General features: G+C 44.9%; 2 protein-coding genes across 8 annotated transcripts in view; both read left to right on the top strand.

Annotated features, from left to right (window-relative positions):
* Window positions 1–12,062, top strand: part of LOC311141277 (ubiquitin-associated protein 2-like) — a 19,491-nt gene extending 7,429 nt beyond the window's left edge. For 5 of the 6 annotated variants that reach the window (XM_084176553.1, XM_084176549.1, XM_084176550.1 and 2 more), the window contains 19 exons: window positions 666–721; window positions 817–878; window positions 1,362–1,572; window positions 1,734–1,980; window positions 2,469–2,725; window positions 2,964–3,157; window positions 3,269–3,494; window positions 3,809–3,848; window positions 3,969–4,098; window positions 4,325–4,382; window positions 4,528–4,708; window positions 4,852–4,943; window positions 5,189–5,239; window positions 5,527–5,605; window positions 8,845–9,207; window positions 9,473–9,577; window positions 9,836–9,909; window positions 10,691–10,882; window positions 11,294–12,062. In XM_084176553.1, coding sequence (XP_084032679.1) covers window positions 666–721; window positions 817–878; window positions 1,362–1,572; window positions 1,734–1,980; window positions 2,469–2,725; window positions 2,964–3,157; window positions 3,269–3,494; window positions 3,809–3,848; window positions 3,969–4,098; window positions 4,325–4,382; window positions 4,528–4,708; window positions 4,852–4,943; window positions 5,189–5,239; window positions 5,527–5,605; window positions 8,845–9,207; window positions 9,473–9,577; window positions 9,836–9,909; window positions 10,691–10,882; window positions 11,294–11,386 — 2,711 coding nt within the window. In that variant the 3' untranslated portion in view covers window positions 11,387–12,062. The remainder of the gene's footprint in view (window positions 1–665; window positions 722–816; window positions 879–1,361; window positions 1,573–1,733; window positions 1,981–2,468; window positions 2,726–2,963; window positions 3,158–3,268; window positions 3,495–3,808; window positions 3,849–3,968; window positions 4,099–4,324; window positions 4,383–4,527; window positions 4,709–4,851; window positions 4,944–5,188; window positions 5,240–5,526; window positions 5,606–8,844; window positions 9,208–9,472; window positions 9,578–9,835; window positions 9,910–10,690; window positions 10,883–11,293) is intronic. The other variant, XM_084176552.1, reaches the window with a different exon arrangement.
* A 10,615-nt stretch (window positions 12,063–22,677) lies between these two features.
* Window positions 22,678–66,633, top strand: pcsk5b (proprotein convertase subtilisin/kexin type 5b). 2 transcript variants are annotated; one of them, XM_084176972.1, is made up of 21 exons: window positions 22,678–23,165; window positions 32,484–32,588; window positions 36,458–36,604; window positions 37,539–37,682; window positions 37,843–37,919; window positions 39,932–40,020; window positions 40,175–40,347; window positions 44,796–45,008; window positions 47,268–47,368; window positions 49,000–49,103; window positions 53,458–53,575; window positions 54,761–54,949; window positions 55,283–55,419; window positions 55,654–55,779; window positions 58,026–58,128; window positions 59,378–59,571; window positions 59,882–59,966; window positions 63,003–63,106; window positions 63,224–63,362; window positions 63,752–63,867; window positions 64,978–66,633. In XM_084176972.1, exons 1-21 carry the CDS (start codon window positions 22,986–22,988, stop codon window positions 65,082–65,084), a joined length of 2,751 nt encoding a protein of 916 aa, XP_084033098.1. In that variant the 5' UTR covers window positions 22,678–22,985; the 3' UTR covers window positions 65,085–66,633. The 2 variants fall into 2 exon arrangements, with proteins under 2 accessions (XP_084033098.1, XP_084033097.1); XM_084176971.1 differs by having other exon boundaries at window positions 64,969–66,633.
* The last annotated feature ends 4,683 nt before the right edge of the window (window positions 66,634–71,316 follow it).

Genomic DNA, 71,316 nt, shown 5'->3' with positions numbered 1-71,316 from the left:
TGGGTGGTATCTCGATTTTCATACAGTTTCTGTATGATCCCGGGGTATGCGGTGTTACTGAATGTGCACACAAGGGGTGCTATAAAAAAAACTCACAAAACATTGTGGCAACAGGGATCTTGATCCAGGAGGGGATTGAATGTCTCTGCTTAACCAAGAAGCTTGATCTTGACATCTAAGTCATGACTGTAAGTCGCTTTGGATAAAAGCGTCTGCTAAATGGCATATTATATTATCTAGCCACTTAGCTAGCAAGTTAGCAAACCAAATACAAACCCCCCCCCCCCTTACAGTAGATTCTATACGGTCAAATAGGTATGCCTGAGGTCTGAAATGTAGCCTGCTCCTTTTCGAAGTGTAGGTTTTAGAGCTTTAAAGCATGGTTGTAGTAGTATAGTCCTGGACACAGTTGGAGCAGTGCGGTTTGGCCTCAACCAGGATTGTGTTCATTAGGCACCGAAAAGGAAGAAGGGGACTACCTGGGTTTGTCCAATAAGAAACACAGTTGTTTTCCTTCGTGATACGTTGTAAAGCGTTTTCGCCGTGCGTCCCTAATGAACACAACTCTGAGTTGTGCTACTGACTAAGCTCTGTTGGACAGAGGGGTACCCCCCCAGGCATGATGACTAACTCGCGTACCCCTTCTGTCCCCTACCATCTCATAGGAGGAACATGGAGAGGCAACTTGGAAGACTGGGCCGCAGAAGACTGGAATGAGGATGTGAGTGATGGTCTCCACTTTTGACTTTGTTATAGTGGTTACACAAGCACACACACAAACGGTTCTCTTCCTGATATTTCTGTTTTTATCAACAGCTGTCTGAGACCAAAGTGTTCACTGCCTCTGCTCCTGCGAACCACATCACATCTGGACACAAGTAAGGGCTCCAATCTAATGCTCACAGCAAAGCAGACTTAACCCTGTGAAAAACACTATCTCTGTCATCTCTCACCCAGTCTTATAGCACGAATTCTCACAACAAAATAACAGTAAAATGGCTGGTTTTGGAATGTGACGGTTTCATAGTAATGATATGAGATGTGGGTGTATGTAATTGTTTCTCTGTATTGGCTTGTCAAATGATGGAGATGATGGTTACAAGCACATAGCTGAACCCTTTGTGTGTGGAATACCTCAATCTCCTTTCTTCTGGTTACTGAATTATTTTTCCATTGCATTCACTCTTCTCAACTTCTCATTGAGAGAGCGATATATAAATGAGAGGGGTATTATGAATAAATAGAAGTGATATTACATTGTGACAAAGCGGGGGAAAAGAAGCAGGATCAGGGTACAACACTAAACTATCCATTCAGTGTCCCATTTGTAAACTGTACTGGTTGTCGTCTTTCCTCTCCAGTGTGGACCTGGGCTCGCTGCTGCCGAAGACGGGCGGTGTGGAGCTGGGTGGCATGGAGCCCCCTGCCGCTGAGGGCGTGGGGGGCCAGAGCCTGGTGTTCACCAACTCCCACCACAACGGCACTCGCACCACCACACACAGCTATGCCAGCGCCGCTGCCAACAGCTATGCTAGTGCCGCCTCTGGTACCAGCTACGCCCACGGGGCCCTGGTAAGGCAGCCACACACACATCCTTTACATGTTTACACACGCGTATTCTTCTGCTTATACATACACACTAGTAATATGCTTTTAAGTGAAGTTACACACATCTGTACAGGCTTACTCACACAGACACACTATCAACTCTCTCCTCTCTCTCTGTCCGTCAGTCCTCAGTCCTGGGCTCTGTTTTTGGGGCTCTGAGTGGGCCCAAGCCGACCCCGGCTGAGGTCAGGATACCAGAGAAGCTCAACGGTCCCCGGCTCACCCCGCGGACCAATCAGCAGCTGGTCACCGCGGGCAACGGCAGTGTCGCCAAAGAATCCGGTCCACCTGCAGCTCAAGGCTCTGCTCCCATTTCTGCCTGCAAAATCAAGGCCCCGAGAGTGGAGAATGGCCCTGTTCCAACCTCTCACTGTAAGACACACACATGGGTACTATCATATGGAAAACCTTCAAGTGAAGTGTGGGTACATGTTATTGTTTGTCTGTATCGACTTGTCGAATAGGAGGAGATAATGATGGTTACAAGCACATAGCTGAATCTTAATATGTGAACTACTTCAATGACTGAATCTCCTTCCATCCTCAAATTGCATTCTTTCCCCCAATACATTATCACTCTGCTGAACTTCTCATTCTACCCCCCCCAAAAAGTAAAATGTATGGAGATCTAATGGTGACACAGTGGGGGGGACACAGCCTCATGGTACATAGCAAAGCTTCAGTCAGTGTCCCAATGTAAACTTTGCCACACACATAGCCAGTCCCAATTCACTCTTCCCGCCCTTCCCCTGGGTCCAAACCCATTTTGATGTTTGCAGATTTGATGAGTCAGATCTGTATTTACTGGACTGCTAATGCCACCAATAACCACTCTGTCGGGCGCTCTCCGTCTTCTCCAGTGGATCTAAAGATGCAACCAGAGCCGTCCGCTGTCCTCAGCCAGCTGGCCCAACGGCAGCAGCAGGCCCAGCAGAGCTCCCTGCCCCAGGCAGAGCCTCTGTCTCATCCCCCCCAGGTCCCTACTCCCCCAGGCCACTACGACGCCGGGCCCCTGCCTCCCAGAGACGGACCTTCCCTGGACCACCAGGCTCCCATGGCTGAACCCCCACAGAGGCTGATCAAGACCCAGAGACGCAGAGTACCTCCTCCTTCCAAGGTTAGGAAACGTATGTGGAAATAGAGGCTGCCTGCTCACTCAGAGGGTACATTCAATTAGTGTTTGTTTCTCAACCATTTGTAAACATATCTAAAAGTACTGTAGGTAAATGCAACTTAGCACGCTGTCAGACATTGGGTCTGAAATGTCTTCGAGCGTTTGTCTGAAAGGGATGGGATTTCATGTGTTAATGTCCCTCTCACCCTCTTTCTTAATCCCTCTTGCTCTCTCTCCTCAGATCCCCTCGTCTGCGGTGGAGATGCCAGGCTCAGCAGACGTGTCTGGTCTCAACGTGCAGTTTGGGGCCCTGGACTTTGGCTCTGAGCCCAGTGTGATTGACATGGGCCACCAGGCCGAGCCTGCCAGGGAGCCGGCCCCCATAGCCGTACCCCAGCCCCAAAGCAGCTCTTTCTCCAAACCTGGACCTGTCAGGTGTTTATTCATTGAATTTTTTGGCTTAATTAGTACCACTGTGTTGTATAGGGATAGAGGCCACGGTGAACTTGTTTTACGCTAACTCGTCCCTTTACCTTGTTGTTACAGTGAGCCCCTGGGCAGCTTGTCGTCCATGCCTCCGTCGATATCAGACCCCAGTTTCCCGTCTCTGGGCTTGCCCTGTGCCACGCTGTCCCCCTCCCTGGGTCTCCCCAGCGCCGCCCCACCCTCCTCCACCCCCTCAGCTACCAGAGTGGACAGTGGCCTCCCGCGGAGCATGCCCCCCCACCTGGGCTACCCCCAGAGCAAAGACGCCCCCGCCGCCCCTCTCACCGTGAGTCACCCACACTGCACTTGTCAGGTTTGGTCAACAGAGACAAACTGTCTCGATTAAAAAGACTACTACTCCTGTCACTCATAAATATTGAGATAATGATGGTTACAAGCACATATCTGACTCTTATTATGTGGAATACCTCAGTGACTGAATCTCCTATGGTCAACGGATACTTAAGACCCTCAGGTGTGATTTAATATTACTAGAGCTCTACTATAACAGCACTGTATAGCCGAGAACACCCTTTCAAAACGTGTGTTAGTGTAATCAAGGTGGCCCACTGATGAGAATGTCAATGTCTCCTTTCACAGAATGGCTATGGTGGCGTGAGGACACAGGGCCCACAGGACTGTAAGTACCCAGGAGAATTTGTGGTTGTCAAAGAAGAAACCCCTTTTGAAGGAAAAAGTGTTCTTATTTCATGGTTAAGACAAAAAGTACAGCATGCTTGCTTATCTGTCTCTTTCTCAGCGATGTCGTTGGCCTCTCGAACTCCTAAGCCCGAGTCGCCTCCCATGAGCAGTGACAGTGGCTCCGTCCACCATGTTCCCTCCCCAGCCCCCACACCCTCCCACTCCGCCCCTCTGCCATCCCTCAGCAGGTAAGCCCAGCACTCCCCTCCCCCCAGTCATTCTCATAACGGAGATGATGATGGTTACAAGCACATAGCTGAATCTTAATATGTGGACTACCTCAAAGACTGAATCTCCAATCTCCTCTATTGACTGACAAAATAATGAAGTCCTTGTAATGAGTTGGTTCAACCTTTTTAAAGTCTCATCGGATGATTTAGTAACGTTACCTGTTTTCTCTCCCACGGTCTCCAGTCATGTGACCAGTACATACTCGTCAGCATCTGCCCTCGCCACTAGCTCCTCCCTTACAGTAAGCACAGCGTCTTCTTTTGGGGATAATGTAAATCACGTCCGAAACTGATCTAAAATAAACACTGAAGGTGAAGAGGGGAAAAATGCAACCAAAAAAGCTAAACTGCTGTCAGGCCAACTCTCGCTCTCCCTCCACCCTATAGATGACAAGTGAGGAGAGCAGTAGTCTCCACACCTTCTCCTCTGGTCCTTCCATCAATGCCGCGGTTAGCAGCTCCAACGCCATGATGCATGTCCCCGGAGTGCCTGGTCTATCCGCCAACGGCAACACTGCCCTCTCAGCTGCCGGGCGCACTGCCCAACCACTGCTGAACACCACCTCTGGTGAGTCCAGGATAACCCTGCTGTCACACATAGGTTTGTTATGGTCACTTAACGGTCCTTCTCTCTCTCTGCTGTCGGTATTATTTCACTGTAGACCCGTGTGATTTTGACTCCCCTCTTTCTCTCTCATTCTTGTTCCACAGGCAAAGCCCCCCCTAACCTGGCTCAAGGAGTGCCCCCTCTGCTGGCTAATCAGTACATTATGGGCCCTGGAGGCCTGCTCCCCGCGTACCCGGTAACTACGCCAACCCTCTTTATTTTTCTCTTGCTTGCTCTCGTTCTTTGTTTCCATGAATTCCCATCCATTTCTCTTTACCAGTCTTGTTTTCCCCAAGTCTTTCTCTCACCGGCCTGCCATCACACCCTTTCTCTCGCTCTGTCTCTCTCGCTCTCTCTTCCCTTTCATACCATTGGTTCTTGGTTGAATATTTGGATTATTTCAGTTGACCTGTTTCATTTGTTTGTTGTACCGCTCTAAAGCAGATCTATGGATATGAGGACCTACAGATGCTGCAGTCTCGTCTGCCTATGGTGAGCGACCTTTCACACATGGAACATCACTTACTACGTCAATGAAGAGCAATGCAGCACACATTTCTGTTTGCCCAGATGGACTCTCGCACGGTCTCTGGTTTAGATGTAGATTTAGTAGACCCAAACATAAATAAATGTTCATGATTAATATTGCATATCTGTGTCCCTGTCATGATATGGAGATGATGGTTACAAGCACATGGCTGAATCATAATATATGGACTTCCTCAATGACTGTTGAATCTGATTATTTGGTGTGTCTCCTGGTGTCTATTTCTCTGTAGGACTACTATGGAGTCGCATTCCCTGGTACAACTGCAACGATGCCTGGCAGAGATGGGTTAGCCAACAATCCATACTCAGGTAAAGCTTGTTCCACACTCATTTACAAATGCACTCTTCTCGGAGGCCAGAACCAGCTCTTGGGTGCACACCATAATATGGAGATAATGATGGTTACAAGCACATAGCTGAATCTTAATTTGTGGACTACCTCAATGACTGAATCTCCCATCTCCTCTGACCAACAGTATAATTAAAGCTTGATTTACTTCTGGTGGTGGAAGTGGCTGAATTGAGCAGAAATAGCTAATTCAGCTCCTACCAACTACTCATACTCACACCTACAGTGCCTTGGATGTGTAGATGGATGATAAATCAATTTAAGCAGTTTTGAATTCAGGTTGGAAGACAAAATGTGGAGTAAGTCAAGGGATATAAATACTTGCTCTCATTCCCTCTTATGCATTTGCCTGTTCTCAGAGGGGAATTCCGACCCGGGTTAAGCACACGTAAATGGAACCTAATTCCCTTTTTATGCACTTCTCTCTACACGTATTCTGACCTTGAATTTAAGCATGAGAATAGCATGCTATTCACCCGCTATTCGTTGGGGGTGGAGATCAAATAAATTAATCTGTGGGGGAGGTGTCTACAGATATTTTAAATTTTAGTCATTTAGCAGACGCTTTTATCCAGAGCGACTTACAGTTAGTGAGTGCATACATTTTCATACAGATATGCCATATTTGGACCTTGACTTAATTCCCTCCTAATTCCAGCACCTTTACGCACGATGAAACGATTAAGGTCGAGCAACCTGTCGGTTCCAAGTGGAACAACAGCTACTTCATTATTTCCTATGTAAATAACACCATTCTCCATGCGTTGTAATTTTCTAATTGGTAAGAGCTAGGTAAATGAGTAAGCCCTTTGGATAAGGGGATTGTAAATATAAATGACAATTGTTTTAGATCTATTTTACCTTATGATCGCTGGAGACTAATGTGAAACCAGTCATATGGCAGCAAACTGAAGCATATCACCATCCTTTTCCACAGTGAAGTTGATGAAATGCTGGCCTTTTAACTTGGGATCAAATTGCGGTCCAAACTATAGGCTTCTATAGCCATGCACAAATAACAGTATTGAGCCAAACCCAGAGTTAATTTATGATTTCTATAATGTTTTAATTACACTGAACAAAAATATAAATGCAACATGCAATGATTTCAAAGATTTTACTGAGTTTTTTTGTATTTATTAAGGATCCCCATTAGCTGCTGCCAAGGCAGCAGCTACTCTTCCTGGTGTCCTGCAACAGTAAGGCAGTTATATACAATAATATTACATGACATATTTCATAACACTTTACCCAATACATTTAGTGTGTTCCCTCAGGCCACTACTCCACTATCACATATTTACAATACAACATCCATGTGTACGTGTGTGTAGAGTGAGTTACAGTTCATAGAAGGAAATCAGTCAATTAAATAAATTAGGCCCTAATCTATGGATTTCACATGACTGGGAATACAGATATGCATTTGTTGGTCAGCGATACATGTTGCGTGGATTCGGCTATTTCAGCCACACCCGTTGCTGACTGGCATAAAATATTGAGTACACACCCATAAAATCTTCATAGACAAACATTGGCAGTAGAATGTCCTTGCTGAAGAGCTCAGTGACTTTCAACGTGGCACCGTCATAGGATGCCATCTTTCCAACAATTCAGTTCATCAAATATCTGCCCTGCTAGAGCTGCCCCGGTCAACTGTAAGTGCTGTTATTGTGAAGTGGAAATATCTAGGAACAACAATGGCTCAGCCGCGAAATGGTAGTCCACGCAAGATCACAGAATGGGGGGGGACCAACTCCATATTAATGCCCATGATTTTGGAATGAGATGTTCGACGAGCACTTTTGGTCATGTAGTGTACATAAAAAAAAAAAAGTAGGGATCAGAAAGGTGTGTATCAGAAAACCAGTCAGTATCTGACCACTGTTTGCCTCATGCAGCACGACACCTCTCCATCGCATAGAGTTGATCAGGCTGTTGATTGTGGAATGTTGTCCCACTCCTCTTCAATGGCTGTGCGAAGTTGCTGAATATTGGCCGGAACTGGAACATGCTGTCGTGCACGTCGATCCAGAGAATCCCAAACATGCTCAATGGGTGACATGTCTGGTGAGTATGCAGGCCATGGCAGAACTGGGACATTTTCAGCTTCAAGGAATTGTGTACAGATCCTTGCGACATGGGGCCATGCATTATCATGCTGTGACATAAGGTGATGGCGGTGGATGAATGGCACGACAATGGCCTCAGGATTTCGTCACGGTATCTCTGTGCATTCAAATTGCTATCGATAAAATGCAATTGTGTTTGTTGTCCGTAGCTTATGCCTGCCCATACCATAACCCCACTGCCACCATGGGGCACTCTGTTCACAACGTTGACATCAGCAAACTGCGCCGACACAACACCATACACGTTTCAACTGCCCAGTACAGTTGAAACCGGGATTCATCCACGAAGAGTTCACTTTTTCAGCGTGCCAGTGGCCGTCGAAGGTGAGCATTTGCCCACTGAAGTCGGTTATGATGGCGAACTGCAGTCAGCTCAACCCCGGTGAGGACGAAGAGCATGCAGATGAGCTTCCCTGTGGCGGTTTCTGACATAGTGCAGAAATTCTTCGGTTGTGCAAACCCACAGTTGAATCAGCTGTCCGGGTGACTGGTCTCAGACAATCACGCAGGTGAAAAAGACTGATGTGGTTGTGAGGCCGGTTGGACGTACTGTCAAATTCTCTAAAACAATGTTGGAGGCGGCTCATGGTAGAGAAATGAGAGAAATACGCTTTTTGTGCACATGGAACATTTCGGAGATCTTTTATTTCAGCTCATGAAACATGGGACCAACACTTTACATGTTGCGTTTATTTGTTGTTTTTGTTATAATTTGTCTTATGTAAAATATTAGCCCTCATCTGTAGCCACCGTCAGTTATACCCACATACATTTATAACTGTTAGACGTTAGTGTTAGTTTACCTTTATTTCCTCTGTCACGTTCGTGTGGTTGTTCCTGAGGATCGCTAGCAATAGTGGATCATATTAGACTAACGTATTACAAGTTGTGCAATAATTTGGGACATGTAGCCTATTTGAATCATTATGGAACGCAGACCATACGTAGCAGTTTAAACCTGCCACACGGTTCATGACAACTGGACCGTTGTCATCACAGTTCCATGATTAGTGAGGATTATTAGTGAAGATTTATAGGACTATTGTTCAACCCCTATTTTGTTTTAGGTGAAGCGACCAAGTTTGGCCGAGGGGACTCATCGTCCCCAGCTCCCCCCACCAGCCTGTCGCAAGGTCCCTCCGCTCAGCCCCAGCAGCCCCCCCAGGCTCAGAGCCAAGGTCTGGGACAGAGCCAGGGCCAGCAGACCCAGAACCAGGCCTTCCTCAACCCACCTCTGCCCCCGGGCTACGGCTACACCGGCCTTCCTTACTACGCCGGCATGCCCGGGGTGCCCAGCGCCTTCCAGTATGGCCCCACCGTCTTCGTGCCTCCGGCCTCGGCCAAGCAGCCCAACATGGGCCTGGGGAACCCCTCCAGCCAGTACCACCAACAGCATCAGCCCAGCTACGGCCAGCATGCGTATGGAACAGGTGTGTGTGTCAGTGAGCGAGATTGAACTGAAATCACAAACCGTGTGTGTGGCTGAGAGGGAGAGTTCTTGCTTAGCGAGCATGGCCCCACCCCCCTGCAGGATATAGTCGCTGTTCACATGCTATTCTAGCCAGTTGCCTTATTGCTTCTCTCTTGGTTCTTCTTCTTCCCCTTACCCCTCCCCCTTCCTCTGCTGTCCTTTTTACTCTCCCCCTCCACTTTACTCATTCCTCCTGGTCCTCTTCCATTCCTCCTCTCTCTCAGCTTTTGACGACCTATCTCAGGGCCACGCGGGGGAGTACAGTAAGGGAGGGTACGGAGGCTCTGCCCAGTCACAGGCCAAATCAGCTGGCAGCGGGCCAGGGAAAGGTACACTCACTGAACTCAGCTGCCCCAGGACGCACCCCCCTTCCCCTCCCCGCCCCCTTCACTGATCAGCTGTGATATACTACTTATACTACTGTTCTGAAACCCCCCTCACTACTAACCAAGAAATACTCCCTCAGTCACTATTAACTCTTGAAATGGTGAACTCCCTCACTAGAAATGTTGAACATTGCCTACTGGCGCCGTGCCACCTCGTGGGGGCAAACTGACATGTTGTTCGACGTGTCCTCTCGCTCACAGCTCCAGGTTTGTCCGGCTCAGGCAGCAGTGGAGGGGTGCCTGATATGGGTGCTTCAATGTACAGCAAGACACAGGTGAGCTCAGTGACACTCAGTATACCATGGCCCATGATGAAGTCAGTCCACACCTGGTTTATAGTTGTTGCTGTTAGTGTTGTCGTGATACCATGAAGCAAGGGAAACAAAACATGATGCAGATTTAATTTTTTGAGGAAAAACAATCCTAATGTTGGAAAAGAATCTGCCTTATTTTCCAAGCTATAGCACACAATATTTTACAAAATTAGTTTTTAAAGGTTTAGTCTGTTTCATGTTTTCTTTTTTGCCAAAGAAAATGGTATAGTATCATGATACTGGTATCGTGACATCATTAGTTGCTCTATAGTTGTTTAGGCGTTTTAGCCAATGATGTGTATAGAAATCATTGGTTTCAGCCAGGGCATGTCTGAGAAAAAGTGGCTTTAATTGAAACGGCTGGTTGGATTAATTGAGTTTAAGACCACCTCAGTACAACAGGTTTGAAACATGATTTTTATTTTATTTTACCTTTATTTAACTAGGCAAGTCAGTTAAGAACAAATTCTTATTTACAATGACGGCCTACACCAGCCAAACCCGGATGACGCTGGGCCAATTGTGCGCCGCCCTATGGGACTCCCAATCACGGCCGGTTGTGATACAGCTTGGAATCGAACCAGGGGGTCTGTAGTGACGCCTCAAGCACTGAGATGCAGTGCCTTAGACCGCTGCGCCACTATGAATGAGGATAAATTCAGGATCATACCTCTTATGCTCAGACATTACATAATATAATGGTCCTCTCCAACAACCTCTGCCCCCCCCCACCCAACCCCAGTCTTTTGATAAGCAGGGCTTCCACACGGGAACGCCCCCTCCCTTCAGCCTGCCGTCTGCCCTCGGGGGCACGGGCCCTCTGAACCCCGGCGGTGCCCCCGGTTATGCCCCGCCACCCTTCCTCCACATTCTGCCTGCCCACCAGCAGCCCCACTCCCAGCTGCTGCACCACCACCTCGCCCAAGACGGACAGGTAACACCCCCTCAACCTGTTGTTAATGAACACCAAACACTTACAATCTCCACCTGTTGTTAATAAACACCATAGACATACATGGACTTAGTGTGGGAGCTGGACCACAGTGGTTCAGACTGCCTCCATTAAAGATGAGTGACTTCCGCCGGATTGCCAAGGTTTTAATGCAGTCTGTCAAGATGGGGCGTAAGACTGACGTTACCGTTAACATACCATTAACATATAAATAAGTGGAGATGAGTTTCTGGAATGGGTTCCAATGAGTTTTGACTAGGAAGGGCTGTTTCTGTATATTACCATCTTGCGCAAACAACTTTTCTACCCTCTAGTTAATACCCCTCTCCCTAGTTTAACCCAATAGCCAATAATTGACTGTGGTGTGTGTGTGCGCTTTGTCTCCCCCTGTAGGGTGGTCCGGGTCAGCGCAACCAGTCCAGCAGCATTCAGCAGAAGAGCCAGAGCAACAAGTCCAGTTATGGCAGCCCTTACTGGGCCAACTGAAGGGTACACCTGGGGAGTCTGTCCTGGCCCCCCATCATAAAGGCTCTCTGTGTGTGTGTGTGTGTGAAGCTAAACAAAAACGCACTACCCAAACATCCCCCCTCCAACTCCCCCCACTACCCAAACATCCCCCCTCCTCATACATTTTTATTTGTTTTCCCTTTTCAAATTGGTTGTACATGTAAGATATTTATGTATGTATTTATATATATATATACTGTATATGTAATAGTAGAACATGAAATGTGGTTGCTGCATTTTATTTTTGAAAGACGTTTTTGTTTACTTTTTCAAAACTGCAGGAAGTCATTACAAAAATAATAAATATGAGAATTCCTATAGAGGAAAAGGAGAGCTTCAGCACTGAACGAAATGATGACATCTCAGATGGGGGGTTTCCACATTAACAAACTGCGTTTGTCTCCTTTTTTATACACAACTCTTGAGTTACCCAGCTTATCCCCCTCATTTTCACCCTCGTTTTAAAACTTCATTTTGTGGCTGTAGGTCTCTTCCCTCCATCCTTCACTCAGTTTTCTGATTGGGTGGCTCTGGAGAGTGGGGCTGCCTCTGTGCCCTCCCCCACATCAATACCCCTCAAAGACCTGCCCATTAAAATTGTATTTTTTAATTTCATTTTAACCGTTTCCATCTGAATAAAAGTTCTGAGCAGTAACTATCTTGCCCAAGTTCTTTCTCCCCGTCTTGTTTGTGAGGGCAGACTGGACTTGGATGTTGTGATGAATGTGTGATTTGTTGTGTTGACCCCATCCCGACCAAGGCTCGAACTGACCAGGGCTACTACTGCACAACAACTCCTTCATACTTGAGCGCCATCCATACCACTGACCCAGCAAAGCAGAGATGTTTATTGCACAGTGGCTAATCTTGAGGCGAAAGAAACGCACACCTGTTTAGGCGAGGTGCTGGCTAGCGGAGTCGAACACTTGAAAAATAAAAGGAGAGCCTCACTAGGAGCTCAAATGCAATTTAATGACCAACATTTCGACAGATGACAGCTTGTCTGTCAACGTTGGTTATTAAATTATTGCATCTGAGCTCTTAGAGTGTGAGGTTTTCCTTTTATTTTTCTGTTGCACAATGGCTGACACTAGCACACACACAGCTAACTTGGTTAGCAATTTTAATTTCGCATTGGTTAAACATGCACAATACTCATCCTCAGAAACCCTAGCAAAATCTCTGGAAATGCTCAAGTTGTAGCAGTTTCAGCTAGATCTCACATTTCTGTAGAAAGAATGGTCAAAACCGCATAAGCAGCCTTAATCTTAACAAATGTTAGTTGAATGTAACCGATATGTACACGGAGTAAAAAAAAAAATTTCAATGTTTTATGAGCTGAAAAAATTTATCCCAGAAATGTTCCATATGCACAAAAAATGTATTTCATTTTTTTTGCACAAATTTGTTTACATCCCTGTTAGTGAGCATTTCTCCTTTGCCAAGATAATACATCCACGTGGCAGGTGTGGCATATCAAGAAGCTGATTAAACAGCATTATCATTACACAGGTGCACCTTGTGCTGGGGACAAATGAAAGGCCACTCTAAAATGTGCAGTTTTGTCACAACAGAATGCTACCGATGTCTCAAGTTGAGGACGCGTGCAATTGGCATGCTGACTGCAGGAATGTCCACCAGAGCTGTTGCCAGATAATTGAATGTTAATTTCGCTACCATAAGTTGCCTCCAATGTCGTTTTAGAGAATTTGGCAGTACGTCCAACCGGCCTCAAACCGCAGACCACGTTACCACAGCAGCCCAGGACCTCAACATCCGGCTTCGTTACCTGTGGGATCGTCTGAGGGGGGATGATGAGTAGTTCTGTCTGTAATAAAGCCCTTTTGTGGGGAAAAACTCATTCTGATTATAATAATAATAATAATAATAATAATATGCCATTTAGCAGACGCTTTTATCCAAAGCGACTTACAGTCATGCGTGCATACATTTTTTTGTGTATGGGTGGTCCCGGGGATCGAACCCACTACCTTGGCGTTACAAGCGCCGTGCTCTACCAGCTGAGCTACAGAGGACCATCATAATTTTGTTGTATAGTCCAGAAAGGTTAGAAAAATCCAGAGGTTGGAATGCATTATTTAAATTTCTAGCAAGTAATATCTAACAGTTCCACAACAAATATCTAATACACACAAATCTAAGTAAAGGAATGGAATAAGAATATATAAATATATGGATGAGCAATGTCATTGTCAGGTTAGTTATAACTGGGGTTGGAGTGAAAACCTACAGAAGGGTAGCTCTCCAGGAACAGGGTTGGAGAGTCCTGTCTCAGACCTATTTAGACCTATAGTATTAACAAAGGGCTATAGCTCTTATATGACATTGTGTTGACTTAGTTTGTTGACTTAGTTTGTTGACTTAGACAAATGTTAATCAATCATCAACAATGTACTACAAGAATCACAGGGGTTTGTTGTGTAATATATAAAAATATGCTATTTAGCTAACGCAACTTAGTCATGCATGCATACAAATTTCGTATGTGTGGCCCCAGCAGGAATGGAACCTACGACCCTGGCGTTTCAAGCACCATGCTCTACCAACTGAGCCACATGTATAGCCTAGGTGATATGAAATGTGCCTATGACAATGGGGCTTTCTGGTTATGGTAGGCTAGATGTGTAAACCTCAGCCACTTTCCCCCACCGCCAACTTACATGGGTCCTCCAGCTCCTGACTGCTCCCCGCTTCTCCCTGCTAGTGCCTTTGATTGGCTGGGCCTGGCTCCCAAGTGGGTGGGCCTATGCCCTCCATGGCTGCACCCCTGCCTAGTCATGTGAAATCCATAGATTAGGGTCTAATTAATTTAATTGACTGATTTCTTTATATGAACTGTAACTTAGTAAAACCGTTAATTGTTGCATGTTGCGTTTTCATTTTTTGTTCAGTATGTGTGTGTATATATTTATATGTATATATATATTATATATATACTAACACAAAGCCAGTAACATTATAGAACATCCATAATACATTAGATTGCAGGCTGTTATAAATTGTGTAAGCATATGCCTATATATTCTCTCCTGCTGTTGCAGGCTCACTGTAGTTTCCGCCTAGTGGTTTGTTCCCATGACATATGGTGGCTCAGCATGAGAGCAATGCACACAGGGCTATGGAGCACCACTCATGATGAGAATACACAGGTGGTGCACTGCATAGGCTTTTAACAGCAGAATCCTAACCAAAACTCACAGCAACAAATACCCTCGCTGTAATGTTATTCAACACTGGAGGGCGCACGCAGTCCTGGAGTTAGGACTTCAATTAGGTGCCTGTCCCAGGCTTACATTCTATAAAATGTGCACTGGAACACTTCTAGTCATAAAGCATTTAGATTGGTAAGACTAGAGGCAGTTTCCACCTGATATGCACCATACTCAACTTAAAATTGGAGCATAAACATGCTGATTCTAATGCTAATCTTTTTTACTGATTCAAATGGTAAAGCTGAGCTTTTATATGATATCATTACACTTTTGGAGGTAACATTTTACATTTCAGTCATTTAGCAGACGCTCTTATCCAGAGCAACTTACAGTTAGTGCATACATTTTTCATACTGGCCCCTCGTGAGAATCGAACCCACAACCCTGGCGTTGCAAGCGCCATGTTGCAAGCGCCATGCTCTCCCAACTGAGCTACAGAAGCCATGTAAGATTAGCTGCTGTTGGATATACCCATTGAATATAACTTAATAATGCCTTATTAAATGTATCCAACCGTCTTACGCTATACCCTAATTACGTGTAGGCGCAGACAGCATTCTCTGAGCTATGTGATAGAAAGTATTATCTATCCATATACATAATATTTTGACCCAAAATATTAGTGTGGCCCACAGAATAGAGCTCCGTATTCCAACCAAATGAGACCGGAGAATGACGGTGAGTGGCTGGGGCCATTGTGCTCAACTGCAGAAGTCTACACAGCACTTGGGTCAGAGGTCAAAGTGAAGTTGAAAAGGTCAAATCTCCCTCTCTGGAAGGCCACCCAGAGAGAGAGTGAGGAAGGGGGAAAGGAAAAACAAAGGTCCGGCTAGAGAGAGCAGTAACGTGAGCAGGACAGTTTGAATAGTCCTTAAAAATCCACGACTGGTTATCGCCATCCCTGATTTGTCTCGATCATTATGAATGAGCATAACCTTGGCCACTTGTAAATGAACTCGTGCTTTTGGTTTCCAGCAGGGTTCTGCTTCTCTAGCCTGATCCACGACCAGTGTTGGGGAAGCTTCTCTAGCCTGATCCATGACCAGTGTTGGGGAAGCTTCTCTAGCCTGATCCACGACCAGTGTTGGGGAAGCTTCTCTAGCCTGATCCACGACCAATGTTGGGGAAACTACTCTGAAATCCTGGTTTACTTACTTTACACTGGAAGACGTTAAGCTATGCTAAAACTACCCTTAAGAGAAATCTAGTTTATTTAACTAAAGCTACTTTGAAAAAGTAGTTCACTACATCCAAACTACTGTACTTCGGGAAAAATTATCATTTCTAAATCTGAAATGTCATAGACTACAAATTGCAAGAACAGATCATCTGGGGCCAGGTGTTAACAGTAAATGAGACTACTAAACACAAAAACGATGTTTCAAGTGAGAATTAGACAGGTCTGATGCTAAAAAGTAAAGGAAATTATTGCCTATTTCCCCCGTATTTTAAAAATCTTTTTGCAAAAAAAAGTTGTGCATAGTTCCAGTAGTTAGCTACATTTACATTTTAGTCATTTAGCAGACGCTCTTATCCAGAGCGATTTACAGTTAGTGAGTGCATACATTTTCATACTGTCCCCCTGTGGGAAACGAACCCACAACCCTGGCGTTGCAAGCGCCATGCTCTACCAACTGAGCTACACGGGACACCACGACTTGGCAAAAAAGAAATTAACTACTGAAAACACTACCAAGATTTGAATTTAGTTCAACTACCACCAAGCGACTACCAAATGTAATTGAATTACTAGTTGAACTACATGTAGTTCACTACTCCCCAAACACTGTCCACGACCATCCTTACTGCTGCACTCTCGTTTTGTTTCACTTCATCAATCAGTCACTAAATCCGTGTAGCAAAACATAATCTAAACTCACAAGATCAGGATGGTCATAGGAGGCTACTGCTTCTCAGGACTTAATCTATCTGACCCTGTATGCTGCTGTAGTAGGAAGAATAGTGTGTAATGTGTTATGCCATAGATAGTCTCTGTATAGCTAGCTACTGTATATGATTGGCCCTCGCCAGAGGCGTCACCCACCTATTTATTTTTGAGGGGGCACTTTCTATCTTCCACCATATCTTCAATATTTTCCACATGCAGGTAAATAAAACTGAGGAGGCCTTTTCACTACAGAGAAAGCCCCATAAAGGGGCCCCACTAAAGACCCCCAAGAACCCCTAATGTGACGATAGTATATTAATGTTATATAGGCTGGTATAACTCTGTTGCCTCATACTTGATGTTTCTATCCAGCTCAATTCTAAGGCTACCACCATGTTACACAATGGCTCAAAATAGGCCAATAGTGGCAGCGCAATGGTGGATGTCTAAGCTCGATCTCGAATATTTCAATGAACACGAGCAGGAATGTATGTAGGAATGCTGATGTTTGTTGTCACTCGTTACTGCTCTCTCAGATGCTTTTGACAAAGACGTTTTGTGGGGGTTCACTTAGTTCATTCCCAAATATGGGGGCTGTCAAATGGGATTTGGCCCCCCAGCAGTGAGGTTGCACAGTGAATGGAAGGCTCGTGAGCTGGGTAGTTGATTTCGTTCTCAAATCATTGCCTGTTTTTCCTCCTTTCAACGCTTTAAATTACAAGCCTGTCCTTGCGCTGAATGCTCGCCGTCACAGGGTGTTTTGGTTCCTTTCATCTCGTTTTGGAGGACCGTGAGATATTATTGTCCCCTGCTCGTTGTTAGATTTGACAGCGGGGTCCATTCACCGAGAAATTGGATGCAATTAGAGCAATTATGCTGATTCGCTACTTGTGTTCGAGGCAGAATAGAGTTTTCGCTGTGTGTGCGGTCAGAGATATGTGGCCTATATAATGACGAGATACTCATGTCTCCGCCCTAACAATGTGAATCGTTGTCCCAAAGGCAGGAAGGCAAGCGACAAGCTTAGGTCCAAAATAAGACTATAGAAATGCTTTGGGCTTATTTTGGACAGATTTTGGCGAGGGTGAAAACTCTCGCTTTGCCTCTTCCTCTCTGGCGCTGTCCCTGGCTTGCTACGGAGTTACTCCGGGCAACTGCTATGAAAACAAAAACCTAGCCATCAGTAGGCCTCAAATTGGCCAACAAATAACACCAACCTCAATAATGACATCATTAGCCTACTACCGTGACAAATATTTAGTGGAATGTAGGCTACTGTGCCACATCTTCAACAAGGCTGAGCACTGATGAGGGAGGAGGCAGCAATAATTAATTATTACTGGCTTGGAATCTTCATGATAACAATCTACACAAGGGATTTTCATCTAGTGTTTTATGCTAAAATAAGCCCACCCCAGTGCGTAAAATGTTGTTTTCCCTATTTTGTGAAACTATAACTAGGTTTCCATCTTTATTTGAGTAAAGTAGTCTACATGTTGGATAGAAAATGTCACGAAAGGCCTGATTGAAACAGCTAATTTGTTGGTAAACTTTCCAAATGTTGACAAAACAAAATATGCTAGACAAAGTGGGATCTTTTTGTGTCTGGAAAATTAATTATGGGAGAAATGGCGGTGCCTGGAAACGCTTTTATGCACATATATTGATATAATAACTGTCATATTGAAGCAAACTTGGAGTCACACAATGATACGTTTTGTGGTCCTCTCACTACGACTCGGGAAAGCATGTAGTTTATTAGGCTACAGATGAAATAAGTTACGATGAACTTCACAGGGTGGTGAAAGTGCACGGTGATGAGCTTGATGCTCCTTTCCAATAAATTTACATTTTAGTAATTTAGCAGACGCTCTTATCCAGAGCGACTTACAGTTAGTGAGTGCATACATTTTTCTTGTGGCCCCCTGTGGGAAACAAACCCACAACCCTGGCGTTGCAAGTGCCATGCTCTACCAACTGAGCTACAGTTGAGGGTCTTATTCTGGTGACATGATGATTGATGCTTGGTTACTGTTTGACAAATAAAAATAATCTAGCTCTTTTGTCCATAATAGCCTAATCCAGCGTTTCCCAAACTCGGTCCTGGGGACCCCAAGGGGTGTACATTTTGTTTTTTGCCCTAGCACTACACAGCTGATTCAAATAATGAACTCATCATCAAGCTTTGATTATTTGAATCAGCTGTGGGCCATACCGGCACTGTTTCTGTAAGCTGTTGGCAAGAGCGCACATGCCAATACCAGAGTGGGCACATTCACTACATAATGCAACATTTAAAACATTTATCAGTAGAGTTTCAAATGCGATGGAAACCCATTTACAGTGCCTTCAGAAAGTATTCATACCCCTTGACTTTTTCCACATTTTGTTGTTTTACAAGGTCTACACAAAATACTATAATGTCAAAGTGGAAGAAAAATTCTAACATTTGTCAACAAATTAATAATAATAAATAAAAATAACTAAAATCTTGATTACATAAGTATTCAACCCCATGAGTCAATACATGTTAGAATCACCTTTGACAGTGATTACAGCTGTGAGTCTTTCTGGGTAAGCCTCTAAGATCTTTGCACACCTGGATTGTACAATATTTGCACATTATTCTTTTAAAAAGTATTCAAGCTCTGTCAAGTTGGTTGTTGATCATTGCTAGATCATTGCATTTTCAAGTCTTGCCATAGATTTTCAAGACGATTTAAGTCAAAACTGTAACTTGGCCACTCAGGAACATTCAATGTCGTCTTGATTAGCAACTCCAGTGTATATTTGGCCTTGTGTTTTAGGTTATTGTCCTGCTGAAAGGTGAATTTGTCTCCCAGTGTCTGTTGGAAAGCAGACTGAACCAGGTTTTCCTCTAGAATTTTGCCTGTGCTTAGCTCTATTCCTTTTCTTTTCATCCTAAAAAAAACTCCCTACTCCTTGCTGATGACAAGCATACCCATAACATGATGCAGCCACCATCATGCTTGAAAATATGAAGAGTGGTACTCAGTGTTGTGTTGTGTTGGATTTGCCCCAAACATAACGCCTTGTATTCAAGACATAAAGTTAATTTCTTTGCCACAGTCTTTGCAGTTTTACTTTAGTGCCTTATCGCAAATAGGATGAATGTTTTGGAATATTTTTTGTCAGTACAGGCTTTCTTCTTTACACTCTGTCATTTAGTAACTACAATGATGTTGAGTTTTCTCTTATCACAGCCATTAAACTCTGTAACTGTTTTAAAGTCACCATTGGCCTCATGTTGAAATCCCTGAGCGGTTTCCTGCCTCTCCGGCAACTGAGTTAGGAAGGACGCCTGTATTTTTGTAGTGACCTGGGTGTATTGATACACCATCCAAAGTGTAATTAATAACTTCACCATGTTCAAAGGGATATTCATTGTCTGTTTTTTTTTATCCATCTACCAATTGGTGCCCAACTTTGCGAGGCATTGCAAAACCTCCCTGGTCTTTGTGGTTGAATCTGTGTTTGAAATTCACTGCTCGACTCAGGGACCTTACAGATAATTGTATGTGTGTGGTACAGAGATGAGGTAGTCATTTAAAAATCATGTTACACACTATTATTGTACACAGAACGAATCCATGCAACTTATTATGTGACTTGTTAAGCAAATTTTTACTCCTGAACTTATTTAGGCTTGCCATAACAAAGGGGTTGAATACTTGACTCAAGACATTTCAGCTTTTCATTTTTTATTAATTTGTAGAAATGTCTAAAAACATAATTCCACTTGGACATTATGGGGTATTGTATGTAGGCTAGTGACACAAAATCTAAATTTAATCCATTTTAAATTCAGGCTGTAACACAACAAAATGTGGAAAACGTTAAGGGGTGTGAATACTTTCTGAAGGCACTGTAACTTGTATTTTTCTATTCGGTACATGGGAATTTAACTGCATTTGTAAGAAATTGAAATAAGCCTAGTTAGGCCTATAAAGTAACAAAGTCTGGAATGTTGTTCCAAATCACACTAACCCCGACTGACTATTGTGTTATAACAATGTTTAATAGATAAATATATAGTAGGCCTATTCAAATGGGCTAACGGTCTCTGTGAGAGATACAGTGCCTTCGGAAAGTATTCAGACTCCTTGACTCTTTCCACATTTTGTTACGTTACAGCCTTATTCTAAAATTGATTAAATCATTCCCCCCCCCCCCCCTCATTAATCTACACACAATACACCATAATGACAAAGCAAAAACAGGTTTTAGAAATGTTTGCACATTAAAATAAAAAATTGAAATATTACATTTACATGAGTATTCAGACCCGTTACTAAGTAGTTTGTTGAAGCACCTTTGGCAGCGATTACAGCCTCAAGTCTTCTTAGGTATGACGCTACAAGCTTGACACACCTGTATTTGGGGAGTTTCTCCCATTCTTCTCTGCTGATACTCTCAAGCTCTGTCAGGTTGGATGGGGAGCATCACTGCACAGCTATTTTCAGGTCTCTCCAGAGATGTTAGATCGGGTTCAAGTCCAGGCTCTGGCTGGGCCACTCAAGGACATTCAGAGACTTGTCCCGAAGCCACTCCTGCATTGTATTGGCTGTGTGCTTTGGGTCATTGTCCTGTTGGAAGGTGAACCTTCGCCCCAGTCTGAGGTCCTGAGCGCTCTGGAGCAGGTTTTCATCAAGGATCTTTCTGTACTTTGCTCCGTTCATCTTTCCCTCGATCCTGACTAGTCTCCCAGTCCCTGCCGCTGAAAAAAATCCCCACAGCATGATGCTGCCACCACCATGCTTCACCGTAGGGATGGTGCCAGGTTTCCTCCAGACGTGACGCTTGGCATTTAGGCCAAAGAGTTCAATCTTGGTTTCATCAGACCAAAGAATCATGTTTCTCTTGGTCTGAGTGTCCTTTAGGTGCCTTTTGGCAAACTCCAAGCGGGCTGTCATGTGCCTTTTACTGAGGAGTGGCTTCTTTCTGGCCACTCTACCATAAAGGCCTGACTGGTGGAGTGCTGCAGAGATGGTTATTCTTCTGGAAGGTTCTCCAATCTCCACAGAGGAACTCTGGAGCTCTGTCAGAGTGACCATCGGGTTCTTGGTCACCTCCCTGACCAAGGCCCTTCTCCCCCGATTACTCAGTTTGGCCACTGTCTCAGAGTTCTACGGACAATTCCTTCGACCTCATGGCTTGGTTTTTGCTCTGACATGCACTGTCAACTATGGGACCTTATATAGACAGGTGTCTGCCTTTCCATATCATGTCCAATCAATTGAATTTACCACAGGTTGGCTCCAATCAAGTTGTAGAAACATCTCAAGGATGATCAATGGAAACAGGATGCACCTGGCTCAATTTCGAGCCTCATTGCAAAGGGTCTGAATACTTATGTAAATAAGGTATTTCTGTTTTTTATTTTTAATACATTTGCAAAAATGTCTAAAAACCTGTTTTTGCTGTGTCATTATGGAGTATTGATGAGAAAACAAATTTTCATACATTTTAGAATAAGGCTGTAACGTAACAAAATGTGGAAAAAGTCAATGTGTCTGAATACTTTCCGAATGCACTGTATCTGAGAGACCAGCTTGAGATCTTTTAAAGATGTGGTTTTAAGACCCAGCGGAGCGCAGGCAGCCCAGCCGGGCGGGTTATGCTACATTCATAGCCAAGTGGGAAGATGGTATTTAACATATACAACTGGGAAAAATCTACTTGAACGCCTAACTCGTAATTACTAGTGGGAAACTCGTCTATCATCCCTGAGCTCCCACACTCAGACCTCTGACGTCACCTACTAAGGAAATTACCTCGAGAACAGCATTTTCGCTAGATAAATGTAACAACAAAAACGTATTTATAGCAATCTATTAACATGGTTTTTTAACACTATAGTTTGTTTACTAGCATGATAGCTGTACTTTTAGTTTATGGTTGACGCAGCTTGTTGGCCATTAGCCAATTGGCGTTTCTCAATTAGTTGAAAGCACGTGAATGCATCCAACTGGTATTTACGACTTCAAAATCGGTAATTACCACCTTCCCACTTGGTTTTAAATGCAGCATCAGTTGTTTCTACTCTCCGGATTGTCGCTTGTTATTTGGTGGGAGGCGCTGTAGCCATTTCGCCACTTTAAAGAGAGAAGGAGAACCAACATCCTAGTACTGGGGGAAATAAATTATCCCAAAGCACTGCATTCAGACAGAGAACCCCCACCGCTGCGAAGGAGCACGACTGAACGCAAACTTCGAACTCTCCATGCAGAGCACGCGGAGAACAGACCAGGACCATCTAACGGGCTTTTGAGACATTTTTCGGTTTCCGTTTTTTTCTTCCCTCTTTGCGGTGTATGTGGCGGTTGATCGAACAGTTTATGAGAATCTTGCTTGCTCTGCGGCGAGAAGAGAAGTTTGGTTGTTTTCCTAGTCGGAGGAGGGAGACGCGGGAGGTTCGGGGGAAAAGTGGGGGAAGATGGTTTGGAACGCCGCTTTGAGAAGAGGCTTGATTTGCGTTCTGGCGCTCTGGCTCGGTTTTACGTCTGCCCCGTGCAAAGCTCGGATTTACACTAACCATTGGGCTGTACGGATAAACGGGGGACCCGAGTTCGCTGATCGGATAGCGGACAAATATGGCTATAAGAATATGGGACAGGTATGTTTAAATTGTTCATCTCAGTTATCTTTTCGTTCCTTTTTATTTATTTATTTATTTATTTATTCCAAACGAGTTTCAAAGTCAAATCCTGCATTGCGTTGGTGTTTTTCTTTGATAAATAAAACTTATTTTGATTTTGAATGGTGGTGTTTTGTTGTCAGTCCGATTGAAGTTCAAACGTCAGTTAGTCACCCGGGTCCACACTGGATAGTCCACGTCCCGGGCCAGCCTGAACACGCTACCTCCTCTCTAAATAATGTGCCTTGAACCCAGGATAGTCTCTCTGGTGTGTGTGTGTGTGGCGGGGATCAGCCTGGCACACACGGGACAGACAATGACATGAACAAAGCGAGAGGGGGGGGGGGGGGAGTACAGTGATTAGGCTCGACACCTGTGGGGCAACAGGTGCCCCACACTCCCGCAGAACAGAGCAGTTTTATAGGGCTGTTAGGAGTGAAGAATTTTACCAACAGTTTGCTGTCTAGTATTTCATGGCTCAGACTAATATGTCCCCTTAAAGCTAGAATCCTTAGTTGCTGCATACATTTTTGGACTTATAAATTAATTATATACCCATTTGATTACTGAAAAATATAACTTATAAATGCCTCATGAGTTTAGTTAAACTGTGGTACCCCATCGGAACCCAACATATACATTGTTTTATTAAAATGTTTATAAACCAACAAATGTAAACACATGGTATAGCTTCAAAAAATGGTTAAAACTATACATTTGATATCATGGATGGCCAATCCTTGCATCCATAGCTATGTCTGTGCATTTGAGAGCGGTTACATTTCTCCAGCCCCATCCCTTAGCTTTTTTTACAAAATAGGGGCGGGGATGACACTTTGTTTCAATTAAGGATTCTAGCTTTTAATGCATATTTTAACCAAATGAGCTGTAAGATTAACTTAATAGTCTAATATTATTTTAATAACCTTATACAATTTCAAGCTCTTGAGGGTATAACTGACCACAGTAAAGGAAGGATGGAATGCATGCATTGACGTTGCCAAGGGTTTGATAATGTGATTTGCTCTGAAAGTTTCAATCCATTCTGTGTATCAGTTATGGTGTTTGCCTGTTGATGTCATTCCTAAGGAACGTGCTATTGTCACCACCAACCCTCCCCACTCCAATCCATAACTGCTGTCAGGTACAACACTGGAAACAAAATGCTATAGCCTAGAGGAAATATGGGCACAATTGCAGGATTTAATTGTGATGTCATTTGGTTCAACAATTCTCCTCGTGATCAGAGAGACCCATGCAAGTTCAGAGTAGGCAACATGTGGTTGCTTAGCGACACACATTTAAGAGGGTGGTCTATATGGGAGAAATATCTATCAACGACAAAACCAGGCAATCCAAAGTGCTCTCTCTCCACAGAGAAGGCAATACTACGTATTCTGACAAGTGGAAAATTAGTATCCTAGTCCACAACAGCATTCACAGGGACATCCTGCCATCCCACCTCCCGGCCCTCTTTCTCCCTACTGATATGGTGCCCATTTATCCCCCACCCCTCCTTTACGGGAACTGAGAGTCTTGTACCCACCCCATTCCCCTTTAAGCTTACCATATGCTTCCCAGTCAAAACAGTTGGTGCATATATTATGACAAAATGTTGTGACGTTTTTGTTAGTTTTGTTGTTCGGCAGCGTTTGGCAGGTGTTTTTTCGGCTGTTCGAGCGCACAACATTTTATCTTGAGGCAAGCCGAAGTTCGCCCATTGGCTGGTGATTGGTCACCAGTAGGGATTCTTCAATGAAGTGTTTGTCGGCATTCAACAAGAGACTAATCGTTTTCATGCAAATTTTTTCACTTGAGAAATACTGCACCAAACATCTTAGATGTAAAATTGTGCGACTAAGACCTGCTCTGCAAAAACTGCAACATTTAATTACATTATTTATTGATTTATTTAGATTAATTCAGACTACTAGCTACGGCATCTCAAGGTGGACAAACAGTACTATTGCCGCTTTTTTCTTGTTTTTCAAGCGAAGGTCTTTTAAAGCACCAGCCGAACCGAAGCATGCTGATGCCTTAAAGCTCTGGAAGACGCTCCCATGCGGCAATATTGCTCCAGTCTCCTAACCTGAACTTTAACACTAGTGTCTTCAGTGCACTGTCACATACAGGCACACTCTCTCGCTCTCTCACTCATGGGGACCCCACACATTCATATCTTGCGGTATTGTTGGCTCTGAATATTAAGATTGCACAAAAAAGGTGCATAAGTGTGGGTGTATGAATAAAGTTATTCTTGACACCCAATAAGATCCCATTATTTATTTTTTTCAGGATGAAAGTTGGTTGTTTATTTAGGGAAATGCATGCTATAATGAAATTGAGGAAGACCGTTGTGGACATGCAAAGAGATTGTCAGAGAGAAACAAAACGGTAGGGGAGAGGGGCCACCTTTCCAGAAATAAATCTCTCACTGTTGCCGCTTGCTACAGACCCCCCTCAGCCCCCAGCTGTGCCCTGGACACCATATGTGAATTGATTGCCCCCCATTTATCCTCAGAGTTCGTACTGCTTGGTGACCTAAATTGGGATATGCTTAACACCCCGGCCATCCTACAATCCAAACTAGATGCCCTCAATCTCACACAAATTATCAACGAACCTACCAGGTACAACCCTAAATCTATGAGGGTACCCATGTTTACGGATATCATCCTGACTAACTTACCCTCTAAATACACCTCCACTGTCTTCAACCAGGATCTCAGCGATCACTACCTTGTTGCCTGCGTCCGTAACGGGTCCGCGGTCAAACGACCACCCCTCATCACTGTCAAACGCTCCCTAAAACACTTTAGCGAGCAGGCCTTCCTAATTGACCTGGCCCAGGTATCCTGGATGGATATAGATCTCATTCCGTCAGTAGAGGATGCCTGGTTGTTCTTTAAAAGTAATTTCCTCTCAATCTTAAATAAACATGCCCCATTCAAAAAATACAGAACTAAGAACAGATAAAGCCCCTGGTTCTCCTCAGACTTGACTGCCCTTGACCAGCACAAAAACATCCTGTGGCGTACTGCATTAGCATCAAATAGCCCCCGCGATATGCAACTTTTCAGGGAAGTTAGGAACCAATATACACAATCAGTTAGGAAAGCAAAGGCTAGCTTTTTCAAACAGAAATTTGCATCCTGTAGCACTAACTCCAAAAAGTTTTGGGACACTGTAAAGTCCATGGAGAATAAGAGCACCTCCTCCCAGCTGCCCACTGCACTGAGGCTAGGAAACACTATCACCACCGATAAATCTACAATAATCGAGAATTTCAACAAGCATTTTGCTACGGCTGGCCATGCTTTCCACCTGGCTACCACTACCCCGGCCACCAACTCTGCACCCCCCCCCCGCTTCTCCTTCACACAAATCCAGACAGCTGATGTTCTGAAAGAGCTGCAAAATCTGGACCCCTACAAATCATCTGGGCTAGACAATCTGGACCCTTTCTTTCTAAAACTAGCCGCCGAAATTGTCGCAACCCCTATTACTAGCCTGTTCAACCTCTCTTTCGTAACGTCAGAGATTGGAAAGCTGCCGCGGTCATCCCCCTCTTCAAAGGGGGTGACACTCTTAGATCCAAACTGTTACAGACCTATATCCATCCTGCCCTGCCTTTCGAAAGTTTTTGAAAGCCAAGTTAACAAACAGATCACTGACCATTTCGAATCCCACCGTACCTTCTCCGCTATGCAATCCGGTTTCCGAGCTGGTCATGGGTGCACCTCAACCACGCTCAAGGTCCTAAACGATATTATAACCGCGATCAATAATAGACAGTACTGTGCAGCCGTCTTCATCGACCTGGCCAAGGCTTTCGACTCTGTCAACCACCGCATTCTTATAGGCAGACTAAATAGCCTTGGTTTCTCAAATGACTGCCTCGCCTGGTTCACCAACTACTTCTCAGATAGAGTTCAATGTGTCAAATCAGAGGGCCTGTTGTCTGGACCTATGGTAGTCTCTATGGGGGTGCCACAGGGTTCAATTCTTGGGATGACTCTTTTCTCTGTGTATACCAATGATGTCGCTCTTGCTGCTGGTGACTCTCAAATCCACCTCTACGCAGACGACACCATTTTGTATACATCTGGCCCTTCATTGGACACTGTGTTAACAAACCTCCAAACGAGCTTCAATGCCATACAACACTCGTAAAACTAAATGCATGCTCTTCAATCGAACGCTGCTGGCACCCGCCCACCCGACTAGAATCACTACTCTCGACGGGTCTGACCTAGAGTATGTGGACAACTACAAATACCTAGGTGTCTGGTTAGACTGTAAACTCTCCTTCCAGACTCACATTAAGCATCTCCAATCCAAAGTTAAATCTAGAATCGGCTTCCTATTTCGCAACAAAGCCTCCTTCACTCATGCTGCCAAACATGCCCTCGTAAAACTATCCTACCGATCCTTGACTTCGGCGATGTCATTTACAAAATAGCCTCCAACACTCTACTCAGCAAATTGGATGTAGTCTATCACAGTGCCATCCGTTTTGTCACCAAAGCCCCATATACTACCCACCACTGTGACCTGTACGCTCTTGTTGGCTGGTCCTCACTACATATTCGTCGCCAAACCCACTGGCTCCAGGCCATCTATAAATCACTGCTAGGCAAATTCCCGCCTTATCTTAGCTCATTGGTCACCATAGCAACACCCACCCGTAGTATGCGCTCCAGCAGGTATATCTCACTGGTCATCCCCAAAGCAAACACCTCCTTTGGCCGCCATTCCTTCCAGTTCTCTGCTGCCAATGACTGGAACGAATTGCAAAAATCTCTGAAGCTGGAGACTCTTATCTCCCTCACTAACTTTAAGCATCAGTTGTCAGAACACCTTACCGATCACTGCACCTGTACACAGCCCATCTGAAATTAGCCCACCCAACTACCTCATCCCCATATTGTTATTTATTTTGCTCATTTGCACCCCAGTATCTCTATTTGCACATCTATCATTCCAGTGTTAATACTAATTGTAATTATTTTGCACTATGGCCTATTTATTGCCTTACCTCCATAACTTGCTACATTTGCACACACTGTATATATATTTTCTGTTGTATTTTTTGACTTTATGTTTTGTTTTACCCCATATGTAACTCTGTTGTTTTTATCGCACTGCTTTGCTTTATCTTGGCTAGGTTGCAGTTGTAAATGAGAACTTGTTCCCAACTGGCTTACCTGGTTAAATAAAGGTAAAAAAAAGGGGGGATGGTACAGAGCGGGCGGCTGAGAAGGACAGGGATAGAGAGAGATGAGAACATACAATGATACAGAAACATGGATGGATGGAGGGAGTAAGGCAGTTGCTAGAGAATGTCACTTGCATCGCTAGGGATGTGGGTTCGATTCCCATGGGGGAACAGTACGAACAAATTACGGCTCTCTTATCTCCAAGATGATGTCGGAACAACTCTTAAACCAATGAGATTTTAGCCAGATGGTTAAAGCTAGCTAACAAGTGTGTTAGGGTCATTTCCATGTAAAAGGACCCATGAGCACCTACGTGAAGTTCATAGGAGCATATCAAATTGGGTGTCAAATGACAGCTAAGAGTCTATTTTTGGGAATTGAAGGCATAGATACATTTTTCAGCCATTTAACATCTTCAAAAAAGGGGGCTTTGACTTCTAGTCAAACAGATGGAAATGGGGTCTTCGAAAACATCTACCAGAAAGTCTGAAAAGGTATTAGAAATACATCAAAACACAATATTGACGTACAGACCCCTGCCAATTAATATCAACACTTATATTTAGTTTTGGGGAAATTATTTGCCTTCTGTATGTTTAAGGAACATTGCCTTGTAAATCTGTTACCAAAAACCCACAGATATTTTCACATTTCTCTCCCTCATGAGGATGGAGGATAATTTAAGTTCATAGAAGTAACAAGTAACGGTAGACCTACCAATTAGTTAGTTTTTACTGATATACATTTTTGTTTATGAATTACTAAGTGATTAAAACTCAGTAATGGACTTACTGCATTGGCTACAATGGAAAATCATAGTAGTCACAAACCACAGTTGCGTCACCTGCTACTGTCCTCCCTTCCACTGGCATACTGTTATGTTCAGCTCATAGCGAGTGTGAAAACAGTCTGGACAACCCCTCTCCTCTCCAGTTAATGTTACCTCTCCCGACTCTTACTGACACCTACCCATGAGCCCCCTCTTTCCATTTACTGTAACCAGCATCTGCACCCACTGAGCACCGACCAACACTGGACGTCAATGGACGATGTCCACAGACATCGTTTTTTGGGACGGTCTGGACCGGTCTTGATTTCAACGTCCACAGTGTGTTAACTAATGTCATAGCTGACACCCCATTTCTTTCTGCAGACATCTTTGAATCTTAATTCGGAGCAGATATTTACGTTTTTGGAAAACTTGGTCTCATAAAAAACTGAGAGAGGTTTTACCGTAATTCTGTTACCAGACGTATCTGCACAATTCTTCCAGAAAATGTGTTTTGGGGAAATTTTCTGTGAATTGCTTTTGTTTGGCATACATTTTAATGTGAAAAATCGGAGTCTCAGCGTAATTCCACTGCTTATATTGACCATGTGTCAAACCATAGACTGGGTATAACTAGCCTCGTTATCCACATTAAGGTTTAAATGTCTTTGCTTTACCATCTTTTGGGCAGAAAAGTGAACAGTCAGTGATGAAACGTTACAACTTGTGAACTCTGCTATCATCATTCTGGCCCATAGAGTTGGATAGAGGGCATACTTGCCCCAAAGCCTGTTTTAGCATAGTCATTGCCATTTAGGGCTTTCACTATTTTGAACTAGGTAGTCAACTAGTTGTAGCTGAATCTCAAACCAGTCCCTCAGCCCTACCAACTCACTCAGAGGCCCCTCCGTTGTCACACTTGTTGACGTAACTCAGAGGTTGACTTCCCAGCGCGTTGATGGGATCATCCCCCATCAACTTCGGGACATACAGTGAGGGAAAAAAGTATTTGATCCCCTGCTGATTTTGTACGTTTGCCCACTGACAAAGAAATTATCAGTCTAATGGTAGGTTATTATCATTTTAATGGTAGGTTTATTTGAACAGTGAGAGACAGAATAACAACAACAAAAAATCCAGAAAAACACATGTAAAAAATGTTATAAATTGATTTGCATTTTAATGAGGGAAATAAGTATTTGACCCCCTCTCAATCAGAAAGATTTCTGGCTCCCAGGTGTCTTTTTATACAGGTAACGAGCTGAGATTAGGAGCACTCTCTTAAAGGGAGTGCTCCTAATCTCAGCTTGTTACCTGTATAAAATACACCTGTCCACAGAAGCAATCAATCAATCAGATTGCAAACTCTCCACCATGGCCAAGACCAAAGAGCTCTCCAAGGATGTCAGGGACAAGATTGTAGACCTACACAAGGCTGGAATGGGCTACAAGACCATCGCCAAGCAGCTTGGTGAGAAGGTGACAACAGTTGATGCGATTATTCGCAAATGGAAGAAACACAAAATAACTGTCAATCTCCCTCGGCCTGGGGCTCCATGCAAGATCTCACCTCGTGGAGTTGCAATGATCATGAGAACGGTGAGGAATCAGCCCAGAACTACACGGGAGGATCTTGTCAATGATCTCAAGGCAGCTGGGACCATAGTCACCAAGAAAACAATTGGTAACACACTACGCCGTGAAGGACTGAAATCCTGCAGCGCCCGCAAGGTCCCCCTGCTCAAGAAAGCACATATACATGCCCGTCTGAAGTTTGCCAATGAACATCTGAATGATTCAGAGGAGAACTGGGTGAAAGTGTTGTGGTCAGATGAGACCAAAATGGAGCTCTTTGGCATCAACTCAACTCGCCGTGTTTGGAGGAGGAGGAATGCTGCCTATGACCCCAAGAACACCATCCCCACCATCAAACATGGAGGTGGAAACATTATGCAAACGTACAAAATCAGCAGGGGATCAAATACTTTTTTCCCTCACTGTACTTATGACTTGAATGATGCAATTCATGTAAAAAAAAAAAGTAAATAATAAAACGAGCATGAAATTCAAATTGAGAAATTCCCGTCATTTTACAAGATAGCCTATTAACAGTAAAACATCAATCTGTGTCATGCCTCGAAATCAGACAAATGCATGTGCCATATCATTAGGCACTGCTTTCAATTCTGTTTTCTGAAATTGTGCAAACTCCAAAACAACATATCGCGGTGCATGTTGGGATACCAGTTCGCTTTAAAGCCGGCAGCGTTGCTGGCTCGGTCAAAGTATCTATCGGAGGGTCTTATTAGCCCCTACCCCCTCCATACTTTTCACTCCCTCAGCTTTGGGACACTTGTGAATATGGTGGAGGCGTGCAAATTGAGGGGCAAGGGGAAGGGACTGGTTTGGGATTCGGCATGGGACTTGCTATGGGTTAAGCAAGGATCACAGAATTCCATGTAGTCAGCAGGAAGTGTCAGTTATAGTATTTATTTCCGACTCAGGAAATTGTACCTCCAAATTTCCGACAGCATCTGAACACACCATTTTACATCTTTCTGTGTGGGGTTTGAGACCAAAGATGAAATCATGTCTTGATTTTGAAATTTAACATGACAATTTTGGCCTTCATGTCTTTGCAGTCCTGACACTTTTGAGTGTGAAATACCTGCTGTTGCCTTGTGGCTTCCACATTCTGACAGTGACGCGATGAAAACCTGCCCCCTGGGTCTATTCTACTGAAACCGGAAAGGACTACTTGAACCTACCTGTCTAATAAGAAACTCCATTTTTTCCTTTTCCGTTGCAAAATGTTTTGCTACGGTGTACCCTAATGAATACAACCCTGGTTTGGAGTGAAACATTGTTGTGAGTCGCCTGAAAGGATATAGGGGCTTGATACGGTCTCTTGGGTAGCTCCTCTAATGGTAAGGGTATATGACACCTGGCAGCCATGACGGTTTGATAATCTGCCTCTGAATTATTAAAGTTAATCACACTTTGCCTGCCTCATGTCTCTGTCTGTCTTTCTAGTTTTAGAAGGTTTGTGGTTCACTTCAAGGGGTGACGCTGTTTAATTCCTCTGTCTGACTTGGTTGACATTATTACTTTCTGCTCATTGAAATAAATGTTTTCTTTTTTGTCTCGTTTGTATCCATAATGCCACCTCCTGATGTCTTCTTGGGTCTTAACCAGTGAATGGATGCATCTGAAATGGCTCCCTATACACTACTACCGATCAGGGGCTGCATATTCAATGCAACCAGTGTTTTTACTGTAGACTGATCGTGGTGTGTTTTTATTTGGCAGATTGGCGACCTGAAGGACCACTATCACTTCTTTCACAGCAGGACCATCAAAAGGTCGACTCTCTCCAGTCGCGGTGGCCACAGCTTCATCTCGATGGAGCCCAAGGTAAGCCTCACCGTGCTCGCGGGCCGCCCCGCCAGGTTCTCGACGCGCCTGCATTATTGATGGGTCACAGAACACCGCCCTTGGTCTAGCCCTGATGATGCGTACATTACAGGGCACAACTGTAGTTCAGCACACCGATGGAAAGTCTACCAACCATAGCACTGCTGAGCATAATTGTCATTCAATGAGAGATATTTGATGAATTATGTATTATATACTGTCGCTGGATATGTTGGCCATTTTCAACTTTGACTCTGTTTGTTCCACAACACTCCCCTCGGCAGGAGGCAGTTTTGCTTTGACAGGCATCACGGTGCATGACTAATAGCATGTTGAAGTGTCCAAATGGTAAAGTTGCAAACCAAAGCAGTGAAGAATGTCTGTGTTTGTGTGAGAGAGCGAGGGTTGCAGGAAGAGGAAAATATATAGGGGAAGAAACGGAAGAAGGTACTCCATTGATAGACCAGTGTTCTCCCCTCTTCTCTCTCCCTCCCTATTTGCTTCCCTTCTTCCTCTCAGGTTTCTCTTCTGTGTGAAGGGTTGACAGGGAGGAGATGGTTAAATGATGTCAGCTGGCTCTGCTGTCTGAGCTGGGAGTCTCTCTGCTCCCATCACAACCGTTCAGGGATCAGTGTCATATCATTACCATTCTGATGCCAGTCTCCTTTCACTGCTGTTTTTGGGCGGCTCACTATCATGGATGCTCTGGGGTCAGTCCGTGTAGTCGGTTATACAAATAATCACGTTGTTATGCTTAGTTGTCTAATGACAGTCGTGTGTGTGTGTGTGTGTGTGTGAGTCAGATGGGTGTAGCGGACACGCCTTGTGTGAGTGTGTGCGCGCTGTGCGATCTACCTGTTGGCACGCAGGTCTCCATGGTGACAAGGCAGTGATAATGGCTTTATGGCTTGCTGACTCTTCACCTGGCGCATGTGGGACACGGTCAAAGGTCATGGCTGTCAGTAAGTTACCCGCCCAAGGTCGTCGGCTTGGAGAACGGGTGTGTGACTGACCTCACCCTAGTGACATTTGGCCCCATTCAAATACTCTAAAGTACACTGAACAAAAATATAAACGCAACATGTAAAGTTTTTTTCCCATGTTTCATGAGCTGAAATAAAACATCCCAGCAATTTGATTAAACAGTATGATCATTACAATGGTGCACCTTGTGCCGTTTACAAAAGGACACTCTAAAATGTGCAGTTTTGTCACACAACACAATGCCACAGATGTGTAAAGTTTTGAGGGCGCAAGCAATTGGCATGCTGACTGCAGGAATGTCCACCAAAGTTGTTGCCAGATAATTGAATGTCATTTCTCTACCATAAGCTGCCTCCAACATTTTAGAGAATTTGGCACTATGTCTAACCGGCCTCACAACCGTAGACCACGTGTAACCACACCAGCCCAGGACCTCCACATCTGGCTTCTTCACCTGCGGGATTGTCTGAGACCAGCCACCTGGTCCTCACCAGGGTTTTGACCTGACTGCAGTTAGGCGTCGTAACCGACTTCAGTAGGCAAATGCTCACCTTCGATGGCCACTGGCACACTGGAGAAGTGTGCTCTTCACGGATTAATCCCAGTTTCAACTGTCTCTGCCATCTGCCCGGTACAGTTGAAACTGGGATTAATCCGTGAAGAGCACACTTCTCCAGTGTGCCATTGGCCATCAAAGGTGAGCATTTGCCCACTGAAGTCGGTTATGACGCTTATCTGCAGTCAGGTCAAAACCCTGATGAGGACAACGAGCATGCAGATGAGCTTCCCTGAAATGGTTTCTGACAGTTTTTGCAGAGATTATTCGGTTGTGCAAACCCACAGTTTCATCAGCTGTCCAGGTGGCTGGTATGGGCAGGCATAAGCTCCGGACAACAAACACAATTGCATTTTATCGATAGCAATTTGAATGCACAGAGATACCGTGACGAGATCCTGAGGCCCATTGTCGTGCCATTCATCCGCCGCCATCACAACATGTTTCAGTATGATAATGCACAACCCCATGTCGCAAGGATCTGTACACAATTCCTTCAAGCTGAAAATGTTGCAGTTCTTCCATGGCCTGCATACTCACCAGACATGTCACTCATTTGAGCATGTTTGGGATCCTCTGGATCGACGTGTACGACAGCATGTTCCAGTTCCCGACAATATCCAGCAACTTCGCACAGTCATTGAAGAGGAGTGGGACAACATTCCACAGGCCACAATCAACAGCCTGATCAACTCTATGCAAAGGATGTATCGCGCTGCATGAGGCAAATGGTGGTCACACCAGATACTGACTGGTTTTCTGATCAATGCCTTATTTTTATTTTTTTTAAGGTATCTGTGACCAATAGATTCATATCTGTATTCCCAGTCATGTGAAATCCTTAGATTAGGGCCTAATTAATTTATTTCCATTGACTCATTTCCTTATATGAACTGTAAATTGTTGCGTTTTATCTTTTTGTTCAGTGTAATCACTGATTATAACAGATTTGGATAGGTATAGGCAAGGACTCCATCACTTAGCTTCTATCTATACTTTCATGTCAGATCAGTGATCCCTTCAAGGAAGGAAGCATTTCTAAAGTCCGATTTCAACTGACGCTCCTACAGTATGGCTAGCCTTTTTGGATCCTGGTTGCCCTTGGTTACTGACCCATTCAGTGAGAGCGGGAGAGACGGCAAGAGAGCCACCTGCAAATCCTTAAGAAGGGGGAATGCAGAAGCAGTCGTATTTCAAAAGAGCCCAGTTCACCATCTGGGGAAGGAGAGAGTGAGGATCTGTCTTCTCTCCGTCTCAGAGGACTCTCAGGTCAGTGGTGGAACTAATGAGTGACTGGCTGCCGTCGGTCGATCCTCCTGTCCAGGTGACGGTCTGAGGACAGCCGCATTAGGCTTACCGCTTATCATCCGTTACACAAACACACGCATGGACATTGGGTAGGTAGGCAGACGGATGGGGAGATCGAGACACACACACACACACACACACGTGTATACTGATGGCTCTGCTGTTCTGAGCTTAATGAGGTGTGTAAATGGTTGCTTTGAAACTGATGATAATGATAGACTTGGGGTGAAATGAGCAGAGACTTGTGCCTGCTCTCTAATGTCTTCACATGAACATCGCCATCCATCACTCTTACAAATGTTTTATTTTTCGACTTAATAATTACATTCTGGCTTATGAAATCTCTCTCCCTCAGTCCCCCCCCCCCCTCTCTTTCTGGCTATGTTTTTCTCAGTCTCCATCCCTCCCCTCTTTATCTCTTCTCTCCTCTGCTCCCTCTCTGGAGAAACTGACAGATTGTTTTAGTAGGTCATAATTCACTCCCTCTTTCTTTTTAGCTTTGTATGAATGTTCAAGTCGATCACCTCTTTGTCTCTGTCTCTGGTTTATTGTTTAGGCTACCTGGGGTAAAAGCGAAAGGCAGCAGTCTGTTTATGTATCTACCTATCAAGTCTAGGGCTTTAATCTGGCCTATTTTCTTGTCAATCGTCCCCATTTTTAAATAGAAAAAATCCTACCCAATGCTCCCAAGTTTCTGAGACAAGCTTGCCAAGGAATTCTGTGAAATGAATCCATTAGGTTTGAGAGATTGTGACCTGATAGATTTATGTGTGTGTGCTCTTTTTTTTGTCAGCAAGTGTTTTATTTTGTGTACTTCTCCACAAATATCCCTCCATCTTCCATTGGGCGAGTTAGTTTTGCATGGCTTGGTGCCCCGGGTGGGTGGAGATTTCACCGCCTATATGAAACTAACTCGCCCATTGTCCACTCCAAACCCTGCGTATTCCTGTTCAGCCATTTGGATATGTTTTGATGTTAAACAATTTTTTGTCACTGTGCAATGGTATGGCCTCTGCTATAGGTGGAGTGGATTCAGCAGCAGGTGGTAAAGAGGCGGACCAAGAGGGATTACAAGGTGGCCCCTCCCCCCCTCTCCAGCCCCGCCCAGACCAGCCCCGCCCAGTCCATATTCTTCAACGACGCCAAGTGGAGCAGTATGTGGTACATAGTGAGTATGCAGATCAGACCACACCCCAGTGCTCAGGTTCAAGGGTCACCAGACCTACTTAATGGAGGCCTGGTGGGGGGGGCGTGCGCTCGCACACCTTGGTTGTAGTGTGCCCAAGGGTGTAGTGTCTCAAAGGCAAATGTCTAGATTACTTTTCACACGTTTTCCTGAGATTACTAATGACGTTGAGAGGTTTTTAAATGCACACAGCAGTGTCAAATGACTCAGTCCAGACTGCACAAGCTATGTAGCTCTACACATAAATAATACTTCACTCACTTGTGGCCGCTAGTCACATCCACGTACAAATCATTACTCCCCTTACATTTTGTGTGTGTGTGCGCTGTTTGTAAACTCTCTGGTCTTTTGCTCTTCTTCTGGGTTCTGTCAATGGTTAACTTGGCAAAGATAACACCCATACTTTGACCTGAGCGCTTATCAGTCCAGTTTTTTTGGACAGAGCCTAGAGCTTGGACTTCATGTCATAAATAATCAGTCATGAGTGTTTACTGTTTATGTGATTTTAGGTAGTCTTTGTCCATGTTCATGTCCACTGACGTTTGTTAACCTGGGCATTAGCCTATAACTAACTGACTTTCTCCCTCCATCTCTGGACCTGCTTGACAGCTGAACAAATGCTTTGTTCCTTTCCTCATTGGACTAATAACTGATGATCTAGCATGATTGGATAGGTTAAAGCAAGAACCCCACTTCATATCTTTCACCAATCCAGACATGTCAGATCAGTGATTACTTCATGGAACGGAGGGGGAAAAGCTGCATTTCAAAAGTATTCAAGCAGGGCCTATATCTATGAGATCACACTGTCGCCACAACACAGATGTCTCTCTGTTCCAGAACTGTAACGACCACTTAAGTGGGTCGCTAGTTTTATTTCAGCACTATTCCAGTGACGTGTGTGTGTGTGTTCCAGCACTGTAACGATGACATCCATAACTGCCAGTCGGACATGAACATAGTGGGGGCATGGAAGAGGGGCTACACAGGGAAGGACGTGGTGATCACCATCCTAGACGACGGCATCGAGAGGAACCACCCCGACCTCATTCAGAACTACGTGAGTGTGTGTGTGTGTGTGTGTGTGTGTTTTGGAATGGGTTATGTGTGTTGGAATAGGAATGTGTGACGTGGCGTGTTCAGCCATTGGCTGATTTCTGCTGCTCCGCCCTCGGCCATAAGAAGACCATGATGGTGAAGGCTTTTCCCTCTGTTTCCAGGACAACCAGGCCAGTTATGATGTCAACGGGAACGACATGGACCCCATGCCCCGTTACGATGCCAGCAACGAGAACAAGTAAGATACCAGGTCACAGCATCACTCCGCTGTGTGTAGTGTGTGTAGTGTGTGTGTATATAGCTCTTCTCTGCCTGGGAGCCCTGTGTCCTGTGCCAGTTTGGCTGTCAGGGTGTTTTTGGACGCTCTAGCCCAAATGCCTTGGCAAACGCTCAGCGCTCTGTGGTAGTTTGTTTTCTTAAAGAGACAGGAGGTTAACTAGCCCACTGCTTTATAGACGGATCATGGTCTGCTCTCTCTCTCTCTCTTCCCCCTCCCTCTCTCTCTCTCTTCCCCCCCTCTCTCTCTCTCTTCTCTCTCTCTCGCGCTCTCTCTCTCTCTCTGAGTGGGGCTCGTTGACAAGTCTGTCACAATAATGGGTACGTTCCAATGTCCATACTAGCATACTGCTTAGAATGCATGGCCCAACTCATTGCTTTATTCTAGGTAGTATGCTGCCAGCGAGGCTATTGGAACACAGCCATTAGTGTGCTTTTGCTAGCTACCTAAAGCTTACACACTTTTCAGCCAGATTGATATCTTTCCATCGTCCCAACTTGTCTAGGAGGACGTGTTCTAATTGATCAGATATCATATAAACATATGGGGGAACACCATTAATGAGAGGTTCTATGAATGCTGCCCGTACACCGTTGATACACTTATGTCCCTATTCAATACGTTTGGCGGTAGGTGATCCAATTTGTTGGCTCTAGCTTTATGACATAGTACTGATTTATAAGAGGGATGACTCACCACTTCTGCTCCAGACCAACCAAAGACACCAGAATGGTTTGGTTACACTCCCCTCTACCAACTCAGTCCCTTTCTATAAACCAGCAGTTTCACAGATGTTAAAAGTAAACAGACAACCTTGCATCCACTGTGTTTTTGTGTTACCTTTTCTGAGTGCATGTGTTTCTAGAGGAGAACAAGCTGTTCTTTCTGCTTATGAGGAACGTATCCGCTGGTGAATTTTGATATTTCCATGTGGTAGAATCTCTGCTATAATGTAAAACTCCACTTCTATTAGCTAAACAAAGGATTGACCTCCAGGATTGATCCAGTCAGTGTGTTATTCACATTGCCCTTTATTCATCCCACAGATGGTCTGGTTCAGACTGACTTGGAGCATGCATGGCACGCATATTGGCTGAGAGCAGACAACACACACGACACACACATATGTAGAGGAGACGCAGACAGACTATGGCGCTGTGTGAAGCCAAACAGGACTGAAGGATTTTAATGTTGGCTCAACAAATATTCCATACTGTTTGGCAGCCATAGGTGTAGAGAGGTTCCAGCCAGGTGATGGAATACAATACAGTAGAACCTTTAGGCTAGCGAGGGCGTGTGTGTGTTTGAGCACGGGATTGTGTGTGAGCCCCCTGCCTGCCATGGGGTAGATGCTGGGTTGCCATGACAGCGGTCAGTGGTGACTCTGGGCCGCTTGTTCCAGATGTTCTCGGCAGGAGGGCTGGTCGTGACGAGCGAGAGAGCATCTTTGCCTCTGCCTCCTATCCTAAAACACACTCTTGTTTGTTTGCGCTGGTCACTGAACCTGGCCGATTGTCGACACGGCTACAATCTGTGGCAGAATGTTACCCTTGCTTGTTGAGGGCTCTGGAACATACAAATCATTGTCTCTTTCACATTGTGAAAATATTTGAGGGCTGTATGTATCCCAGTGCAGCTGCTGCTGCCTCTGACACCAGGGTCACGTCATTAGGCACCAAAGGGAAGAAGACGTTTTCTATCACATGGCCTTATGAACAAGACCCAGCCCCTGCTACTGGCCATGTGGAGACCTGTTCCTCCAGCCCATAGCTTGAACTAAGTCTAAGTCCACTCGCTTCTCCCCCATAAGTCTCAAACATGCATGTTGTCAGATGGTATACTGACTGTTTGTGCATTCTTCAGTATATCTGTTTACATATTTGTGTAAGTTTCTTAATGTGCGTGTGTGGGAGATTTTAAATGTGTGTCTCTGTTTATGTGTGTGTGTGTAAAGTGTCCCTCTCTCTCTTCAGGCATGGAACACGCTGTGCTGGGGAAGTGGCTGCATCTGCTAACAACTCCCATTGCACTGTGGGAATCGCCTACAACGCACGGATAGGGGGTGAGTGCGTGTGTGTGTTTCACGTTTTTAAGGTTATTTGCAATATGTAATAAAATACATTGGAAATCTTATTCAACAGTGGTGAGTGTGTGTGTGTGTGTGGGGGGGGGGGGGCGTTGGGTGTGTGTTCACTCTGTGTGTTTGTGTGTGTCAGGGGTGCGGATGCTGGACGGCGACGTGACGGACATGGTTGAGGCCAAGTCTCTGAGTCTGCAACCGCAGCATATTGACATCTACAGCGCCAGTTGGGGTCCCGACGACGACGGCAAGACTGTGGATGGCCCCGCCTCTCTGGCCAGGCAGGCCTTCGAGAACGGCATCCGCATGGTGTGTCTCGCACGCACACACACACACTGTACGTTATGTGTACACACAAACTCTCACGCTTATACCCACCAATCACGATCATACACCTATTCAGACTCTCAAAAGAAGAGGGGGTGTTAAATATACACATTTATTTGACACACAAACACACACGCACACACAGTACCCACCGGCCAGTGTTATCAATGCTTCCTTCTAGACATTTGGATTAAAGAGCTTGGTCTGATTAGCATATTCATGCATGGTATCCATATTCATGAGTTTGCTGTGGAGATGGCTCAAAGGAGGAGCTTAGCCCAGGGGTTAAGTGGAGGGGAGTGGAGTTCACATGGTCAACTTGTGATGTCAGAGCGCCCTCTCTCCTCCAGCACTCCTCCACTGCTGACATTTTGATTGCAGAGAAAGTAAAACAATGGTTAGAGTTTGGCTCTCTGTTTGGCATGGAAGCTACAGAGGTCTATTGGGCTATTATGACAGATGGTTAGGTGTTTGTGTGTGTGGACACGTTTTACTATACTTGTGAGTACCAGAAGTCCTCACAAGAATAGTAAACCAAATAAAATTCAGAGAAGTAAGGACATTTTGCCAGTCCTCACTTGTAAACAGGCTTTTTTAGGCTTAGGGGTTAGAATTAGGGTTAGGGAAAATAGGCTTTTGAATGGGAATCAATTGTGGATCCCCAAAAAGTCCTCAAAAGTATAGTAAGACATACAGTGAGGGGAAAAAAGTATTTGATCCCCTGCTGATTTTGTATGTTTGCCCACTGACAAAGACATAATCAGTCTATAATTTTAATGGTAGGTTTATTTGAACAGTGAGAAACAGAATAACAACAAAAATCCAGAAGAACGCATGTAAAAAATGTTATAAATTGATTTGCATTTTAATGAGGGAAATTAGTATTTGACCCCTCTGCAAAACATGACTTAGTACTTGGTGGCAAAACCCTTGTTGGCAATCACAGAGGTCAGACGTTTTGCACACATCTCAGGAGGGATTTTGTCCCACTCCTCTTTGCAGATCTTCTCCAAGTCATTAAGGTTTCGAGGCTGACGTTTGGCAACTCGAACCTTCAGCTCCCTCCACAGATTTTCTATGGGATTAAGGTCTGGAGACTGGCTAGGCCACTCCAGGACCTTAATGTGCCCCTTCTTGAGCCACTCCTTTGTTGCCTTGGCCGTGTGTTTTGGGTCATTGTCATGCTGGAATACCCATCCATGACCCATTTTCAATGCCCTGGCTAAGGGAAGGAGGTTCTCACCCAAGATTTGACGGTACATGGCCCCGTCCATCGTCCCTTTGATGCGGTGAAGTTGTCCTGTCCCCTTAGCAGAAAAACACCCCCAAAGCATAATGTTTCCACCTCCATGTTTGATGGTGGGGATGGTGTTCTTGGGGTCATAGGCAGCATTCCTCCTCCTCCAAACACGGCAAGTTGAGTTGATGCCAAAGAGCTCGATTTTAGTTTCATCTGACCACAACACTTTCACCCAGTTCTCCTCTGAATCATTCAGATGTTCATTGGCAAACTTCAGACGGGCCTGTATATGTGCTTTCTTGAGCAGGGGGACCTTGCGGGCGCTGCAGGATTTCAGGGTTTCACGGCTTAGTGTGTTACCAATTGTTTTCTTGGTGACTATGGTCCCAGCTGCCTTGAGATCATTGACAAGATCCTCCCATGTTGTTCTGGGCTGATTCCTCACCATTCTCATGATCATTGCAACTCCACGAGGTGAGATCTTGCATGGAGCCCCAGGTCGAGGGAGATTGACAGTTATTGTGTTTCTTCCATTTGCGAATAATCGCTCCAACTGTTGTCACCTTCTCACCAAGCTGCTTGGCAATGGTCTTGTAGCCCATTCCAGCCTTGTGTAGGTCTACAATCTTGTCCCTGACATCCTTGGAGAGCTCTTTGGTCTTGGCCATGGTGGAGAGTTTGGAATCTGATTGATTGATTGCTTCTGTGGACAGGTGTCTTTTATACAGGTAACAAGCTGAGATTAGGAGCACTCCCTTTAAGAGTGTGCTCCTAATCTCAGCTCGTTACCTGTATAAAAGACACCTGGGAGCCAGAAATCTTTCTGATTGAGAGGGGGTGAAATACTTATTTCCCTCATTTAAAATGCAAATCAATTTATAACATTTTTGACATGCGTTTTTCTGGATTTCTGTTGTTGTTTTTCTGTCTCTCACTGTTCAAATAAACCTACCATTAAAATTATAGACTGATCATTTCTTTGTCAGTGGGCAAACGTACAAAATCAGCAGGGGATCAAATACTTTTTTCCCTCAATGTAGATGTGTGTGTGACCCGCTTTCTTGGGCAAATGTTCTTGTACGTTTTTTTTTTGTTGTCTTGTTGTTTGCTGTCTCCCTCTTTAAGAAGTCACCTTCTCCCTTCCTGCGCTCTCTCCCTCTCCTCCCTTCAAAGCTGGTACCAGTTATCCGTCAGCGTTTTCTCCCGTCTGATCCAATCCTCACTCAGAGGGGCTTCTCTCTCTTATCACTGCCTGACAGAGGCCTTTTGAAGTGCTCCCCTCCACCTTTTATCACCTCTGTGTGTTTGAGTGAGAGTATTAGTCAGAGCTCACAGAGCGGTAGGCTTCCTCCCGTGTCCCTGCCAATCACACAGATGTTTTATTTTTTTAGGATCCCCATTAGCCGACGCCAATGGCGACAGCTAGTCTTACTGGGGTCCGACACATAACAAAAAAGACATTACAGACAAAATACTTGACAATTTACATACAGTACCAGTCGAAAGTTTGGACACACCTACTCATTCCAGGGTTTTTCTTTATTTTTACTTTTTTCTACATTGTAGAATAATAGTGAAGACATCAAAACTATGAAATAACACACATGGAATCATGTAGTAACCAAAAATGTGTTAAACAAATCAAAATATATTTTATATTTGAGATTCTTCAAATAGTCACCCTTTGCCTTGATGACAGCTTTGCACACTCTTGGCATTCTCTCAACCAGCTTCATGAGGTAGTCACCTGGAATGCATTTCAATTAACAGGTGTGCCTTCTTAAAAGTTAATTTGTGGAATTTCTTTCCTCCTTAATGCGTTTGAGCCAATCAGTTGTGTTGTGACAAAGTAGAAGATAGCCCTATTTGGGAAAAGACCAAGTCCATATTATGGACAAAGAGAAACAACAGTCCATCATTACTTTAAGACATGAAGGTCAGTCAATCCGGAAACATTCAAGAACTTTGAACGTTTCTTCAAGTGCAGTTGCAAAAACCATCAAGCGCTATGATGAAACTGGCTCTCATGAGGACCGCCACAGGAAAGGAAGTCCCAGAGTTACCTCTGCTGCAGAGGATAAGTTCATTAGAGTTACCAGCCTCAGAAATTGCAGCCCAAATAAATGCTTCACAGAGACATCTCAACATCAACTGTTCAGAGGAGTCTGTGTGAATCAGGCCTTCATGGTCGAATTGCTGCAAAGAAACCACTATAAAGGACACCAATAAGAAGAAGAGGCTTGCTTGGGCCAAGAAACACGAGCAATGAACATTAGACCGGTGGAAATCTGTCCTTTGGTCTGAGTCCAAATTTGAGATTTTCCAACCGCCGTGTCTTTGTGAGACGCAGAGTAGGTGAACGGATGATCTCTGCATGTGTGGTTCCCACCGTGAAGCATGGAGGAGATGGTGTGGGGGTGCTTTGCTGGTGACACTGTCTGTGATTTATTTAGAATTCAAGGCACACTTAACCAGCATTATGCAGTGATACGCCATCCCATCTGGTTTGCGCTTAGTGGGACTATCATTTGTTTTTCAACAGGACAATGACCCAAAACACACCTCCAGGCTGTGTAAGGGTTATTTGACCAAGAAGGAGAGTGATGGAGTGTTGCATCAGATGACCTGACCTCAACCCAATTGAGATGGTTTGGGATGAGTCTGACCACAGAGTGAAGGAAAAGCAGCCAACAAGTGCTCAGCATATGTGGGAACTCCTTCAAGACTGTTGGAAAAGCATTCCTCATGAAGCTGGTTGAGAGAATGCCAAGAGTGTGCAAAGCTGTCATCAAGGCAAAGGGTGGCTACTTTGAAGAATATAAAATATAGTTTGTTTTAACACTTATTTTGGTTACTAAATGATTCCATATGTGTAATTTCATAGTTTTGTTGTAGAAAATAGTAAAATTTAAGAAAAACCCTTGCATGATTAGGTGTGTCCAAACTTTTGACTGGTACTGTACATTTTAAAAACATTGCGTGTGTGTGCATGTATCAGTTACACATACATTTCAGTACATACACACAACAAGTAGGTCACATAAGAGAAACAGTCACAGAAATAGAATACGGCATTGTGGAATTCCCCCGCCACTGCTGCGTTCACCTGCTATTACCATTTCAGCATTCATGTGGCGGAAGAACTTTGTTTGCCTCTGATCTAATTTATATTGATTTGATTTCCTGCCAGGGAAGGAAGGGGCGCGGCTCCATCTTTGTGTGGGCGTCAGGGAACGGTGGGCGGAGCCGGGACCACTGCTCCTGTGATGGCTACACCAACAGCATCTACACCATCTCCATCTCCAGCACCGCCGAGAGCGGACGCAAGCCCTGGTACCTGGAGGAGTGCTCCTCCACCCTCACCACCACCTACAGCAGCGGAGAAAACTATGACCGGAAAATAGTAAGTCTGTCTCTGAGAGGGAGGGAGAAAGTGTGTGTGTGGGTGTTCCTCCACTCTTACAACAACATGCAGCAGCAGAGAGAGGACAGAACTATGACCGTCTGATAGTTGAGGTGTGTGTGGGAGAGCGAGCGAGAAAGAACACTAGCGTGCTAATGCCGCTATGTGTTATTTAGGCAGACTAGATGGCACACTAACATGTAACTAATTCCTGTGTGGGCGAAGCCAGAGAAACAGGCTTTAGTTGTTTTTAAAGCCTGTGACCTTTGAACCAAGGCTGGGGGAAAGAGGTCCGTGTGTTGGGGTCATGCTGTGTCCTGGGCTGACCCCCTGGCCCAGGGTGCATTGGGGCAGACAGTCGGAAAGACACAGTGACAGTTGGCCCTTCTGTCCCAGCTTGTCTGGCAGTGTCTTGTCACATTCCCCATAGAGGGTCGGAAGACTAAGCAGAGAGGGGTAGACTCTAAGATCCAGCCAGGCCAACGCTGCCCTATAGACTTTCACAGAACCATGACCAGTACTCAACACACACACACGCACACACATAACCAAAAACCCCCCATTCAATCCCAATCCAACCATACCAGGAGGCACCCCATGTCCCAGACCCACTCCAGGGCCCGTATTCATAAAGCATCTCAGAGTGCTGATCTAGGATCAGGTCCCCACTGTGTATATACAGTACCTTCAGAAAGTATCCATACCCCTTGTCTAATTCCACTTTTGGTTGTGGTACAGCCTTAATTCAAAATTGATTAAATAGATTTTACACACAATACCCCACTATGATAAAGTGAAAACATGTTAGTCCTTTTTTGCTAATTTGTTGAAAATGAAATACAGAAATATCTCATTTACGTATGTATTCACATCCCTCAGTCAATACTTTGTAGAAGCACCTTTGGCAGCGATTACAGCCTTGAATCTTTCTGGGTACGTCTCTAAGAGATTTCCACACCTGGATTGTGCAACATTTACCCATTTTTATTATTTTCAAAATTCTTCAAGCTTTGTCAAATTGTTTGTTGATCATTGCTAGACAGCCATTTTCAAGTTTTGCCATAGGTTTTCAAGTAGATTTAAGTCAAAACGGTAACTCGGCCACTCAGGGACGTTCAATGTTTGATTGGTAAGCAACTCCAGTGTAGATTTGGCCTTATTTTAGGTTATTGTGCTGCTGAAAGGTGAATTAATCTCCCAGTGTTTGGTGGAAAGCAGACTGAACCAGGTTTTCCTCTAGGATTTTGTCTGGGCTTGGCGCCATTCCATTTAATTTTTTTTATCCTAAAAAACTATCCAGTCCTTAACGATTACAAGCATACCCATAACATGATGCAGACACCACTATGCTTGAAAATATGGAGAGTCGCACTCAGTAATGTGTTGTATTGGCTTTGCCCCAAACATAACACTTTGTATTCAGGACATAAAGTTAATTTATTTTGCCACGTTTTGGATGCATGTTTTAGAATATTTGTATTCTGTACAGGCTTCCTCCTTTTCACTCTTGTCAATTAGGTTAGTATTGTGGAGTAACTACAATGTTGTTCATCCATCCTCAGTTTTCTATCACAGTCATTTAAACTCTAACTGTTTTAAAGTCACCATTGGCCTCATGTTGAAATCCCTGAGCGGTTTCCTTCCTCTCAAATTGAATCAATTTGGAATTCAGGCTGTAACACAACAAAATGTGGAAAGAAGTCAGGGGGTGTAAATACTTTCTGAAGAGACTGTATACAGCTAACTGCCAAAATAAAGGAAACGCTTGAGCAAATGAGGGATACAAAGTATATTGAAAGCAGGTGCTTCCACACAGGTGTGGTTCCTGAGTTAATTAAGCAATTATTATGTATAGAAATGCCCAGTTGCCCACAATTTTGGCCTATACAGCTCAACAGTGACCGGCCGGTCAGCCAGGGATCCCTTTGATGGCTTTTATTGTGACTGACTGGATTTGGTGCACAACACCAAGCTTTTCTCTCCTGTCATTGATGGACTGACTGAAGTCCATGCAATGGGAATATATTTTTTTTACCTGCATGTATTATTATAATTATTTATTTTTTTACTCACTTTGGTCCTCTTTGGCTATGAAATGATTTCCTGGATACGTTGGGGAACAGCAGATTAGTGTGTGTCATCTCTAGCAGGGCAGCGTATCAAAGCTGGAATGTATGCAGTCTCAGGTGTGCCTCAATCTCACCATGAGCCACAGGACTTAACCCCCCTCCTTTCTTCCTTCCCTCCCTCCCTCCGTAGATCACCACAGATCTGCGTCAGCGCTGCACCGACAGCCACACAGGAACCTCGGCATCTGCTCCTATGGCAGCTGGGATCATCGCGCTGGCCCTGGAGGCTAAGTAAGCTCCTTAACCTTAATGCAGGGATTCACACGGCTCCACTAGTTCAGTCAGTTTACTCAGCCAGTCAGTCAATCACATCGCTTTCCTGCATTATCACAGTCACACTATTCTCTGTCTCCTGACTCTATGCCTTTCTTCACTGCCTCTTTCTCTTTCTGTCATCCGCTCTCCCCCCCTCTCTCTCTGTCTCTTACACACACACACACACACACACACACCAACTTCTCTTTGAGCGCTGCTGATGGTATCAGCGGTTATCTGGTGAATGAAAGAGAGCGGAGCCGACTTTGATAAACATACCCGAGAGGCGCTGGGGCTGGGGCTGCCGGCAGGCCTGCTCTGTCATTTGAAATCCAGCTTATCTTTCTATCCTCCGCCTCAGATTACGCCCGTATGTTTATACCATAATTACACTTCAGTCAGAACATTAGAGGAGACGCTCTGCTCACTGAGGAATTCAGCTGGGTTTGATGTCGGATCTGTGGGGACCGAACGAGCTGTTGAAACAGTTTGTGTGTGTGTGTGTGTGTGTGTGTGTGTGTGTGTGTGTGCACTCTGGCAGCGTTCAAATGATTTTAGGATGCCTGTGCCATGGCCTAGTTAGTGCACCACGGTGATGATGAAACATTTATAGAACTTGAATTATGGAGGGAGTTGTGGAGTTAAACTATTGATTGATTGGTTTTGTTTGTCAATAAATCTGTTTTTATGGATAGGTATTGGGGTTGGGACTCCCCTGCTTTTCTCCCTCCAGAAGACCTATCTCTGTCCTTATGGAATTGACATGCCATTGTAACCAGTGTGAAATGGCTAGTTAGTTAGTGGTGCACGCTGGTAGCGTTTCAATCAGTGATGTCACTCGCTCTGAGACCTTGAAGTAGTTGTATCCCTTGCTCTGAAAGGGCCACAGCTTTTGTGGAACAATAGGTAACGAAGCTTTGAGGGTGACTGTTGTCGATGTGTTCAGAGGGTCCCTGCTTCGAGCCCAGGTTGGGGCAAAGAGAGGGAAGGAAGCAAACACTGTTACACCATGACTGGCGCCCAGCCTAACAACTTCTGGTGTTTTCAAAAAACGTTGTGAACAGAGTGAGTGTTGGACAGCGAGCGGAAGGGTAGACGTCGGGACAGATGACTCCTGGGAAGGGAAACACATCAACATACTGTCCCACTAGTGTTCAAGAGATTGATGGCGTTGGGTAGCCGTGAAGGTTTTCCCCAATCCACGAAATATATATCCATGCGGAGTAGTACTTTTCTAGAATGTTCCGGAATGCTGTGCTCAGAGGATGAGGGAGAGATGAGAGACGGATAAATAAAATGTAAGCATCTGGTCGGCATATGAGGGGATTCCCGGGAAACTTGGTGACCCACATATTTTTTAAAAATGTTTAAGCGTTTTTGCATCAAAGGACACATGGCTACCATCTTTTAATGGTTTTACATGAGATCAGAGAGGGGAGGGAGATGGATGGGCATATATGCTGTATCTCGCTCTCTTCTCTCGCTTTCTTTTTCTCACACACATATCCATTCACCTTTTAAATGCATGTACACACACACACACTGTTAAGTCTGTGTATATTTGGTCACCAGTGTGTCTCTGTGGTGTTTTGTGATTTATCCCCCAGTCCTCTGTTGTCGTGGAGGGATGTTCAGCACATCATCGTCAAGACGTCTCGAGCCGGCCACCTCAACGCCCCTGACTGGAAGACCAACGCCGCTGGATACAACGGTGCCTAACACTGCTTGCCTCCTCTCCTCCCTTCACCTCAGCTACTCTCCTCTTTTTCCCCCCCTTCTTTTTTTCATACCCCTCACTGTCCTAGTCACTCACCATAAAACATCCCACTGCCTGCCAACTACCTGTCAGGGATTCCATGTGGACTACTTTGTTTCATACGTGTGTTTGTAGTGTGTGTGTGTGTGTGTGTGTGTGTGTGTGTATTTGAGAGGGAGGGAGAGTGTGTGTGTGTGTGTGTGTGTGCTTGAGGTTTGTGTGTGTTTGCAGTATGTGAATTGAGGGTCAGCCAGGCTGCAGTCCCAGTCTGTCTGGAGTTTTTCAGAGAGTGAGCGAGAGAGCGAGCGAGAGACCAGAGGAAAATGGAGAGAGAGAACCCAGAGGAAAATGGAGAGAGAGAGAGAGAGCCCAGAGGAAAATGGAGAGAGGGAGAGACAACCCAGAGAGAGAACCCAGAGGAAAATGGAGAGAGAGAGAGAGAGAGAGAGAGAGAGAACCCAGAGGAAAATGGAGAGAGAGAGAGAACCCAGAGGAAAATGGAGAGAGAGAGAGAACCCAGAGGAAAATGGAGAGAGAACCCAGAGGAAAATGGAGAGAGAGAACCCAGAGGAAAATGGAGAGAGAGAGAGAGAGAGAGAACCCAGAGGAAAATGGAGAGAGGGAGAACCCAGAGGAAAATGGAGAGAGAGAGAACCCAGAGGAAAATGGAGAGAGAGAGAGAGAACCCAGAGAGAGAGAACCCAGAAGAAAATGGAGAGCGAGAGAGAGAGAGAGAGAGAGAGAGAGAGAGAGGAAAATGGAGAGAGAGAGAACCCAGAAGAAAATGGAGAGCGAGAGGAAAATGGAGAGAGAGAGAACCCAGAGGAAAATGGAGAGAGAGAGAACCCAGAGGAAAATGGAGAGAGAGAAAGAACCCAGAGGAAAATGGAGAGAGAGAGAACCCAGAGGAAAATGGAGAGAGAGAGAACCCAGAGGAAAATGGAGAGAGAGAACCCAGAGGAAAATGGGGAGAGAGAGAACCCAGATAAAAATGGAGAGAGAGAGAGAACCCAGAAGAAAATGGAGAGAGAGAGAGAACCCAGAGGAAAATGGGGAGAGAGAGAACCCAGAGAAAATGGGGAGAGAGAGAGACCAGAAGAAAATGGAGAGAGAGAGAGAGACCAGAAGAAAATGGAGGAGAGAGAGAGAGAGAACCCAGAAGAAAATGGAGAGAGAGAGAGAGAACCCAGAGGAAAATGGAGAGAGAGAGAGAGAGAACCCAGAGGAAAATGGAAAGAGAGAGAGAGAGAGAGAACCCAGAAGAAAATGGGGAGAGAGAGACAACCCAGAGAGAGAACCCAGAAGAAAATAGAGAGAGAGAGAGAGAGAGAGAGAGAGAGAGAGAGAGAGAGAGAGAGAGAGAGAGAGAGAGAGAGAGAGAGAGAGAGAGAGAGAGAGAGAGAGAGAGAGAGAGAGAGAGAGAGAGAGAGAGAGAGAGAGAGAGAGAGAGAGAGAGAGAGAGAGAGAGAGAGAGCCCAGAGGAAAATGGAGAGTGAGAGAGAAACAACCCAGAGAGAGAACCCAGAAGAAAATGGAGAGAGAGAGAGAACCCAGAGGAAAATGGAGAGAGAGAGAGAGACCAGAGGAAAATGGAGAGAGAGACAACCCAGAGAGAGAACACAGAGAGAGAGAACATAGAAGAAAATTGAGAGAGAGAGAGAAAATGGAGAGAGAGAGAAACCCAGAAGAAAATGGAGAGAGAGAGAGAACCCAGAGGAAAATAGAGAGAGAGAGAGAACCCAGAGGAAAATGGAGAGCGAGAACCCAGAGGAAATGGAGAGAGAGAGAGAGAGAACCCAGGGGAAAATGGAGAGAGAGAGAGAGAGAGAGAGAGAGAGAACCCAGAAGAAAATGGAGAGAGAGAGAGGAAAATGGAGAGAGAGAGAGAACCCAGAGGAAAATGGAGAGAGAGAGACCAGAGGAAATTGGAGAGAGAGAGAACCCAGAAGAAAATGGAGAGAGAGAGAGAGAGCGAGAACCCAGAGGAAAATGGAGAGAGAGAGAACCCAGAGGAAAATGGAGAGAGAGAGAGAGAACCCAGAAGAAAATGGGGAGAGAGAGACAACCCAGAGAGAGAACCCAGAGAGAGAACCCAGAAGAAAATGGAGAGAGAGAGAGAGAGAGAGAGAGCCCAGAGGAAAATGAGGAGTGAGTGAGAGACAACCCAGAGAGAGAGAACCCAGAAGAAAATGGAGAGAGAGAGAGAGAGAGCCCAGAGGAAAATGGAGAGTGAGAGAGAAACAACCCAGAGAGAGAGAACCCAGAAGAAAATGGAGAGAGAGAACCGAGAGGAAAATGGAGAGAGAGAGAACCCAGAGGAAAATGGAGAGAGAGAGAGAGAGAGACCAGAGGAAAATGGAGAGAGAGACAACCCAGAGAGAGAACACAGAGAGAGAGAACACAGAAGAAAATTGAGAGAGAGAGAGAAAATGGAGAGAGAGAGAGAAACCCAGAAGAAAATTGAGAGAGAGAGAGAGAGAACCCAGAGGAAAATGGAGAGAGAGAGAGAACCCAGAGGAAAATAGAGAGAGAGAGAGAACCCAGAGGAAAATGGAGAGAGAGAGAGAGAGAGAGAGAGAGAGAACCCAGAAGAAAATGGAGAGAGAGAGAGAACCCAGAGGAAAATGGAGAGAGAGAGAACCCAGAGGAAAATGGGGAGAGAGAGAGAGACCAGAAGAAAATGGAGAGAGAGAGAGACCAGAGGAAATTGGAGAGAGAGAGAACCCAGAAGAAAATGGAGAGAGAGAGAGAGAACCCAGAGGAAAATGGAGAGAGAGAGAGAGAGAACCCAGAGGAAAATGGAGAGAGAGAGAGAGAGAGAACCCAGAGGAAAATGGAGAGAGAGAGCGAGAACCCAGAGGAAAATGGAGAGAGAGAGAACCCAGAGGAAAATGGAGAGAGAGAGACAACCCAGAGAGAGAACCCAGAGAGATAGAGAACCCAGAAGAAAATGGAGAGAGAGAGAGAGAGAGCCCAGAGGAAAATGAGGAGTGAGTGAGAGACAACCCAGAGAGAGAGAACCCAGAAGAAAATGGAGAGAGAGAGCACAGAGGAAAATGGAGAGAGAGAGACAATCCAGAGAGAGAACACAGAGAGAGAGAACACAGAAGAAAATGGAGAGAGAGAGAGAGAGAGAGAGAGAAACCCAGAAGAAAATTGAGAGAGAGAGAGAAAATGGAGAGAGAGAGAACCCAGAGGAAAATGGAGAGAGAGAGAGAACCCAGAGGAAAATGGAGAGAGAGAGAGAACCCAGAGGAAAATAGAGAGAGAGAACCCAGAGGAAAATGGAGAGAGAGAGAGAACCCAGAGGAAAATGAAGAGAGAGCGAGAGAGAACCCAGGGGAAAATGGAGAGAGAGAGAGAGAACCCAGAAGAAAATGGAGAGAGAGAGAGAGAGAGAGAGAGAGAGAGAGAGAGAGGAAAATGGAGAGAGAGAGAACCCAGAGGAAAATGGAGAGCGAGAGAACCCAGAGGAAAATGGAGAGCGAGAGAACCCAGAGGAAAATGGAGAGAGAGAGAGAGAGAGAAACCAGAGGAAAATGGAGAGAGAGAGAGAACCCAGAGGGAAATGGAGAGAGAGAGAGAACCCAGAGGGAAATGGAGAGAGAGAGAGAGAACCCAGAGGAAAATAGAGAGAGGAGGTTTAGAGAAAGGGGTGAGAGTGTAAACAAAGAGGGGGTGTGGAAACTATTTGATTGGCTGTGTGGATTGGGTTGACTTATTGATATTTAACTGTGATACTGCTTTGGTTGGATGACTGTTTTAATTGGTTGTTCTATGACATCAATAACTATAGACTCAGAGCCATATACAGTGACCATAGAACCCATCCCCTTACACAATTTCTACTTGTAATTTTTTTTGTATGTTTCAGATTAGTTTAAAAAAACGGTAATAAAAAGTATCCACTCCTTTGTGTCAATACTTGGTTAATCTTGCATACTCTAGAATCCTGAATCTAGGTGATTATTATTTGGTGGAAGCATATATCCATTCCTCTGGGCAAAATTACTCAAGCTCTGTCATAGGAAAGTCTGTGGATACTTATCGAATGAAAACATTTCGGGTTGTTATACATGTTAAAACTGTCTAGATTTTTTGGGGTGGGATATGTTGTTTACATCAGTGAATTCAATAACAACCCAGGCTGTAAGGCAACACATTTGTGGTAATTGGGGTGGATCCTTCCTACAGACACTGTATATATATGTATATGCTTTGTATATGGTTCTGTGAATGTATTGACGTGATGTTTTGAACGGTTCTGATTGGCTGTGTGGATTGACTGACGAGTGGGCGTGTCTTGCAGTCAGCCACCTGTATGGTTTTGGCCTGATGGACGCGGAGGCTATGGTGAAGGAGGCGGAGCAATGGAAGCAGGTCCCCGCCCAGCACATCTGTGTGGAGAGTGCCGACCGCCAGATAAGGTACTACACAACCAATGCCTCCCTAGTTTTCCTGTCCTTACCTAATCATCCAACCAATCAAATTTGATCTGTTCAGAGCTATTGACAAATACATTACAACACTATATTAAACAACAACCAAGGGTAGTGTTCATCAGGGCACAAAGTTGTTTACCTCACTGTTTCACTCCGTTTTGGATAATATTTTCCCATTTCGTGCCTACTGACTCTCTCCCGGGGTGTGTTTTTGTCCAAAAGTCTTCATGCACCCACATGTATGGGATTGTGCAAGCTCCTGCACACTGAGAGGAGCCAGCCAAGCATTAGTTCTGGAGGGTCTAATGCACACACACACAAAACGCGCGCACACACACACACACACACACAAAACGTGCGCGCACACACACATCCCAGATGACTTACAGGCCCTTTTCAATTTGATCTGCTTGTTTTTTTTTGTTTTTTTTTCTCTCTCCCTGTGCAGCTGGATGCTTAATCGGGCCCCTGTCGAACACATTGACGAGCCAATCACAGTTTCGTTTACTGGCTTTGAATGGAACCAATCAGCCTCATGCTAGTTCCCCAGTCGATCTCCCTATCTATCAGCCCAATGATGGCCGGACGATAGGAATCTTATGGGAAGCATATCTTGTGCGTGTTTGTGTGTGTTTTGAGGGAGCGTTTTAGTATGTGAAGTGAGGCAGCACCGGGTGTGTTTTGGCAACGCTGTGTGTTTTTGCTCTGGAGCTATCCTCTGGACGTCATCTTCCAGCCGCTGGGCTCTGCACTGAGACACCCCTTGGCTGGCCTCTCCATTGCATTTGGTAACGTCTGGGCCTTCTCCTCCTTGGAGCATTGTAGAGGACCATGGGATCTGTAGACTGCCAGGGAAGTCGTAATCTGGGTTTGTCTCGTCCTCCCAACCCCCCGCCCCAAGCACACTTAAATGCATATCTATACCCCAAAATACTTGCACACAAACACACACACGCCTGCTAGCGTAGATTCTGGCGTAGTGTTTGGGAGCCAAGCTGCTCTCAAAAACCCACGGTTCAGATTAATCAATAATCCATGATAGCTGGGTAGCACATGGCTCGCCTACTCTGTGTCTATGGGTTCCACTTCCTATCACACGTCAGATTTAGATTCTGATTGGGTGACTGCTCTGACACTGACACCTGCTTGGTTGCTTCCCTCTGCCTGCAGGACGATCCGCCCGGAGCACGTGGTGCGCTCCGTGTACAAGGCCACAGGCTGCATTGACAACTCCAACCACCATGTCATCTACCTGGAGCACGTGGTCGTACGCATCACCATCACGCACCCGCGCCGCGGTGACCTGTCAATCAACCTCACGTCCCCCTCAGGAACCAAGTCCCAGCTGCTCGGCAACAGGTGAACCTCCCCTTCAATTCTACTCTACTATTCTCGCTCTTACACTCTATTCACCAGCGTTTCTTCACGCCTGGCTTGTGTTCCATCCCAGCACTAACACACTTGTTTCGACAAATCATTAAGCTGTTAAATAGTTTAACCAGATTTGTTCGTACTGGACCGGAATAAGAAGAGCCTGCACATCCCTGTGGCTCCCCAGGACCAGGATTGACGAGCACTGGTCAACATGTTTCTACTACTGAATCTCTCCAGTTTGTGGTCTGAATGTGGTCGAACCGTGTGGTTTCTCCTTTGTAGGAAATAGAAGTGTGGTTGACTTGTGGTCTCCTCTAGGTTGTTTGACCACTCCATGGAGGGCTTTAAGAACTGGGAGTTCATGACCACTCACTGCTGGGGGGAGAAGGCGGCCGGGGACTGGATCCTGGAGATCCATGACTCCCCCTCGCAGCTCCGCAGCCAGAAAATCCCAGGTACAGTAGACTAGAGAAGCCACCCTGTCTAAAGTAGCGAAAGCACCAGTGGAAAATATGCTTAAAGTGAACTATCCCCTTAAGAATACTCACTGACAACCAGAGTTATATTGCATAGCAGTAGACCAATGATATGTCCTTTACCAAAAATGTGTCCTTTACCAATGATGTCCTTTTTCACCCTCTCTCTCGTCTGTGTCTGCTGATGCTGTGCTGGGCGACGTAACCCCCCAGGCAAGCTAAAGGAGTGGTCCCTGGTGCTTTATGGCACCTCCGTGCACCCGTACTCCTCCCTGCGCAGCGACAAGCCCCGTTCGGCCGAGCCCCCTGCAGACGAAGAATTCACTGAGGAGTACAACGGTGAGTGGGGAATATGACAGAGGGAGGGAACGAGGGACTGTAAGGAAAGAGAGGTGGAGGACAGAATACAGGAATTCTGTTGTAAGGAGACATAGTAGGAAAGAGGGAGCAAATGGAGGACAGGAAAGGGGGAAAGGAAAAAGGGGTCAGGGCCAGACACCTATACCAAATAAACCTTTGATTATTTCTCCCTCTGTTCCTTCTCTTCCTCTGTTCTCCCTCTACCTCTCTATGTTCCCTACCTCTCTCTGTTTGCTACCTTGTTACCTCTATGGTGACTCTCTCGCACTACATTTGACATTTTAGTCATTTAGCAGACACTCTTATCCAGAGCGACTTACAGTTGGTGAGTGCATACATTTTCATACTGGCCCCCCGGGGGGCCACTACCTTGAACTGCTTTCCTTTCATAGCTCTACCTCTCTTTCTGCTCTCTCCCTCTGTTCTCTTTCCCTCTGTTCTCTCTCTCTCCCTCTCTGTTCTCTCCCTCTCTGTTCTCTCTCTCTCTCCCCCCTCTCTGTTCTTTCTCTCTCTCCCTCACTCTGTTCTCTCTCTCTTTCTCCCTCTCTGTTCTCTCCCTCTCTGTTCTCTCTCTCCCTCTCTGTTCTCTCTCTCTCTGTTCTCTCTCTCTCTGTTCTCTCTCTCTCTCTCTCTCTCTCTCTCTCTCTCTCTCTCTCTCTCTCTTGTTCTCTCTCACTCCCTCTGTTCTCTCTCTCTCTCTGTTCTCTCTCACTCCCTCTCTGTTCTCTCTCTCTCTCTCTCTGTTCTCTCTGTTCTCTCTCTCACTCCCTCTCTGTTCTCTCCCTCTCTGTTCTCTCTCTCTCTCACTCCCTCTCTGTTCTCTCTCACACCCTCTCTGTTCTCTCTCTCTCACTCCCTCTCTGTTCTCTCACACCCTCTCTGTTCTCTCTCACTCCCTCTCTGTTCTTTCTCACTCCCTCTCTGTTCTCTCTCACCCCCTCTCTGTTCTCTCTCTCCCTCTCTGTTCTCTCTCTCTCTCTCTCTCACTCCCTCTCTGTTCTCTCTCTCTCTCTGTTCTCTCTCTCCCTCTCTGTTCTCTCTCACTCCCTCTCTGTTCTCTCTCACTCCCTCTGTTCTCACTCTCTCTCTCTCTGTTCTCTCTCACTCCCTCTCTGTTCTCTCTCACTCCCTCTCTGTTCTCTCTCTCCCTCTCTGTTATCTCTCGCTGTTCTTTCCTTCTCTGTTCATTTTGTTTTCTCGGTCTCTGTTCACACTCTTATCTCTCTGTTCTCTCCTTCTCTTTCTCCCGTCTCTCTGTTCTCTCTTTCTCCCGTCTCTCTGTTCTCTCTTTCTCCCGTCTCTCTGTTCTCTCTTTCTCCCGTCTCTCTGTTCTCTCTTTCTCCCGTCTCTCTGTTCTCTTTCTCCCGTCTCTCTGTTCTCTCTTTCTCCCGTCTCTCTGTTCTCTCTTTCTCCCGTCTCTCTGTTCTCTCTTTCTCCCGTCTCTCTGTTCTCTCTTTCTCCCGTCTCTCTGTTCTCTCCTTCTCTTTCTCCCGTCTCTCTGTTCTCTTTCATTTTGACATTTACATTTTAGACATTTAGCAGATGCTCTTATCCAGAGCGACTTACAGTTCACACATTCATCTTAAGATTGCTAGGTGACTACTACATATCACAGTCGTAAGTACATTTTTCTTGAATAAAGAAGTTATCAGCAAAGTCAGTGCTAGTAGGAAAAGAAAAGTACAATTTTTTTCTCTCTGTTCTCCTTCTCTCTCCCTCTCTTTCTGTTCTCCCCCTTTCTCTACCTCTGTGGGTTTCTCCTGCAGAGTTACAGTGAGTAGGCAGCTGATAGTCATTAGCCAGTGTGATCAGCCACAGCCATGATAGCAGAATATAAACACCCCCAACTTTTTTATGCTCGTTAGTCATAACACACTCCTGCCTTCTGCACAACAGGGAACACCTTTCACACACACACTCTCTCACTCTCTCACTCACTTAAACAGACCTAGCAATAGGAGAATATTACACAAGACACTAACTCAGGACTTTATACTCCTCTAACGGTAATGTGATTCCCCGTAGTACACCAATCTGACACTACACCCTAACATCACACTACATGGTTGTTTCTTCAAAACTTAGAATTATGGGTTGGAATGCCAGTCACCTCCCTTTAGTCGCACAGTTTTGTCTCATTCATAAAGTCAACTAACCACCACCCCCCTGTAGCATGGTGTACTACAGTACCCACAATGCTCTGTATAACATATCCTCTTCACCAGGGCTCTGTAACAGCGAGTGCAACGAGAACGGCTGTGAAGGCCCCGGACCTCACCAGTGCATCAATTGCCTCCACTACTTCCTCAAGTTCAAGAACAACACCAGGTTAGAATGTCAGTGTTCTGGCTACCTACTCCAGGACAACAGCTGGGTCCTGTTCATTAGGCACCAAACGGAAGAAAACGGACTTAAACGGGCAGGGACTTACATTTACATTTTACATTTTTAAACGGGCAGGGACTTCCATGACTTGTTGCATGTTCATGATTTTGGCAATAGCCATAGGCTGTGTTTACACAGGCAGCCCAATTCTGAACTTTTGCCCGGTTATTGGCAAAAGATCTGATCTGATTGGTCAAAAGACTGCAGTGTTAGGGACATTGCATCTCCCTTGTCTCACTCATTTGTTCTGATTGACGTCGGTGGTGACCTGACCATTGCCACACGGTGAGAACCATTCTTACAAGGCCATGCTCAGTAGAGTAAGGCATACCATAAACTAAACGTTTTCCAAAACGAATATCTGTGTGTGAGAGGGGGAGGTTGAGCTGTGTGAATGTGTGCAGTGGGGATCTAAGTCCACTGTAATTACCTTTGTGTCTGCAAGCACACTACGCAGTACACTAATAAACAAGAGGGGTGTGCAGGTGCCTGGAGACAGCCTGTGAGGGCTGCTCTGTCTTGTGTTGTAAAACCTTATCATTAGCCCTCTTAAGAATACAATGTTTTTCCACTACTTCCAACCCATGAGTGCTTAATGTAGCTGGAGTGGGTTTGGGAGGGGTGGAAGGAAGGAAAGGGGGGGGTTAATGCTCATAATTATATCCCTATGTTTCTCTTTGATGACCTCGCCTAATGGGTGGGGATGTAAGTGTGGTGGGAGGGGGATCTGACGTGGGAGAGAAGTTTTGGAGCACACGGTTTTACATTTGTTAGAAAACAGCGTGAGAGCAAAGGGGCAAAGGAGGTTTATGGAGTTATCTAACAGATGTGCTTTAAAATAAGGCACCTGTTCACCGTACAGAAACGCATGCACAAACACTCCCACACACACTCCCATGCTTATATGCAGTCAGATATCTGATATGCACGTAAACATATATGCTGTGTATAATTTCAGGCCATGAACTTTGTTCGCTCCCACGGGGGAGAGGGGTTGTTATTCTAGAATCTGGTGGATTTTGGTTTATCACCTTGTTCAAACAGAGTCAGCGGTCAGAGTGCAGAACTCTAGCCTAGAACTCTTTTTTTTCCTTTAGCCTGTTCCCGAATGCCGATAACAGCAATGATAATTATGCATATTTCTCCTCTCTTTCTCTGTCCCTCTCCTCCCTCTTTCTCCTCTCCGCTGCAGGACATGCGTGTCGGAGTGCCCATCCGGGTTTTTCCGCGACGACAGGAAGCGTTGTAAGAAGTGTTCGTCTCTGTGTGAGACGTGTGTTGGTAGCCGTAGTGACCAGTGCTCCACCTGCAGACCGGGCTTCCACCTTAATGAGGGTTCCAACATCTGCGTGGCCAGCTGTGTGGACGGCTTCTATCTGGACCACGGCAAGTCCACACACACACACACACACACACACACACACACAACAATGAATATTCTAATATGGGCCTTGATGTGCCTGTTAGGCAATTTGTTGATTGATTGATTGTCATTGATTGGCTAGAAAACAATCCAATGACCTGGTGTCCCAGGCCTCAAAGTTTCAGACACAGATTTGAAGCACCCCCCATCCACCATCCTCAAACTCAGCCTCTTCTCCCTTACCCAACGCTGACGCCCACACCAACCCCCCTAACACTCCCAATGCCTCTTTGGCCCCTATGTGACTGGACGTCTTCTTCTTTTGTGTTACAGATTCCAACATGTGCAGGAGATGCAACGAGAACTGCAAGAAGTGCACCACGTCTAATATCTGCACAGAATGCAAACCAGGGATGAGGTAAGCCAAACCAACCAAGCCAAGCCAAACACACTCCCTCTGAACCCATCACCTCTACCCCCCCCCCCACACACAAACACACTGCTGGTCTGTAGTAGTAGTTGAATCACAAAACGGTCCAGGGATCCATTTTGATGTGTCTCTGTGGAGTTTTTGATCATCTTGATTATCACCGCCACCACACTTGCCCTCAGACAGAGAAGCGTTCAAAAGCGTTTCAGTTAAATTGAGAACCAAACACTTTGAAGCGTTTCAAAACATTGTGGTCTCGAATCCAGCCTGACTTACTCCTGCTAGTGTTCAATGCTGTCTGAGACAGAGGTGGTAACACGTGCAGTAATCCTTCCGAATGCCTGCAAGACCACAGACAGTCACTCCTGTTCACCATTCACAGGAGAGGGAGGACAAAAACCCAAATACTTTCTGGGAAACGGAGCCAATATATCCCAGTCCAGCTGTTTTTCAGCTCAGCTCACCACAGAAAACCTGTCCTCACAGCAACTTCTCAGAATGAGGTTTAGAATAGAGGTCCAAACCTAAGTGAAATTCCCATCAGACACCAACAGGTTCCGAGGTGGACCAGATCCGACACAGAATATGTCAGAGATGAGTGCGAATCGGATCCAAATTGGGTCGGGTCTGTATCGGACCCAAATGGATCCGAAATATTTAAAAATGCAGCTTTATTGCTGCACAAGCCAGCAGAATTGTTTTGACTTGTCTGGCAGGCAGTGAACGTTAACGTTTCACATACATTTTCTGTTGTAGGCCTATCTGAAATAATTTAGTTGGGCTACACTACAGCTTAGTATTTTCATAAATGCATCCCTAATTTAAAATGTCGACACAAAAAGGTGTGTGGCAAAGAAGCTCTCTTTCTCCCGCTGATTTGTTTGCATTCATTGTTTCATTGTGTGAATTGTTTGCCCTTTTGTTAAGGTTTATTTTTTATATATACTGAACAAAAATATAAACGCAACATGCAACAGTTACAGTTCATATAAGGAAATGAGTCAATTGAAATGAATTCATTAGGCCCTAATCTATGGATTTCACATGAATGGGCAGGGGCGCAGCCATAGGTGGGTGTGGGAGGGCATAGGCCCACCCACTTGGGAGCCAGGCCGACCCTCTGGGGAACCAGGCCCGGCCAATCAGAATGAGTTTTTCCCCACAAAAGGGCTTTATTACAGACAGAAATACTCCTCCGCACCCCCCCATCCCCCCCATCCCCCCCACCCCCCCCTCCCCCCTCTGACGATCCCACAGGTGAAGAAGCCGGATGTGTCGGACCTGGGCTGGCGTGGTTACACGTGGTCTGCGGTTGTGGGGCCAGTTGGACGTACTGCCAAATTCTCTAAAACGACGTTGGAGAGGCGGCTTATGGTAGAGAAATGAACATTAAATTATCTGGCAACAGCTCTGGTGGACATTCCTGCAGTCAGCATGCCAATTGCACACTCCCTCAAAACTTGAGACATCTGTGGCATTGTTGTGTGACAAGACTGCACTTTTTAGTGGCCTTTTATTGTCCCCAGCACAAGGCGCACCTGTGTAATGATATGCCACACCTGTCAAGTGGATGGATTATCTTGACAAAGGATAAAATGCTCACTAACAGTGATGTAAACAAATTCTCTAAAACGACGGAGGCGGCTTATGGTAGAGAAATTAACATAGAATTATCTGGCAACAGCTCTGGTGGACATTCCTGCAGTCAGCATGCCAATTGCACACTCCCTCAAAACTTGAGATATCTGTGGTATTGTGTTGTGTGACAAAACTGCACATTTGAGTGGCCTTTTATTGTCCCCAGCACAAGGTGCACCTGTGTAATGATATGCCACACCTGTCAGGTGGATGGATTATCTTGACAAAGGATAAAATGCTCACTAACAGGGATGTAAACAAATGTATGCACACAAATTTAGAGAAATAAGCTTTTTGTTCGTATTGGAAAATTATTTCTGGATCTTTTATTTCAGCTCATGAAACATGGGACCAGCACTTTACATGTTGCGTTTATATTTTTTGTTCAGTGTATTTTGCTTGATCACGCATAGAAGTACCTGGCCTGTGTGCAAATGTAGGCCTATAAAAGTTCCCATTTGTGGATGTCTGATAGTATTTCTGATTGTCTTAACTCAACACCACTTATGAGCTGCGGATCTTCTCAAAGTATTTTTTTCGGCTCCACACACAGTCAGAGTATTTTACATTCATTGCAAATGTTCCTTATTGTATATGAAAAATCTTTCCAACACTCTCCTTCTCGATAGGCTTAAGTAACCTCCTTGCCTCTGTGTGACATAGCAACATGTTGCTGATCCCATATCTCCAGTGGAAACGTCATAAAATAGGCTACCTGGACACTTCTCTCCCTTGTGCAAATACGACTGTCTGTTCTGAGCTTATTGCCACGGGAAACCGTGAGGGGCCCAGTTGAAACAATGTTGCAAGTTCGCTATAGCAAGAGATCAAGCCAGACAGAGAGAGAGAGGCAGACAGGTGGAGGAGAGATTAATGCTTTAGACTGAACCAACTGCCATGCGTAGCAAATGTGATTTATAGAGGTGACTTTATATTTTCATCAGGATATTTTCTTGTAATATAATTTCACATATTTTGGATCTGACCTGTTCGGATACCGGGTCGGATCTCTGGTAATCGGGTTAGGATATATCAGTGAAGACCTAGTTTAGAACCTTTAGTGCGGTTCTTAAACATACTTTTTTTCACACCTCTCCTCTGCGATCCCCAGCCGTTCCAAGTATTTGAACTATTCCATAGCTAACACACCAGATTTGACTTGTTCACTAATTATCAAGCCCTTGAATAGGTGAATCCAGGTGAGCTAGTTCAGGGTTACAACAAAATTGGGAAATGTCTGGTGTCCCTGAGGAGAGGTTTGAAAACCACTGGACTAATGTATAGTTTATTATTTAATTTGATATATGAAAAAAAGGGACCGGTTGCTAGTGAGGTGTGTTGTGTACTAACGTGTGCCTGTGTAATTCAGTGTATTGCTCTCTCCAGTCTTCAGGGGAATAAATGTCAGATGACCTGTGACCCCGGAACCTACTATAATGGCCACAGGAGGACCTGCGAGCTGTGCCACCGAGCGTGTGCCACCTGTGCAGGTAACGCTCCCTTCACAAAGTAAAGATGGTCCCTCCCAGTCAGTTGGCCAAAGTAAAAATCGATATTTTGTCCAAAGTGAAGTCTGTGCACTGCTCACAGTCTCCCCCTGTCTGCAGGCACTGGGATGGAGGCGTGTAACAAGTGTGCAGAGAGCTACTTCTTGGAGGAGTGGCGCTGTGTGTCCACCTGCAGCGTGGGATACTACATGGCCGAGCAGACCTCGGACAACGGCGACGTCAACAAGTCCTGCAGGAAGTGAGTCTGCTTGACGCGTACAAACTCCACACCTTCCACTTCCTCCTCTCTTCTACACCTCCTCCCTACAACCTGGCATGTTTATCCTGTCAAACTGCCTCAAACCGGACTCTAATCTTCAAAAGGGTTCCAACAGCTGTCATATATCTAAGGTCCCTTAAACCTGCTGTTTCCTCCTGTTTAATCCATCGCTACTCGCTATGTGGTCTGGAGGATATGTGGTCTGGAGGATATCTGGTCTGGAGGATATCTGCCCGTCAACCCTCCTGTTTGATGTACCTAAATCATGAAGTTGGAAAAAGGGACAAACACGCTTTGTGGAAAGTGCGCCCTCTATCTAACTGTGTGACCTAAGCTTTAGCTCTAACCCGTCCTCCCCCCACCCCCAGGTGTGACCACAGCTGCTACTCCTGCACAGGACCCGGCGAGACCAACTGCAGCACCTGTGTGAACGGCTACAACCTGGAGGCAGGAGTGTGTGTGGTCAGCACCATCTGCAAAGATGGTGAGTACTAGAAACCCCTCTTATAAATGATATATTATAGACTCTTTAAGGAGCTCGTTCTAGAAGTGGCTGCTCAGTTACTGCACAGGTAACAGCTGTCTTAAACTTTCTGTGTTCTCTCTCGCTGTCTTCCTCTTTTTGTCGCGATCTTTGCTCATGTATTCACCCCTAACTAATCTATCCCAATCTCCCTTTACATCTTGTCTAAATTGTGCATGTTTAAAATTAGGCAACATCTGTCTGTTTCTGCAATACCTTCCCCATATCTCACACTAGATAGAAGGTTGGTGTTGTGGCCTCATACTGTAACCTAGGATAGAAATAATCCATGCTCTCTTTTTGGCATTCCATTGAGATGGCTAACCTTTTCAGCCCTAGCCTATTCAGCCCATTTGTCTGTGAGATATGATGAAGGTTTTTGTGAGTCGTCACCATAGAGTTGGAAAGAAAGCCCACCCCTATATTTGCCATTATTACTTCTGTGAATGCACGGGCAGTGTCTGTAATGAATAAAACAGGATATGTGCGCCCTCTATCCATCTCTATGGTCGAACTTTCTTCTGATGATCTGATTTGTATTCAAATTGTCATCCCCAGTCTGTCCATGACCCACTGAGACCAATAAAAAGTGTTTTATTGACTACAATACTAATGAATCACTTCAGCTTGTAGAAAACTGAAGACTCTCTTGGGTTTTGAGTTCACTGCAAGTAAAAAAAAAAAACATATTTCAAATTGAAGTTACGACAGACTGGCGATCCACTTTTTCTGTGCAAAGTCATCTCTGACGAAAACTGACTTAATGTTTTGACTTTTGAAATTGACCCTCTTTGAAATTGATTGACGTTTTTTCTCTTTTTCCCCAAATTTCTGTTTTACTTTCCGACATGGATCCAATCATTCCTGCTGGACTACAATCTTTCCCCTCCCCTCCGATGAACATCACACCTCTGATGGATCAAAACCAAACTCTTTCTGTCACCTGACCCCTCCTGACCAATCACGTGGCTCTGTCTGCCTGTCCTGTCCAATCCTGACCAATCCCATGGCTATGCCTGTTGTTGTCCCCCCCCCTATCTCTTCTTCCTGGTATGTGGAAAGCAAATGAAGAATCTTGGGCGGAAGGCAGTTTCTGTGTGCTTGTAAAAAAGAACAATCTGTGCCAGAGAAAAGTGCTGCAGCAACTGTGCTGCAGAACATGCTCGCTAAAAGGGTGACGGGAGGTCCCACGGGGGGGCAGGGAGCCAAGGGGGGGGGCACCCCTCTACCCAAGCCCACTCACTCAGTCACATAATTTATAAGAAAATCTGTGCCTCTTAAGGGACTGCGTCAGAGGTGTGAGGACAGAACTACAACAAACCTACCTTTTTTCTGTACTGGGACGTGGTCAGGGCGACAGTAGCAACTGGGACTTACTAAAAAAACAAAAACAAATAATGTGTCGGTATTTTGTGACCAAAGCATCGATGCCAAAATAATTGTACCATTTTCCAGTGTAGGATGTGTAGCTTGCAGGAGGGACCTGCCAATCTGTGTTTACTTCAGTTTTTTTTGCTCCTCCTCAAGAGTAACGATGCACAGGTGAAAGCTGATGAACGTACCAACCCCCGGATGTGTGTTTGTAAATAAACGTAAAAGCTCACTCAATAATGTGAAAACTGTCTGGGTTGCGTTTGCTATCTGCCAAGTGAGGACACACGTGCATGCACACACACACAGCAGGATTGTGCAAACACTTGAATTGACAGGTGGGAAAATCATGTCCCCGTTCTAAATGCCACAGGGAATCTATTGTGTGCCACAGGGAATCCTGACTGCTAAACTGTCATCTATTTTTCAGGTCGTGCGCGTGTGTGTGAGAGAGAGAAAATATTACAGGTACCCTTGACTCACTCACACATCATTCCACAGGCACTAAGATGAGATCTATTTATCAAAGACCACATGAGATAAATCAGGGTCGTATTTATTAGGCACAAAACGTAAGAAAACTGACTGAAACAGGGATGACTACCTAGTCTCGCCCAATAAGAAACACTTATTTTCGTTTTTTCATTACAAAACACTTTAAGTTTTCGTTGCGTGCCCTAATGAACAAGACTCATATCTTACTGCTACACGAGACCATGGGGCCATCGCACTCACAAACAGCAGCACTAGCAGTGCTTTATTCCACAACATTGCACGGTTATGTCATTGCATTCAAACAGAGGTGGTACTGTATCTTTTTGATCATCAAACAATGTTGATATGGTAGATGTTTTTGGTGGACTTCATTTAAATGTTATTCTATCCTTGCTAGCTGCCACACATTCAAGACATGTCCATGACACTATAGCAAATGGCATGCATTTCATTAAGATTGTGTTCATTAGGCACCAAATGGAAGAAAAGACTGTATTACTTATTAATGTATTAAAACGTTTTCCGTTGCTTGCCCTGGTGAACACGACCCAGGTTGTAAGTACCTCTGAGAGACTGAGAATCCAAGACAATGGTTGGTGCTGAAAAATTGGACCACAGTCTGTCTCTCTCTCTGTCACAAGCAGGCTATGGAAGTCAACTTTGTAATGGTTGAAAACCCTGTTCATAAAACCCATTTATAGAATGAATACTGAGGTGGATACGACACTGTATTCCAATAAAGAATGTGTCAAATTTCATTCTCAATGTGGGTTTATACCTTTGAACAATTACAGTATTACTGTAGTCATGTTGTACTGTTCATTGTGGTTTAATTGAAATAAAGATTGATTGATCCCTTTGGTTAACAGAAATGTATTCTTGGTCATTGTTGAAGATGACTTAGTTTTGATTAGATAGTGTCAGAGTAGTATGTTGATTTATATAATGTCTTTTCAGACCCCCCCTCACACACACACACGTTTTTATTGTAAACCAGTGTCAATGTTATATATATTAATGTTATTACTCCTCCAAGGTGTAGTCTGGGATTTCCTTTTTACTTTGATGTTTTTTTCTGCTAGGCTGTGTTGTTCATTGTAAACATCATCATTGTCCTACACTGTTTATCTGGGCCGTGTTCATTTGGCAGACCATGGAAAACATAACGGACTGAAACAGGGAGGGACTACCTGGTACTTTTTCAATAAGAAACGCTCATTTATTGTTTTCCATTGCAAAAAGTTACAAAATGTTTTCTGTTGCGAGCCCTAATGAACACTACCCTGGTTACTAAATACATCTCCCAGTCTATTCCTCACCCAACATTATGTTCCTTTAGTTTTAGCAAGAAGTTACAGGATGTATGTAATATAATAATAGTATTTGGTCATTTAGCAGACGTTTTTATCCGAAGTGACTTACAGTTCGTAGTCTCACATGTAGTTGTCACATGTAGCATCTATGCACGCACACACCCACATGCGCACCAAAGGAGGTCGGTGGCATCTTAATTGGGGAGGACGGGCTCATGGTAACATCTGGAGTGGAATAAGTGCAATGGTATCAAATATATTAAACACATGGTTTCCATGTATTTGATGCCATTCCATTTACTCCGTTACAGCTATTATGAGCTGTCCTCCCCTCAGCAACCTCCACTGACATGCGCATGCACACAGTTGAAGTTTGATATCAGCAAGTGAAAGTTGGGAGAGAGAAGGGAGCAAGTTTTCAGAATGGAACCAGGTGGTAATATAGAACATATTCACTACCACTGCTACTGCCATTTAAGATTGCCTGTTTCTTCCACCACAACTGCTAATCATTTTACTGCTATCATTATTACTACCGTTAGATTTGGTGATTGTAAGAAGTGCAGTACAACTGGTCTTAATGAATGCAGCAATGTACAGTATACTTGTAGTGATTATGTATTGTGAATAAATACCATTGTAGCCCCAGTCAAAATCCAGCAAGCATGGGTCTTGTTCATTAGGGCACAATGTAGCAAAACGTTATTGCAACGGATATTGTTTTTCAAACTAAAATGTGCATTTCTTATTGGACAAAGTCAGTTAGTACTTACTCGTTTTCAAGACATTTTCTCCATACTGGACCCGACCCTGTGTTCAAACAATTTGTTTTCTTTCTAAAAAACTTTTGAGCGTTTTGATTGGGCCTGGTTGATGTGCCAGATGGGCAGGGTTGGTTCTGTTGCGCAAGGCAAGCTCAATCAAGCACCGCTGTGGTATTTGAAAGAAAATTGATACTATTTAAACCCAGGGTCATGTTCATTTGGCACCAAATGGAAGAAAATGGACTGAAATGGGGAGGGAATACCTGACTACCAGAAACGCTCATTTTCGTTTTCTATTGCAAAACGTTTTGCTAAGGCTTCCCAACTCCAGTCCTCGATTACCCCCAACCATACATATTTTTATTGTAGCCCCAAACAAGCACACCTGATTCAACCTATCAACTAATCATCAAGCCCTCAAGTTGAATCAGGTATGTTTGTCTAGGGCTAAAACAAAAATGTATACCGTTGGGGGTACTCGAGGACCGGCGTTGGGAAACACTGCACTGATGAATACGAACCAGGTGGTATCCAGGGTCCATATCAGGCAGTGCAAAATGCTTTTTCTGCTGTCAGAGTTTGCCCTCTAAAGGTCAGCCAACTCCATCACTGCAACAACTCCGGCTCCCTCCAAGTGACACATTCTTTCTTTCCTCACTCTATTCTTTGAGCTGTTATATTCAGAAGTCTTTTGTCGAGTTTAGTTTCTCTCCCTGCGTTCTGTGTTTTGGGGAGAGGGGGGCTATTTGAATGGCTGGAGCCCAGGCTTGTCTGAATGGGAGCTTCTGCCCGTTGTGTTGATAGCACAAAGAGATGCTTTTGTTTTGCCCCACGAAAACAATTTGGCTTTTCACAGAAAGCCAGAGCCCACAGTTAGCGACCTCGCACTGCTACCCTCGGAGGGCTGTGACACCCCCACTCCAACCCCCACCCTCTGTCAGTCATGGCCTAGTACACATAGGTGGGTGCGGGGGGGGTAGGTAATGTTTATTCCTCAAATCTCTTTTCAATGCTGCAAGTCATGGAACTTTTTATAAAAACTCACCAGTAGAATCATTAGAGTTTTTAAAGCTGCATGAGAAGTAGCAGTAACAGTAGTAGTAGTAGTAGTAGTAGTGTTGACCTCACCTGACCAATAGAATTGTCCTGGTGCCTTTGTTGAAGGTGGCTTCAACTATGGTGGATGCATAACCAGGCCAGCGCAGTAGTACAAAAACGAAATTTGTCAGGCCACAGATGTGGAGTATGTGTCAGTTGTGTGAGACTTGAGTCCTAGTAGGGTTGTCTAAGTATATTCTCACTCTTTGTTTTCAGGTGAGTACCTGAGCAGGCATGGGAAATGCCACCTGTGTTATGCCACCTGCTATAAGTGCATAGGTCCTGAGAAGGAGGACTGCATAAGCTGCCCATCCAGCAGGTAAGACAGACACACAAGTGTATTAGAATGGGTCGTATTCATTAGTGTACATTGTCACAAAATTGCAACTGAAACCGAAAACAAGGGTCTTGTATTGGACAAGTTTATATAGTCCCTCTCCATTTTCAGTTTTCTTCCTTTAGGTGCCTAATGAATACGACCCTGGAGCACCTTTTGATCCACTGAATGTCAGTGAGATGAGATTTATCATCACAATGTTATTTGATTAAACTTTGTTTTGGAAGTTTAGCCATGACTAATCTCTCGTGGACAGATTCGCGTGTAAATGGGAAGTGACAACTTTCACGGTAATTTTAATTCTGGGTAACCGAGATTAAGCCATGACAAAACTAAATGAAATGAACATATTCATGATTAATGATCATGCCTTGCAGATACAAGAAACAAAATACTTTCCATGTCAATAGTATTGGAATTCTATATAAGGTAACGATTTACGTTAACTGTATATTTTAAAAATCTAATTTTATTCATCACATGCTTCATAAACAACAGGTGTGGCCATTCAATACAATACTAATCATTAAAACAAAAGCAGTTTAGGTCAAAAGAGATTAGACTAATAAAGGAAATAGAGGAAATAACAGCACAGGAAGATGGTAATGGAAACTGTACTATAGAGGCACAAAATAGGTTAGAGGAAAACCAAAAAGAATTGGGGTACTTATTCAAGAATGATCAAGTGTAATGTATTACAAAAATAAAGCTAATTGGATGAAAAATTGTGAAAAATGCACAACATTTTTCTTGAATCTTCAACATAGAAATGCTACCGAAAAGAATTTACAGAAACTCATTACAAATGGAGTCATCCATGATTCACCAAATTATATTTGGTGAAGAGGAAGCAAAAATATTTTAAGCATATGTTTTATTTTCAGTCTCCTCCATTTCCACTGAATTATGTTAACTGTAAGGATTTCTTTCCTAATAATAATGTAAAATTAGCACATTTACAGAAAGACCTGTGTGAAGACCAACTTACAGAAGAGGAACTTTTTGAGGCAATTAAATATTTTCAGAAGGATTACTTTATCCTATCCCAGGTGTTCCTTAAAGAGGTGGGGTTTCAAATGTCTCCGGAAGGTGGTGAGTGACTCCGCTGTCCTGGCGTCGTGAGGGAGCTTGTTCCACCATTGGGGTGCCAGAGCAGCGAACAGCTTTGACTGGGCTGAGCGGGAACTATGCTTCCGCAGAGGAAGGGGAGCCAGCAGGCCAGAGGTGGATGAACGCAATGCCCTCGCCTGGGTGTAGGGACTGATCAGAGCCTGAAGGTACGGAGGTGCCGTTCCCCTCACTGCTCCATAGGCAAGCACCATGGTCTTGTAACGGATGCGAGCTTCAACTGGAAGCCAGTGGAGTGTGCGGAGGAGGGGGGTGACGTGAGAGAACTTGGGAAGGTTGAACACCAGACGGGCTGCGGCATTCTGGATGAGTTGTAGGGGTTTAATGGCACAGGCAGGGAGCCCAGCCAACAGCGAGTTGCAGTAATCCAGACGGGAGATGACAAGTGCCTGGATTAGGACCTGTGTAAGGCAGGGTCGTACTCTCCGAATGTTGTAGAGCATGAACCTGCAGGATGGGGTCACCGCCTTGATGTTGGCGGAGAACGACAGGGTGTTGTCCAGGGTCACGCCAAGGCTCTTCGCACTCTGGGAGGAGGACACAACGGAGTTGTCAACCGTGATGGCGAGATCATGGAACGGGCAGTCCTTCCCCGGGAGGAAGAGCAGCTCCGTCTTGCCAGGGTTCAGCTTGAGGTGGTGATCCGTCATCCATACTGATATGTCGGCCAGACATGCAGAGATGCGATTCGCCACCTGGTTATCAGAAGGGGGAAAGGAGAAGATTAGTTGTGTATCGTCAGCGTAGCAATGATAGGAGAGGCCATGTGAGGATATGACAGACTTGGTGTATAGGGAGAAAAGGAGAGGGCCTAGAACTGAGCCCTGGGGGACACCAGTGGTGAGAGCACGTGGTGCGGGAACAGCTTCTCGCCACGCCACTTGGTAGGAGCGACCGGTCAGGT

Source organism: Coregonus lavaretus (assembly GCF_964263955.1).
Source record: "Coregonus lavaretus genome assembly, chromosome: 14".
NCBI classification, from domain to species: Eukaryota; Metazoa; Chordata; class Actinopteri; order Salmoniformes; family Salmonidae; genus Coregonus; species Coregonus lavaretus.
Note: the sequence above shows the minus strand (reverse complement) of the source record. Positions and strands in the feature narration are given on the sequence as shown.

Excerpts from the sequence above, each read along its gene's own strand:
- pcsk5b (XM_084176971.1), top strand. The coding sequence starts at position 22,986 with ATGGTTTGGAACGCCGCTTTGAGAAGAGGCTTGATTTGCGTTCTGGCG. Across the intron at positions 37,920-39,931 it reads GATGCCAGCAACGAGAACAA|GCATGGAACACGCTGTGCTG; the intron begins GTAAGATACCAG and ends CTCTCTCTTCAG. Across the intron at positions 45,009-47,267 it reads AAAACTATGACCGGAAAATA|ATCACCACAGATCTGCGTCA; the intron begins GTAAGTCTGTCT and ends CTCCCTCCGTAG.